The sequence below is a fragment of the Manis pentadactyla genome, chromosome 7 (genome assembly GCF_030020395.1).
Source record: "Manis pentadactyla isolate mManPen7 chromosome 7, mManPen7.hap1, whole genome shotgun sequence".
Lineage (NCBI taxonomy): Eukaryota > Metazoa > Chordata > Mammalia > Pholidota > Manidae > Manis > Manis pentadactyla.
The window spans coordinates 137371277-137443116 of NC_080025.1; the positions used below are offsets into that span (position 1 = coordinate 137371277).

The 71840-nt window shown below is 40.2% G+C and overlaps 4 protein-coding genes across 4 annotated transcripts; 3 read left to right on the forward strand and 1 right to left on the reverse strand.

Moving 5' to 3' along the window:
- Nucleotides 1–3877: 3877 nt before the first annotated feature.
- Nucleotides 3878–13912, reverse strand: PRSS37 (serine protease 37). The gene is made up of 6 exons (XM_036926221.1): nucleotides 13838–13912; nucleotides 11878–11932; nucleotides 9937–10078; nucleotides 8477–8730; nucleotides 7184–7320; nucleotides 3878–4098 (listed from the first exon to the last, which is right to left on the reverse strand). Exons 1-6 carry the CDS (start codon nucleotides 13910–13912, stop codon nucleotides 3958–3960), a joined length of 804 nt encoding a protein of 267 aa, XP_036782116.1. The 3' UTR covers nucleotides 3878–3957.
- Nucleotides 13913–14029: 117 nt separating this feature from the next.
- Nucleotides 14030–39440, forward strand: LOC130684351 (putative inactive serine protease 58). The gene is given in 7 exon segments (XM_057504982.1): nucleotides 14030–14083; nucleotides 25194–25200; nucleotides 26278–26358; nucleotides 35008–35140; nucleotides 39207–39323; nucleotides 39325–39397; nucleotides 39399–39440. Coding segments are annotated over 7 exon segments (507 nt in total).
- Nucleotides 39441–46260: 6820 nt separating this feature from the next.
- LOC118932548 (olfactory receptor 9A1-like) lies at nucleotides 46261–48397 on the forward strand. Its single transcript, XM_036926121.2, has one exon. The coding sequence runs from the start codon at nucleotides 46975–46977 to the stop codon at nucleotides 47917–47919; it is 945 nt and encodes a 314-aa protein (XP_036782016.2). The 5' UTR covers nucleotides 46261–46974; the 3' UTR covers nucleotides 47920–48397.
- Nucleotides 48398–65168: 16771 nt separating this feature from the next.
- LOC118932600 (olfactory receptor 9A1-like) lies at nucleotides 65169–66113 on the forward strand. The gene has a single exon (XM_036926222.2). It carries the CDS (start codon nucleotides 65169–65171, stop codon nucleotides 66111–66113), a length of 945 nt encoding a protein of 314 aa, XP_036782117.2.
- The last annotated feature ends 5727 nt before the right edge of the window (nucleotides 66114–71840 follow it).

Here is a 71840-nt window from a genome sequence, read left to right on the forward strand (position 1 = left end):
TGCAAATGGTTGCTAGATTTTAGAATGACTATTTAAAAATCCAAATCAGAGTCAATGAACAGTTTACAAGCTGAGTTCTTATGCAAATATTTGTCCACAGGTAATTCTAAAATACACGGTTGACAGATAATCCTTCCAAACTGAAAATATTGGCAACACTTTTCTGCTGAGTTGTATAAATGTATAAAACTTCTGTATTCTGAAGATGGGTAAATTATACCCAAATCTATGTCCAAAGCCTTAGTAGCTAAAATGAAGCAGGTTACCAATTTATTTCCCTTGATTATGACCTAAATATATTATTTCTGGATATCCAAACTGATGTGCTAATAGTTCTACAAATTATTCTTAGCCTTAGCTTTATGTTTCAGTTGTTTATCTGTAGATTGCTTAAATTAACAGAATGAAAACATCTGTAAAGGGAGGGTGAATTTATTAGTCAAAAATATCACTGTTTGGTTTAATAATGCAGTTTTGGTTTTGATTCTTCATTCAAAACTATTTACCAAAATATGTAAATTGAAATAATATTGCTAGTCACCTCTTGCTATCATAGTGCAGTCATTCTAGTTATACTTATTTTGGGCTTAAATCTGTCACTTTCTGGAATATAAAATGAGAATATTATGGAGTAGTTTCCAGGGAAACCTTAAATTTAAATAAGAATCCTGAAGACTCACTATATACAAACCTCAAAGAATTTTTCACTAGGAGCTAAAATCAAAGATCATGTAAGAAGCCAGGAAACTTCTGTTGTTTAAATAGGGGCTTTTCACCTTACCTGAGGCAAGAAGCAAGTGTAAATACCTAGGAAACATCTTTGTATTTACAATGTAGTTATGGGAAAACTTAAAGGAAGTGGCACAGGCTTTGGAGTCAGTTGGGCCAAGGTTTGTATCCAAGATCTGCCGTTTATTAACTGTATGATTTTCAACAAGTTACTAAACATCTTTCTTTCAGAAACCTCAAGGAAGTGGGGGGATAGAACTCCTTTTAAAGAGTTACATGCAAATAATGTATGTCAAAATATCTAACACAGTGCCTAATATATAGTAGATATGCAAACAGTAGTAGCTTATATTCTTCCTTTATTATTTTTAGTAACTTCATACAAATTAACAAAGCAGATTTTATGACACTCAGACTTCAATATATCTTTCCAGGTTCTAGATGAGTGCATAGCCCTGAGAATCTCTATAATGAGATGGAGGAGATATAAGGAAAAAAGAACTGGGTGGCCCTCCCTGAGCCCTGTTTAAAGGGCATCTCCTTTTTTTGGAGTAAACTTGCCTCTCTGTCCGAGGCAGAATGCAATCTAAAACACTTTTTGGGTGTTGGGGATTGAGATCAGTGAGATAACATTAGTGAAGATCAGCTGACACATCCCTCCAGGGAGAGTACACTTTGGAGAGAGGAGCCAGGAATGGGGGGAGGAACAGAGGGAAAGCATCTGTGAGGTGCAGCTTGACACCGGGGAAGTGGCACCCACAGCCAGAGGCTTGGATGCCATTCTAAAGAGTTCAGTTTATTCTCAGGGTAGCTGGGAACCACTGAAGGTTTTAATAGCCCATTATAAAAAGTAGTTCTTTTAGGAAATAAGGGTTTAAAAGTTGTACTAGTTTTCTATGGCTGCTGTAATAAAATTGACAGATTTCACCACTCTAAAATCCAGGTGTCATCCAGGTTGCATTCCTTTTTGGGGAGATTCAATTTCCTTGCTCATTTCAGTTGTTGCCAGAATTCAGTTTCTTGGCAATTGTGGAAGTAAAGTTCCCATTTCTCTGCTAGTTGGTGGCTGAAGGCTGTTCTCAGTTTCTAGAAACTGTTCACATTCCTTGGCTTGTAGCCCCCTTCTTCCATCTTCAAAGCCTGCAATGTTGGGTCAAGTCCTTGTCATGCTTTGAATCTCTGCTACCTCTTCTGTTGTCTCATTTCTCTGGCCAAATATTCTGCCTCCCTCTTCTACTTTTAAGGGCCCACGTGATTATATTGGTCCCACCCAGATAATCCAAAATAATCTCCGCATCTCAAAGTCCATAAACATAATCACATCTGCAAAGCAGCATTTTCCATGTAAATAACATATTCATGGGTTCTGGGGATTTAAGTGTGGACATTTTTGAGGGGCCATTATTCTGCCTAACACAAAAGTAATTAACATGTAGGTTGTATTTTAAACTTTAAATATTGTCCAAGGATAGTGTGTGGTTGTTTCCTGACCCTTCATCTGCTGGGAGATTACTTCACCCGTCCTTGTCCTATATGCCACAATCTTTTGGGTATCCCGAATCCCTCTATCATTTCCAGATTTGGGAGAGTTGTTTTACCTGTTCCAGATCTGGAGAGGTGTTGAGGCGGGGTTCTTTTTTGCAGAGTTGAAGAATGAACTTAGCAAACAGTCAAGGTAGGAGAGCCAGGGAAACTTTTATTGAGGGATACAGTGAGAGGACAGACAGAGCTCCTGGTGTGAGCCAGGAGGGGACAAGAGAGCCCGGAGTGGTGCGTTGTCTAGAGGTTTTATAGGCAGTTGAGGATATTTGGGAACCAGATAAAAGGCTTAGGGGTATGGACTTGTTAAGTGGTCCCTGACTATTAAAAATTAACTTAATACAAGAAATTTACTGCTCTGATTTCTCCCTGGGATACTGGCGTCTTGGTCTAGGAGCATATCAAAAGGTTGCCTGCCCAGCCCCCAATGTTGGCTGAGGTACTGTCTGTTTGCTAAAGAGTAAATTAAGAATCTTACTACTTAAACTTCCTGGGTGTTAAAATGCAATCTTATCTTTAAGGTGGAATCCTTCCTGCCTGTTACTATGTTGTTTACAGCTGGGTCTGCTAAATTAGTTGCCCAGTTTGCAAAATCACCTCATCAGATCTGAAGGAGGAAAGATAGCACATAGGCCTGGGCTAAGGTGAATCTTACACATGATTACAAATGATTAGCATAATAAAAAATGTGCTACGCTTCTTTATCTGGGGAATATTAACTGATCTCACTGAAGAATGACTCTAGAGCTTAATGTTCAACACAGAGTTTTGGTAGGCGGTTTCTTTGCATGTAGTTACATTGCTCTGACTGCAAATATCCTGCCTTGCTTTTTCCAGAGGCCCTTACCCGATTCTGTCTAAGCCCATGGTCCCTGTCCCAGTGTTACCAAGCTCTCAACCAGAGGACTGATACCTGCTTTCTTGACCTTGTTAATCCTCTGGCTCTGGCTAAGCCCAATTTCCTCTCTTCTTTCACCACCTCTCAACCATCTCTGCCTCTTGACCCATTACTGCCCCTAGATTGTACTCTCCTTGGCTCTAGATGACTTCTTCACCCTGCTCTGGAGCTGCCAAGCCTCTGTTGGGACTTGATTTATGGTTGTTGTCCTGAAGTTCTGCTGTTTGCTTCCTACCCATCCACTAGCTCCCTCCCTGCAGCATGTGGAGAGGAAGCATGGCCATTCTTAGGAGAGCTTATTCCAATGCCCAGGATCTCAGGTTCAAGCCCTTTGAATGGTAAGAGAAGTAGGACGAAAATAGAAGCCACCATCTGTTGTGATACCATGGACTCGCCTGTAATTTTGAGGCTAAGTGCATGGGACCAGGAGTCTGACATTTGGGAGATTCCATTCTAGGCTCTGATCTACTAGCTACAGGTAATATTAAATAAACTCTTCTAGTCTCAATTTTCCCCTTTGTAAAGGGGGATAAAAGCTAACCTCAAAGGTTTGTGTGAGCCTTAAATGAGATAATGGGTGTAACCCCAGTACAGTGGAGTAAGTGCTCATCTCACGTTCTTGGTTCTTCACATCATTATGGGATATGGGCAGAAACACAAACAAGAAAATGTGGACAACTGGTGTGATGCCTCCAAAGATTTATGCTTAGAGATTTTATTTTGAGTTGGGGAAGGTAGTGGCCTGTACAGTCAGTGGCAGAGCCGGTGACATGCAGAAGAGTAGTAGGGTCTCATCTGTCTTCAGTGACGCTCTCAATCCAGGATATATATTTGTGAACATCGGTGTAGATGCCCACATCCCCGCCCATGAAGTGTCCGACCTCGATCCCCTGGAGCTTGTTCTTGCAGATGACAGTAGCAACGGCCACCTCCTGCCAGAGAATGTGAGGAGGGGAGAGAGATGGTCAGGTCTGCTCCTTCCAGGAGCCCCCTGATCCCTGACTTGGATGAGCCCTGCCTGAGGTGGTGTGCTGGGTCATGAACAGAGCACTGAACCGGGAGACAGGAAGCCTGAGACGTTTATCTAGCTTTGCTGTAACTAGCCTGTATGATCTTGAGAAAGAGAAAAACCTCTCTGGAACTCACATGTAAAATGAGTCAAACCCCATTTATTTGAACTGGTGAAATCAGTTTCAGTCAGTGAAAGTTTGAACTTTTATTCCCCCATGTTTTATTCATTTTTATTTATTTATTTATTATTTTGGTATCATTAATCTACAATTACATGAAGAACATTGTTTACTAGGCTCCCCCTTCACCAAGTTCCCCCTACATGCCCCTTCACAGTCACTGTCCATCAGTGTAGTAAGATGCTGTAAAATCACTACTTGTCTTCTCTGTGTTGCACAGCCCTCCCTGTGCCCCCCCCACACACTATACATGCCAATCATAATGTCCCCTTTCTTTTTCCCCACCCTTGTCCCTCCCTTCCCACCCATCCTCCCCATCCCTTTCCCTTTGGTAACTATTAGTCCATTCTTGGGTTCTGTGATTCTGCTGCTGTTTTGTTCCTTCAGTTTTCCTTTGTTCTTATACTCCACATGTGAGTGAAATCATTTGGTACTTGTCTTTCTCTGCCTGGCTTATTTCACTGAGCATAATACCCTCTAGCTCCATCCATGTTGTTGCAAATGGTAGGATCTTTTTTTTTCTTATGGCTGAGTAATATTCCATTGTGTATATGTACCACATCTTCTTTATCCATTCATCTACTGATGGACATTTAGGTTGCTTCCATATCTTGGCTATTGTAAATAGTGCAGTAATAAACATAGGGGTGCATCTGTCTTTTTCAAACTGGAGTGCTGCATTCTTAGGGTAAATTCCTAGAAGTGGAATTCCTGGGTCAAATGGTATTTATATTTTGAGCATTTTGAGAAACCTCCATACTTCTTTCCACAATGGTTGAACTAATTTACATTCCCACCAGCAGTGTAGGAAGGTTCCCCTTTCTCCACAACTTTGCCAACATTTGTTGTTGTTCGTCTTTTTGATGATGGCAATCCTTACTGGTGTGAGGTGATATCTCATTGTGGTTTTAATTTGCATTTCTCTGATGACAAGCAATGTGGAGCATCTTTTCATGTGTCTGTTGGCCATCTGAATTTCTTCTTTAGAGAACTGTCTATTCAGCTCCTCTGCCCATTTTTTAATTGGATTATTTACTTTTTGTTTGTTGAGGTGTATGAGCTCTTTATATATTTTGGATGTCAGTCCTTTATCGGATCTGTCATTTATGAATATATTCTCCCATACTGTAGGATACCTTTTTGTTCTATTGATGGTGTCCTTTGCTGTACAGAAGCTTTTTAGCTTGATATAGTCCCAGTTGTTTATTTTTGCTTTTGTTTCCCTTGCCCGGGGAGATATGTTCATGAAGAAGTCACTCATGTTTATGTCCATGAGATTTTTGCCTATGTTTTTCTCTAAGAGTTTTATGGTTTCATGACTTACATTCAGGTCTTTGATCCATTTCGAATTTACTTTTGTGTATGGGGTTAGACAGTGATCCAGTTTCATTCTCTTACATGTAGCTGTCCAGTTCTGCCAGCACCATCTGTTGAAGAGACTGTCATTTCCCCATTGTATGTCCATGGCTCCTTCATCATATATTAATTGGCCACATATGTTTGGGTTAATGTTTGGAGTCTCTATTCTGTTCCACTGGTCTGTGGCTCTGTTCTTGTGCCAGTGCCAGTACCAAATTGTCTTGATTACTGTGGCTTTGTAGTAGAGCTTGAAGTTGGGGAGCAAGATTCCCCCCCACCCCACTTTAGTCTTCCTTCTCAGGATTGCTTTGGCTATTTGGGGTCTTTGGTGTTTCCATATGAATTTTTGAACTATTTGTTCCAGTTCATTAAAGAATGCTTTTGGTAATTTGATAGGGATTGCATCGAATCTGTATATTGCTTTGGGCAGGATGGCCATTTTGACGATATTAATTCTTCCTAGCCAGGAGCACGGAATGAGCTTCCATTTGTTAGTGTCCTCTTTAATTTCTCTTAAGAGTTTCTTGTAGTTTTCAGGGTATAGGTGTTTCACTTCCTTGGTTAGGTTTATTCCTAGGTATTTTATTCTTTTTGATGCTATTGTGTATGGAATTGTTTTCCTGATTTCTCTTTCTATCAGTTCATTGTTAGTGTATAGGAAAGCCACAGATTTCTGTGTGTTAATTTTGTATCCTGCAACTTTGCTGAATTCCGATATTAGTTCTAGTAGTTTTGGAGTGGAGTCTTTAGGGTTTTTTATGTACAATATCATGTCATCTGAAAATAGTGACAGTTTCACTTCTTCTTTACCAATCTGGATTCCTTGTATTTCTTTGTTTTGTCTGATTGCCGTGGCTAGGACCTCCAGTACTACGTTGAATAACAGTGGGGAGAGTGGGCATCCCTGTCTTGTTCCTGATCTCAGAGGAAAAGCTTTCAGCCTCTCGCTGTTCAGTATGATGTTAGCTATGGGTTTATCATATATGGCCTGTATTATGTTGAGGTACTTGCCCTCTATGCCCATTTTGTTGAGAGTTTTTATCATGAATGGATGTTGAATTTTGTCGAATGCTTTTTCAGCATCTATGGAGATGGTCATGTGGTTTTTGTCCTTCTTTTTATTGATGTGGTGGATGATGTTGATGGATTTTCGAATGTTGTACCATCCTTGCAAGTTTGAACTTTTTTTAAGCAATGCCCATTTTCATTTGCAACTATGAGAATATAAACCTAGCAAAGTGTTATTAATCACAGGTTACTGCATCATGCCCTTTAATGAATAAGACGTCTGTAGGGAGAGCCTATTACTGAAGAAACAACAGAGGCTTTACTGAAGCCTTCTCAAATTCTCAAAAAATTATGAGAGGATGAGCACTTTCTATTTTTTAAAAATATCATGATTAAATAGTAAACTGGATACATAAAGTAAATGAAAGTTAATACTCGAAATACTAAATGAATAGATTACCCCAAAAATTCGGCTGAGCATTTTCACAAACTTAACACACAAGGAGTTCCTGTGGCTTTTCCCTTGTTTAGTTTTCTGGCATTCTTCATCAGACATCACAGGGGCCTCCAGGTTCTGCCTTAAATCAGGGTGTCTGCCTGAGGGAAGACAGGGATAAAAGAAAGCCTCCTGTTCACAGTTGTTATTTAGTCCTTTCAACCACCACCCTCTATTTCAACAGGTGTTTTGTATGTATGTCTGAAGAAAATAAGCTATAAGAAAAAGGGAAAATGATGTGTAAGGTTATGAAAGTTAATCTGGAGGACTTAAAAATTACCTTAATGTTTCTTTTTTTTTAATGGATAACACAATTGCAAACATATTTATTCATCTCCTTTTTAAAAATGAAAGTGTCACTAATCTACAATCTTATGTTGGTTTCACATGTATATCACAGTGGCTCAGTGGTCCCTGTGATCAACTTATAATGTGATTGTGAATTATTGTTCCACTTTAACCCCTTCCCCCACTTCCCCCCACCCACCCCAACCCCTCCCCCTTGGTAACTACTAGTCACTTCTTAGTGTCTATGAGTCTACTGATATTTTGTTCCATTTTGCTTTGTTTTTATATTCCACATATAAGTGTATTAATTCTGCAATCCTGCAACTTTGCTGAATTCAGTTATTAGTTCTACTAGTTTTATGGTGGAGTCTTTGGGGTTTTCTATGTATAATATTGTGTCATCTGCAGATAGTGACAGTTTAACTTTTTCCTTATCAATTTGGATGCCTTTTATCTCTTTGTGTTGTATGATTGCTGTGGCTAGGACCTCTAGTACCATGCTGAATAACAGTGGTGAGAGTGAGCATCCTTGTCTTGTTCCCAATCTTAGAGGAAAAGCTTTCAGCTTTTCACTAAAAGAGCCTTTATGTTTCTTTAGAAGCAGAGTTTTCTTTCTATCCTGTGTCCAGTCTTGGAGGAATAACGGGTGGCCTGACTCAAGTTCTCAGAGGTATCCTTCCATGTAAAGTGAGCTTGTGAGAAAGGGAGGAGACAGCCTCTTCAATGTGAGTTGTGCCTCTGACAGTCAGGAATGGTGCAGATCTGTGCAGGCAGAGGGCCTGGTGGCTTCAGCTGCTGAAGCCCCAAGAGGCAGTGGGACATTAGGCACCCTGGGAAAGCAAGAGCTTTGGACTCTGGGAGGGTCTCCTTTTGTCTCCATACATTCTTCTCTCTTCTCAGCTATGCAGACATGGGTGCTCCTCTTCATAAGTAACTGATGATCCCAGTCTGCTGTGGGAAGCTACTCACCACTGTTGTCTTGGCTCCAGTCCAGACCTGAAAGCAGACAGATGGTGCCTGGCCAGACACTGCTGGTGGCGAGGGAAAGGGGCTGGACTTTGTGGCTGTAGTTGGCAGGTTTAGCCAGCTTGATGAGCATGAGGTCATCCTGGGGGGAGGTATGACTGTAGTTCCAGTAACGGATAATCTGGATGGGGTTAATTGTCTGTTCTGTCCCATCTCGGACTCTGACCCTGAAATTTCCCAGCATCACTTTCAGATTTCTGGAGAGAGAAGGAGTTGGAAGTAATCACTGTCATCATCATCATCATCATTGTTATCATCATCATCAAAGCAGATATCAAATGTTACCACCTGCCAGGCACTGTGCCAAATGCTTTATATTTTTTATCCCCATCCTACAGATGAAGTAATGGAGGCACATAGGATTAGTTCACCAGTGATACAGTAAGTGCTGGAGCTTTTAATCACTGTGTGTTCATGTAGTGCCTTTAATGCAGTAGAGAAGAAACTATGACAGCATAGAAATCCCCTTTCCTTTTCACTCCAGCTCCAGCCTATCTAGTTGGGCGTTTACATTCTGATGGAGGAAAGAGATGGGTGACTTGAGTATTGGGTACCTGTTGTTTGCTCCATCAGATCTACTCACGACCCTACTTCTTCCTGCTGTCTACCTTTGGAAGGTGATCTCTCTGGATTAACTAAATCAATAGGCCCTCTTGTCCTCCAGCTTCTGCTTGGGCTTTGGCCAATAGAAAGCACCAGAAAGTAATTGGAGGAAGTAGGTGAGGTTGGAGTACTTATTTCCCCAGCTCCCTTCCTGCAGGGTTGCCACAGATTGGCTGTGCCTCTTGACCGAAGGTTACAGCTCCATGTAGTGCCCTCTGCCCCTGCCCCTCAGTCAGTCTCTCCCATCCAGGATAGTGACTAGTTACTAGGGCAGTAACTGTGCCTGTCTAATACTGATCCTGGGAGTATTTGTGTTTTCCCTGTAACTTGTCCATACCATTGTCATTAGCTCTTTTAACAAAGTCTTCTCAATTTAATCCAGTTTGAGGGCTCCATCAGTTACCTGCTTGTCCCTTAACTGAAAAAACACACTCTTATTGCCAGTAAAAAACTTGAAAAGACTTCCGGGAGACTTGGAAACAGGGTTCTTCCACAGCGGCACTATTGGCACTGGGGCCGGGGAATTCTGTGTTGTGGGGACTGGCCTCTGTTCACTAGACAAATGCCAGTACTGGGACCTTAACAGCATTAGGATCTTTACCGGCATCCTTGCCCTGGCCTCTGTTCACTAGATAGATGCCAGTATTGCAGCCCTCTCTCCCTGCCCCACTCCTTGTAACAACCAAGACGATCTTCAGACTTTGCCATATGTACCCTGGAGGGAAACTGCCTCTATTTGAGAACCACTGATGTAGAATGCATAGTAGCTGCTTCAGGGGGTGAGGGTGTCCAACACTCACGGTAAGTAGCAGTGAGCTGGGGCCAGCACCCAGTTGTTTTTGATAAGGACACCCACACAGGGGTTGAAGTGAGACTTGAGGTATACCAAATAGGGAGCATGGTCTTCCTTCTGCACAGATGAGTGAGCAGAGAAGAATGTCCCTGTGAATGTAATTAATATTGTTAATATGTGAGATATTCTTAGAACAAATAAGATGATCAACAATTTCCTAGTTGAAAAGGAATATGGACAATTTTAAAGAAATAATTGACTGTCCAGGAATGTGGAAATCTTTGACATTTTTTCTAATAAAATGTAAATTAAAATGATGTATCATTTTCTCTAATATTTATATCTTTTTAAATGTTGATAATATTCAATCTAAAAAGTACAGTAAGAGAGACTCTTATTCCGTGCAAGTAGAAATGTGAATTGACTCAATCTTTTTGAAAAGATTGTTAGAAATAGGCATCAGGAATTGTAAATGGTCCATCACCTGTGACCTAAAAATTCCAAATCTAGGATTTCATTCTAAAGAATAATCAGATGTAGACAAAAATTATAAATGTGTGGTCCTTTTAGCACTGTTTATAATAGTTAAACATTGGAAGTATAGATGCCCAAACAGTAATGTTGGACATTGAAATTAAAAAGTAGAACATCATATATATTAAGATTGTCTTTATAAAGAATATTAAATGGCAAAGGAAATGTTGATAACCTGTCTTTAAGGTAAAAATAATAATAAAAGCATACATTTCATCCAGTAATCCAATTGACTAAAAACAATAAACAAAAAAATAAGACACACACAAAAAAAGCAAAAAATATAAATGCAATGTAATAGAAGTATAAATTAAAATTAAAAATAAAATATAAATTAAATGCAAAAAAATAAAGTTTGGGAGTAAATTCAAACAAAGTGTTAGCATGTGTTGAATGAGAGGCAGGATTGCTTATAAATGTTAATTTTTTCCTACTTTTTAATACTTCCAAAGTTTCTAGTATGACCATGAATGTTTTAATAACTGAATTATTAAAAAAGTAGAGAGGAAAGGGGAGGAAGACTAATTGTAGTATCAAAAATAAAATAGTGTTCTTGTCTGGGCTGCTCTAGTACCTCTTTTATTCTCCCCAAGCCTGGGCGGTACCTCACCACACCCTTCTCCGTGTAGTCACAGTTAGAGACCCCAGGGGGAAAAGGGTGGAATATTTCCAAGGAACAAGAAACTCTTGTTCTAAGTGCTTGACATGGATTTATTTAATCTTCCCAGCATCTCTCTAATGTAGGCAGTACTATCCCCATTCTGACTGAAGAAACTGAAGCATAGATGAGTAACTTGTCCAAGCTCACACAGCTGTATGTGGTATGACCTAGGTAGTCAGAGGGGTGGGAGATGCATCATCAGTAACTTCCGCCATATGCACTTCCTGGAAGTCAGGGAGTGCAGGAGGCATGGCCCGGCCCTTATGTTTGATTTTTTGTTCTCAGATTCGCCATTCCATGCATTCTGAGCCTAAGCATTTGAAACGGGGATATTGGACATCAAAATGAGTTCTCCATCCTTGTGACTACACTGAGACTTGCCCAGTGGGTGATGAGGCCCACATTTGGAACCAGGAAGGGGAATTCACTCTTGAGAATTCTCCAAAGTAGGTGTGCACCATAACCCACCCCATAGCTTGTAGCTTAGCACTGAAAGGGTGGGCTCAGCCCATCCCAAGAGCCTTTGGAGGGGGTCTAAGGAGGGACACCCCTAATTCTGCTCATGACGGTTTTTCCTGACTCTTCTTTTGCACCCTCCACATAACCCGCCTTACCCCATCCTATGTTAACCTGTGCCTTATGGGACAGAGTAGGTGGACATGGGTACGTACTAGCAAGGACACCCAAGTAGAAGACAAACTTAACAGAAGTCCAATTTCTATGAGTCCATCCCATAGTTTCTCTGTGAGATACAGAAGAAGATGAACAAAGTATGGAACTCGCAGCTCAGGCTTCTCCTCAGGAACACCTGGAAAAATCAGTGAATGTGGGTAGGCATGGGGGCCCGTAATGGGGCAGGAAAGAAGCTTTGGGAGTCCACGGGAAAGTGGAGGGCTCCAGGCAGACGGAGGCACTCTGCTCCAGTGGAGCGGGGTGGGGGGACTGTGTCTCTGCTGAAGTCTTTCAGGGAAGGAAAAAGAAGCCTCGGTCCTTAGACTTCAGGATCCAGGCCCTCTGTCTGTTGTGGCTACAAGCCCTCCTGCCTAACCAGCGTCTGTTGGGAGGGGAGCTCGAGGCTTGGGACTTATCTCCCCCATGGAGTTTCTGAGGCTGTGGGGGACTGGATTCCCTACCTTAGCTCAGAAGACAGTGCCCCAGGTTTACTCTGAAGCCCCTGTAGTTACTTAGGCTTTCCCTCAGCCCCTCCCATCTCTGTTGCACTGGCCTCAGCTTTCCCTGTGATCACTGTTTCATCACTTAGGCATTACCACCAGCTGGGGCTGGTTGTCCCGATCAACGGCTTGGAGCTAAGGAAATGTGGAAATGGAAAGCTTCTGAGCAGTTATTTTGACAGTTGGGGAATGGTTTACATTCTAGATTACATTAGATCTAGAATTTACTGTATGTTGGTGGCAATTCAGAAGGCAGGAGTCTAAGTGTTTTTTACCTAATGAAAATATTTCTCAGCCAGTAATAGACTGCTAAGGTCATCCTCATATAATTGGGAGCACACTTCAACAAGAGCAGTAACGCAAACCGCTAACATTCATCAAGCACTTACTGAATTCCAGGCACTGAGCTAAGTTCCTTACAGACATTATCAGTGGTGAGTTTTTACCAGGTCAGTCTGAAATGTAAAATTAATTACTTGTTATCACTGTAACCCTTTAAGGTTTTTTTTTTTTTTTTGTAGGAGAGTCAGGGAGAGGCTTTTATTTAGAGATACAGTGAGGACAGAGCTCCAGGCTCATGCCAGGAGGGGACACCCTTTAAGATTTTTAAAGCCCGTTATCATTCCAATGTTACTATGACCCTGGAAGAGGAGGTAAGGCTGGGACTGGTGTCATTTTCCCCCCTAATCTATAGGTGGCAGAACCAAAACAGAATTTAAGTAATTTTCTAAACAACACACATGACTGGAAAGACTAGAAGTGGAATCTAGGTCTTATTATTGGATATATACAGCTTTTCAACCACATCCTTTAGGCTCAGCTAATCAACCAGCATTCATGGACCTTGGACAACTGTTCATTCCCTCATGCAAATACTCTGAAGTGTGAAACAAAGACCAGAAATGGTACATGCTTTGCTGACCCTGACAATAAACAGAGGTACACTAGGGAGCAGGGCTGCACTATGAAATAAATATGCTTGGGGTTCAAAGGCGGGATGGAGATGTGGAAGGTTTTCTATGGTGGGGTGGGATTAAAACAGGCATAAAGTTGAGAAAGAGATATACTTCAAGGTTATTTTTCCTGGGTCTTTTGGAAAGATTTTAGGCCAAGAAGGGAGCTTGGGGCCTGGTTTGGAAGTGTGAGGGCTAAGAACAGAAAAGCAGGATCACCATCTAGGAAAAGATGTTAAAGTCAGCATATTTTCTGGAGGTTGGCCCTGGGGACTACCACCTGTGTACGAGTTTCAAATTGTTGTCTCTAACCGGACCTCCCATCCCACATACACAACTGCCTCCTGGAAACTGCTGTTTGCATTTCCTCTAGGCCCCTTGAAACTTAGCATGTGAACATTAAAGCCTTCATCCCTCCAGCCTTTCAAAGTCATTCCTCTGCCTTTTTCCTTAGTTTAGGAGATAACTCTACTTTCCCCTTGTTTGGTTTCTCTCTTTTTCACCGCCTGTAGTGCAGGAGCTCAGCTTCTGGCAGGTTCATACTGGATTCTGCAAGACCGTAAAAGGACAAGGCTCCAGGATTCCTACCCAGCTTTCTTCTCGCAGTGGCCTGTGGAGCGCTGAGATTCCATCCGCTGCATCCACATGCAGCAAGTCCGCCATCCACAATCTGCATAGAGCCCTGGGCAGAGGACCTTATAGAGCAACACAGACAATAGTGACCTCCTGCCAATAGTTCCCTAAGCCTGCACATGCTCAGGAGACAAGCGTGAGCTCACGATGCATGTGCCTGTGAGGAGTCATGAGAGAGCACAGCGTGTGCCCAGTGGGCAAGTAGGTCATGGGCAGGCAAGCATCCTGGCCATGGGAACTGGGTTTTCCCTACACCACTCAATTCCAGAAGTCCATAGTATTTCCAGAAATTTCTTGAATCCATCCCTATCTTTCCTTTCACTGCTGTCATCCTCATGCAGGCAATAATCTTGTCTGGCTTGGACTTGTATGTGTCCATCTACTGTTGCTCAACTTGACAGTCTCTCTTTTACTTGTAATGGCTTTTTTTCCCACCAAAAATACAGATAAGATGATATAAGTCTCCTCCTTAGAACTCTTTAGTAGTTCCCTATTGCTACAGAATAACCCCTGAGCACGGTTTAGTGCCTTCCCCTGATCCTCGTTTAATCTTGTCTTTCCCCCTCTTCTGACCACCCACTCCACATATTTTTTCCCAGGTCTACCAAACTACTTTCAAGGGTGGGTTTTCTTGTTTTAATTCTAATAATTTTTTTTTTTGAGAGAGCATCTCTCATATTTATTGATCAAATGGTTGTTAACAGTTAACAACAATAAAAGTCTGTACAGGGGACTCAATGCCCAATCATTAATCCACCCCAAGCCTAATTCTCATCAGTCTCTGATCTTCTGAAGCACAACGAACAAGTTCTTACATGGTGAACAAATTCTTACATAGTGAATAAGTTCTTACATGGTGAACAGTACAAGGGCAGTCATCACAGAAACTTTCGGTTTTGCTCATGCATTATGAACTATAAACAATCAGGTCAGATATGAATATTCGTTTGATTTTTATACTTGATTTATATGTGAATCCCACATTTCTCCCTTATTATTATTATTATTATTATTATTATTATTATTATTTTTAATAAAATGCTGAAGTGGTAGGTAGATGCAAGATAAAGGTAGAAAACATAGTTTAGTGCTGTAAGAGAGCAAATGTAGATGATCAGGTCTGTGCCTATAGGCTAAGTATTAATCCAAGCTAGACAAGAGCAATAAAACATCCACGGATGCAGAAGATTTCTCTCAGAACGGGGGGTGAGGCTCTAAGCCTCACCTCTGTTGATCCCCAATTTCTCACCTGATGGCCCCCCTGCGACTGTGCCTGTCTTAGGTTGTTCCTCCCTTGAGGAATCTTACCCGTCTCTGGCTAACCAGTCATCTTCCAGTGCCATACAGGGAAATGTAAAGTTGGTAAATGAGAGAGAAGCCATATTGTTTGAAAAGGTTAGCTTTTTACTTCTTTGCAGATTTATGCCCTGTGGCTTCTATGCCCAGCATTTGTCTTGAGGTATCTTTACCACTTGGAAGAATTATGATACTCGGTAAATTTGATATGAGGCACGAATTCTATTTAAGGGTTGTAATTAGGAAGGAAGAAGAAAAGCTATAGAAGTAGCAGACGGAAGAAAACATGGGAAGATTGGTTATTTCTTTGACATATCTTCTTGTAGAGTAACTTAAGCATGTATAGGTTTTAAACTACTAATTAAATTGCACACACACATTAACATAATAGGAATATAGTTACATAACCAAAGCAGACCTACAATTACCAGCCATCTCCAGTGAAACCAAGAAAACCAGTTAGGCACCCTAAGCATTTGGGAAAACTTATCTATGATATGATGGATATTGTCTAACTGAATTTGAATAGTATGAGAAAAATCAGACAATTTAAAACAACCCATTCTTGGGAACTGTTCACATCCCATATGTTCTTTTAACAGTAGATAGTCTGTAGTCTCAAGATTTTGGAGTGCTGCAACTTGCCCTTCTCCTAATTCTTGGTTGAGTTCTAACAGTATAGATCCAGTCAAATTTGTTATTTTACTGTATGCACAGACCAGCTTAGATATCTCCTTCTTCATTCCAATGGCAATTCCAGGAACCAGTGGGATGAATGCAGCTACAACTGCAACAGCGCCAGAATCTTTGTTGACGTTTTTTGACGATCATCTTCTGGAATAACTCTTCCAGAGTATGTTGATGTTGGAACTTCTTCTTCATGTTGTATCTTATTTCGTTTTCTGGGTAGGCAAATTGGGCTTTGATCCTCTGTATAAACACAAACAGACCCTTTGCCCACACTTTGATATGCCCTTTATACCATTGTGAAGAACTTATTGGAGGTCACCACACAGGAACTGCCTTTTTTTTTTTTTAAGACAAAGGAATATTATCAGAAAAATGTACTCCCATAGCTGATCATCTGACACCCTTTAAATGATCAAAATTAAGGATATTTAAAGCATGCATTAATCATTGATTTACAGTCAGTTTTATCCTATCAGGGAGTAATACCCACTTCTTTTTTTTTTTGTTATCATTAATCTACAATTACATGAAGAATAATATGTTTACTAGGCTCTCTCCTATACCAGGTCCCCCCTATAAACCCCTTTACAGTCACTGTCCATCAGCATAGCAAAATGCTGTAGAATCACTACTTGTCTTCTCTGTGTTGTACAGCCCTCCCCTTTCTCCCACCCCCCCATTATGCATGCTAATCTTAATACCCCCCTTCATCTTTTGCCCCCTTATCCCTCCCTACCCACCCATCCTCCCCAGTCCCTTTCCCTTTGGTACCTGTTAGTACATTCTTGGGTTCTGTGATTCTGCTGCTGTTTTCTTCTTTCAGTTTTTCCTTTGTTCTTGTACTCCACAGATGAGTGAAATCATTTGGTATTTCTCTTTCTCTGCTTGGCTTATTTCACTGAGCATAATACCCTCCAACTCCATCCGTGTTACTGCAAATGGTAGGATTTGTTTTCTTCTTATGGCTGAGTAATATTCCATTGTGTATATGTACCACATCTTCTTTATCCAATCATCTACTGATGGACACTTAGGTTGCTTCCAATTCTTGGCTATTGTAAATAGTGCTGTGATAAACATAGGGGTGCATCTGTCTTTTTCAAACTTGAGTGCTGCATTCTTAGGGTAAATTCCTAGGAGTGGAATTCCTGGGTCAAATGGTAAGTTTATTTTGAGCATTTTTTTTAATGTTTTTTGTTTATTTATTTATTTTATTTTTTATTTTTTTGCATCTCTCATATTTATTGATCAAATGGTTGTTAACAACAATAAAATTCTGTATAGGGGAGTCAATGCTCAATGCACAATCATTAATCCACCCCAAGCCTAATTCTCATCAGTCTCCAATCTTCTGAAGCATAACGAACAAGTTCTTACATGGTGAACAAATTATTACATAGTGTATAAGTTCTTACATGGTGAACAGTATAAGGGCAGTCATCTTAGAAACTTTTGGTTTTGATCACGCCTTATGAACTATAAACAATCAGGTCAAATATGAGTATTCATTTGATTTTTATAGTTGATTTATATGTGGATCCCACATTTCTCCCTTTCTTCTTCTTCTTCTTCTTCTTCTTCTTATTATTATTTTTTAATAAAATGCTGTAGTGGTAGGTAGATACGAGATAAAGGTAGAAAACATAGTTTAGTGTTGTAAGAGAGCAAATGTGGATGATCAGGTGTGTGCATGTAGACTATGTGTTAATCCAAGCTAGACCAGGGCAATAAAACATCCACGGATGCAGAAGATTTCTCTCAGAACGGGGGGTGAGGCTCTAAGCCTCACCTCTGTTGATCCCCAATTTCTCACCTGATGGCCCCCCTGCGACTGTGCCTGTCTTAGGTTGTTCCTCCCTTGAGGAATCTTACCCGTCTCTGGCTAACCAGTCATCTTCCGGGGCCATACAGGGAAATGTAAAGTTGGTAAATGAGAGAGAAGCCATATTGTTTGAAAAGGTTAGCTTTTTACTTCTTTGCAGATTTATGCCCTGTGGCTTCTATGCCCAGCATTTGTCTTGAGGTATCTTTACCACTTGGAAGAATTATGATACTCGGTAAATTTGATATGAGGCACGAATTCTATTTAAGGGTTGTAATTAGGAAGGAAGAAGAAAAGCTATAGAAGTAGCAGACGGAAGAAAACATGGGAAGATTGGTTATTTCTTTGACATATCTTCTTGTAGAGTAACTTAAGCATGTATAGGTTTTAAACTACTAATTAAATTGTGCGCACACATTAACATAATAGGAATACAGTTACATAACCAAAGCAGACCTACAATTACCAGCCATCTCCAGTGAAACCAAGAAAACCAGTTAGGCACCCTAGGCATTTTGAAGATTTATCTATGATATGATGGATATTGTCCAACTGAACTTGAACAGTCTGAGAGAAATCAGACAAATTAAAAAAACCCATTCCTGGGAACTGTTCACATCCCATATGTTCTTTTAACAGTAGATAGTCTGTAGTTGTAAGATTTTGGAGCGCTACAACTTGCACTTCTCCTAATTCTTGGTTGAGTTCCAACAGTATAGATCCACTCAAATTTGTTGTTTTACTGTATGCACAGGCCAGCTTAGATATCTCCTTCCTCATTCCCATGGCAAGTCCAGGAACTGGTGGGATGAGTGCATCTACAGCTGCAGCAGCGCCTGGATCTTTGTTGAGGTTTTTTGATGATCGTCTCCTGGTATGACTCTTCCAGAGAGTGCTGATGTTGGAAGTTCTTCTTCATATCGTATCTTAGTTCATTTTCTGGGTAGGCAAATTAGGCTTTGATCCTCTGTATAAACACAAACAGACCCTTTGCCCACACTTTGATCTGCCCTTTATACCATTGCGTAGAACTCATTGGAGGTCATCACACAGGAACTGCTTTTTTGTTTTTTCTTAAGAGAAAGGAATATTATCAGAAAAATGTACCTCCATAGCCGATCATCTGACAACCTTTAAGTGATCAAAATTAAGGATATTTAAAGCATGTATTAATCGTTGATTTACAGATAGTTTTATCCTATCAGGGAGTAATCCCCTTTTTCTTTCTTTCTTTCTTTTTTTTTGTTATCATTAATCTACACTTACATGAAGAATATTATGTTAACTAGACTCTCCCCTATATCAGGTCCCCCCTATAAACCCCTTCACAGTCACTGTCCATCAGCATAGCTAAATGTTGTAGGATCACCACTAGTCTTCTCTGTGTTGTACAGCCCTCCCCTTTCTCCCACCCCCCCATTATGCATGCTAATCTTAATACCCTCCTTCTCCCCCCCTTATCTCTCCCTACCCACCCATCCTCCCCAGTCCCTTTCCCTTTGGTACCTGTTAGTACATTCTTGGGTTCTGTGATTCCGCTGCTGTTATGTTCCTTCAGTTTTTCCTTTGTTCTTATACTCCACAGATGAGTGAAATCATTTGGTATTTCTCTTTCTCTGCTTGGCTTATTTCACTGAGCATAATACCCTCCAGCTCCATCCATGTTGCTGCAAATGGTAGGATTTGTTTTCTTCTTATGGCTGAGTAGTATTCCATTGTGCATATGTACCACATCTTCTTTATCCATTCATCTATTGATGGACATTTAGGTTGCTTCCAATTCTTGGCTATTGTAAATAGTGCTGTGATAAACATAGGGGTGCATCTGTCTTTCTCAAAGTTGATTGCTGCATTCTTAGGGTAAATTCCTAGGAGTGGAAATCCTGGGTCAAATGGTAAGTCTGTTTTGAGCATTTTGATGAACCTCCATACTGTTTTCCATAATGGTCGAACTAACTTACATTCCCACCAGCAGTGTAGGAGGGTTCCTCTTTCTCCATAGCCTCGCCAACATTTGTTGTTGTTTGTCTTTTGGATGGCAGCCATCCTTACTGGTGTGAGGTGATACCTCATTGTAGTTTTAATTTGTATTTCTCTGATAACTAGCGATGTGGAGCATCTTTTCATGTGTCTGTTGGCCATCTGTATTTCTTTTTTGGAGAACCGTCTGTTCAGTTCCTCTGCCCATTTTTTAATTTGGTTATTTGTTTTTTGTTTGTTGAGGCGTGTGAGCTCTTTATATATTTTGGACATGAAGCCTTTATCGGATGTGTCATTTTCAAATATATTCTCCCATACTGTAGGGTTCCTTTTTGTTCTATTGATGGTGTCTTTTGCTGTCCAGAAGCTTTTCAGCTTAATATAGTCCCAGTTGTTCATTTTTGCTGTTGTTTTTCTTTCCCGGGGAGATATGTTCAAGAAGAGGTCACTCATGTTTATGTCTAAGAGGTTTTTGCCTATGTTTTTTTCTAAGAGTTTTATGGTTTCACGACTTACATACAGGTCTTTGATCCATTTCGAATTTACTTTTGTATATGGGGTTAGACAATGGTCCAGTTTCATTCTCCTACATGTAGCTGTCCAGTTTTGCCAGCATCATCTGTTGAAGAGACTGTCATTCCCCCATTGTATGTCCATGGCTCCTTTATCAAATATTAATTGACCATATATGTTTGGGTTAATGTCTGGAGTCTCTAATCTGTTCCACTGCTCTGTGGCTCTGTTCTTGTGCCAGTACCAAATTGTCTTGATTAGTATGGCTTTGTAGTAGATCTTGAAGTTGGGGAGTGAGATCCCCCCTACTTTATTCTTCTTTCTCAGGATTGCTTTGGCTATTCGGGGTCTTTGGTGTTTCCATATGAATTTTTGAATTATTTGTTCCAGTTCATTGAAGAATGTTGCTGGAAGTTTGATAGGGATTGCATCAAATCTGTATATTGCTTTGGGCAAGATGGCCATTTTGACGATATTAATTCTTCCTAGCCATGAGCATGGGATGAGTTTCCATTTGTTAGTGTCCCCTTTAATTTCTCTAAACAGTGACTTGTAGTTTTCAGAGTATAAGTCTTTCACTTCTTTGGTTAGGTTTATTCCTCGGTATTTTATTCTTTTTGATACAATTGTGAATGGAGTTGTTTTCCTGATTTCTCTTTCTGTTGGTTCATTGTTAGTGTATAGGAAAGCCACAGATTTCTGTGTGTTAATTTTGTATCCTGCAACTTTGCTGAATTCTGATATTAGTTCTAGAAGTTTTGCAGTGGAGTCTTTAGGGATTTTTATGTACAATATCGTGTCATCTGCAAATAGTGACAGTTAAACTTCTTCTTTACCAATCTGGATTCCTTGTATTTCTTTGTTTGTCTGATTGCCATGGCTAGGACCTCCAGTACTATGTTAAATAACAGTGGGGAGAGTGGGCATCCCTGTCTAGTTCCCAATCTCAGAGGAAAAGCTTTCAGCTTCTCCCTGTTCAGTATATTGTTGGCTATGGGTTTATCATAAATGGCCTTTATTATGTTGAGTTACTTGCACTCTATTCCCATTTTGATGAGAGTTTTTATCATGAATGGATATTGAATTTTGTCAAATGGTTTTTCAGCATCTATGGAGATGATCATGTGGTTTTTGTCTTTCTTTTTGTTGATGTGGTGGATGATATTGATGGATTTTCGAATGTTGTACCATCCTTGCATCCCTGGGATGAATCCCACTTGGTCATGGTCTAAGATCATTTTGATATACTGTTGAATTCGGTTTGCTAATATTTTGTTGAGTATTTTTGCATCTACATTCATCAGGGATATTGGTCTGTAGTTTTCTTTTTTGGTCGGGTCTTTGCCTGGTTTTGGTATTAGGGTGATGTTGGCTTCATAGAATGAGTTTGGGAGTATTCCCTCCTCTTCTATTTTTTGGAAAACTTTAAGGAGAATGGGTATTATGTCCTCTCTATGTGTCTGATAAAATTCTGTGATATATCTGTCCAGTCCGGGGGTTTTGTTCTTGGGTAGCTTTTTGATTACTGTTTCAATTTCTTTGCTTATAATTGGTTTGTTTAACTTTTGTGTTTCTTCCTTGGTCAGTCTTGGAAGGTTGTATTTTTCTAGGAAGTTGTCCATTTCTTCTAGGTTTTCCAGCTTGTTGGCACACAGTTTTTCTTAGTAGTCTTTAATAATTCTTTTATTTCTGTGGAGTCTGTCGTGATTTTTCCGTTTTCATTTCTGATTCTATTTATTTGTGTTGATTCTCTTTTTCTCTTAATAAGTTTGGCTAGAGGCTTATCTATTTTGTTTATTTTCTCAAGGAACCAGCTCTTGGTTTCGTTGATTTTGGTATTGTTTTATTCTTCTCAATTTTGTTTATTTCTTCCCTGATCTTTATATATGTCCCTCCTTCTGATGACTTTAGGCGTCATTTGTTCTTCTTTTTCCATTTTCGATAATTGTGATGTTAGACTATTCATTTGGGATTGTTCTTCCTTCTTCTAGTGTGCCTGGATCGCTATATACTTTCCTCTTAAGACTGCTTTCGTTCCGTCCCACAGAAGTTGGGGCTTTGTGTTGTTGTTGTCATTTGTTTCTTTATATTCCTTGGTGTCTATTGTGATTTGTTCATTGATCCATTGATTATTTAGAAACATGTTGTTAAGCCTTAATGTGTTTGTGAGCCTTTTTGTTTTCTTTGTAGAATTTATTTCTAGTTTTATAACTTTGTGGTCTGAAAAATTGATTGGTAGAATTTCAATATTTTGGAATTTACTGAGGCTCTTTTTGTGGGCTAGTATGTGGTCTATTCTGGAGAATGTTCCATGTGCAGTTGAAAAGTATGTATATTCTGTTGCTTTTGGATGTAGAGTTCTATAGATGTCTATTAGGTCCATCTGTTCTAGTGTGTTGTTCAGTGCCTCTGTGTCCTTACTTATTTTCTGCCCGGTGGATCTATCCTTTTTGGTGAGTGGTGTGTTAAAGTCTCCTAAAATGAATGTATTGCATTCTATTTCCCCCTTTAGTTCTGTTAGTATTTGTTTCACATATGCTGGTGCTCCTGTGTTGGGTGCATATATATTTAGAATGGTTATATCCTCTTGTTGGACTGAGCCCTTTATCATTATCTAGTGTCCTTCTTTATCTCTTGTTACTTTCTTTGTTTTGAAGTCTATTTTGTCTGATATTAGTAGTGCAACCCCTGCTTTCTTCTTGCTGTTGTTTGCCTGAAATATGTTTTACCATCCCTTGACTTTTAGTCTGTACATGTCTTTGGTTTTGAGGTGAGTTTCTTGTAAGCAGCATAGAGATGGGTCTTGCTTTTTTATCCATTCTATGTCTCTGTGTCTTTTGATTGGTGCATTCAGTCCATTAACATTTATGGTGACTATTGAAAGATATGTATTTATTGCTATTGCAGGCTTTAAATTCTTGGTTACCAAAGGTTCAAGGTTAGCCTCTTTAGTATCTTACTTCCTAACTTAGCTCGCTTATTGAGCTGTTATATACATTGTCTGGAGATTCTTTTCTTCTCTCCCTTCTTATTCCTCCTCCTCCTTTCTTCATATGTTCGGTGTTTTGTTCTGTGTTCTTTTTAGGAGTGCTCCCATCTAGAGCAGTCCCTGTAAGAAGCCCTGTAGAGGTGGTTTGTGGGAAGCAAATTCCCTCAGCGTTTGTTTGTCTGGGAATTGTTTAATCCCGCCATCATATTTAAATGATAGTTGTGCTGGATACAGTATCCTTGGTTCAAGGCCCTTCTGTTTTGTTGTATTAAATATATCATGCCATTCTCTTCTGGCCTGTAGGGTTTCTGTCGAGAAGTCTGATGATAGCCTGATGGGTTTTCCTTTATAGGTGACCTTTTTCTCTCTGCCTTTAAAACTGTTTTCTTGTCCTTGATCTTTGCCACTTTAATTATTATGTGTCTTGGTGGTGTCCTCCTTGGATCCTTTCTGTTGGGGGTTCTGTGTATTTCCATGGTTTGTTCGATTATTTCCTCCCGCAGTTTGGGGAAGTTTTCAGCAATTATTTCTTCAAAGACACTTTCTATCCCTTTTCCTCTCTCTTCTTCTTCTGGTACCCCTATAATATGGATATTGTTCCTTTTGGATTGGTCACACAGTTCTCTTAGTATTGTTTCATTCCTGGAGATCCTTTTGTCTCTCTCTATGTCAGCTTCTATGCGTTACTGTTTTCTGTTTTCTATTCCATCAATGGCCTCTTGCATCTTATCCATTCTGCTTATAAATCCTTCCAGGGTTTGTTTCACTTCTGTAATCTCCTTCCTGGCATCTGTGATCTCCCTCAGAACTTCATCCCATTGCTCTTGCATTTTTCTCTGCATCTCCATCAGCATGTTCATGATTTTTACTTTGAATTCTTTGTCAGGAAGACTGGTTAGGTCTGTCTCCTTCTCTGGTGTCTCTGTGATCTTTGTCCCCCTGTAGCTTTGCCTTTTCATGGTGATAGGAATAGTTTGCAGAGCTGGGACGAGTGACGGCTGGAAGGACTTCCCTTCTTGTTGGTTTGTGGCCCTCCTCTCCTGGGAGAACAGCGACCTCTAGTGGCTTGTGCTGCGCAGCTGCGCGCAGACAGGGCTTCTGCTTCCTGCCCGGCTGCTATGGAGTTAATCTCCGCTGTTGCTGTGGGCGTGGCCTGGCTGGGCTGCTCCTCCAAAATGGTGGGGGAGTGGCCAGGAGGCTTTTTATCTCCGTGAGGGGCCTCCATGCTCCCTACTGCCCAGGGGGTTAGAGTGCCCAGAGATCCCCAGATTCCCTGCTGCTGGACTAAGTGTCCCACCCTGCCCCAATAAGATTTCCAAGAAGCACTTGCCATACCAAAACAACAACAACAACAACAACAAATTAATAAATAATTTTAAAAAACCCAAAAAAAACCCTCAAGCTTTTCTTTGTCCTCAGGCACCAGTCTCAGGCATCTGCTCACCAGTCTTGCTGCCCTGTTTCCCTAGTATTGGGGTCCCTGTCCCTTTAAGACGTCCAAAAAACACTCGGAAAAAAAAATCACCTCTCCTGTTTCTTTGTTCTGTGGCGTCGGCCTCAGGCACTCGCTCACCGGTTGTGCTGCCCTGTTTCCCCAGTATCCAGGGCCCCCTGGGCACGTATTGTGTCTGCACTCTGGTGCGGATGGCTGGGGCTGGGTGTTCGGCAGTCCTGGGCTCCGTCTCCCTCCCGCTCTGCCTGCTCTTCTCCCGCCGGGAGCTGGGGGGAGGGGCGCTCGGCTCCCGCGGGGCCGGGGCTTGTATCTTACCCCCTTCGCGAGGCGCTGGGTTCTCGCAGGTGTGGATGTGGTCTGGATGTTGTCCTGTGTCCTCTGGTCTCTATTCTAGGTAGAGTTGTTTTATTTTCATAGATATACCTGGTTTTGGGAGGAGATTTGCGCTGCTCTACTCACGCCGCCATCTTGGCTCTGGTCAAATTCTAATAAATTTTTATATTACTTTAGCCTTTGACTGGTTCCTTTAATTTGCCAATCCCATTAATTTTTTCCCTTTTTGTTTTAGGATGCTGGTACTTGATATGAGCTTTGTTCTACAAGCTTCTCTTTGAAAACATAACTTTAGAATCCTATGGATGGTTGGGTGGATAGGTGTGTGTATATATGTTCAATACTTCCTCATATATTTGTAAATTTTTTGTTGTAAAATAGTTCTTTATCAGTGTTATTATAGATGCTATGTACATATGGAGACATATCTGTCCCCAGCCTCATTCCATAGAATCACTCAGGTTTATAAGAACTTCAAAATATATTATCATTTCATTTTGCCATCTAACTAATATTCTATGTAAGTAATATTTTGGTTATTTAAATTTTGCCACCAAAAATCAGTTGGAAGTAGGCAGCTACAGAGGTGGGAGGGAGAAAGGAGGGAAGAAGGGAGAGAGAGAGAGTGAATGATCTGTGTCTGAGAGGACAGTGTAATAAGAACAAAGGTAGAGATCTGACAAGAGCCACTGGTAGTGGTATTGGTCAGGAACTCTTACTCAAACGGTGTCTGTGGCTGTGAGATGTGACCTGTACAAGTGAGGCAGTTCTGAGGAGGCGAGCACTAAGTGTGACGTGCATAGAGGGGAGGGGAATCAGCATCACACTGGAGGCATCACAAGAGGGCTGGAGACAGAGTTCTGCCCCATCAGAGTAGCCCACAAAGGAGCGGGGTCAGTGGGACACAGAGCAGGAGGAGTGCCAGTCACAACTTGTGGGGAAGGACCTGGGGAAAGAACTAAGAGGCTAGGGAGGGAACTTGGGATGAATTTGAACTCCACCGAAGGTTCACTTGACTCCTACTTGGAATTATTTTCCCTGCGGAGGTGGATAAACCTCAGAATCCTGGAGCTCATCTTCCCATATGGCAGGTTCCAGCTAGACTGAGGAGCTCTCCATGCCTGTCGACAGAGAGGGTAGACAGGAGTGCCTAATGAGTCCTCTCTCACATTGAGCATCCAGGCTGGAAGGAGAGACCTCTAGACAACAGACTTTTGTAGGCTCCTCATCCCTACTTCTCCCACCTGCATCTCTCCTGCTGCTCAGAATTCCCAAGCAGGACTTGGATACCAAGTCCAGCCCTGCTTTGTGCCTGTGAGTTTCCACTTCATCCTTATCCTCAGGACAGGATTCAGGCATCAACATGAAATGTATGCTCTTAACCTTGCTGATGGTGACTGGTAAGTGACTGAGGTGTTTCTGTTCAGTTGATTAGGACTCTTTTGGGTGGTGAGGCTGTGGAGCTGTTTTGGAGAGGGAGGGTTGGTAGATCAGGAACATGAAAGCTTGGGCGTAGGTGATGTACTAGTCATTTTCTGTACAGGCTCAGCCACTAGAAGGATCTAACTAAAACTTTATTATGGACTTAGAGCCTCTTCTTATAATGTCTGGAAAAGTTCTTGGGCTGAAACATAGCAGTGTGCCAGAAGGGAGGGTGGAGATAGGCGCCAGGAAGGGGGCATAGAAACTTATGACAGACATAAAAAGCAAAACAGCAGGTAATCTGCTATAAGGTTCAAAAGGAAATGGTAGATTTTTCTCTTTTGGCTTTAAAACATGATGTCTAATAATAATCATCAACACCGTCACCACTGCCACCATGAAAGCATAGACTTACGTAGTACTTACGTACGTAGTACTTACTGCTCTGTTCTCCACATATTAACTCATTTAATTCTTACAACAACTTTGTGAGATAAGTATTATTATTGTTTTCATTTTATTGGTGAGGAAACTGAGGCACAGAGTGATAAAGTAACTTGCCTGTATTGCTTTTGCTTAATAGTTATATGGCCTGGGACAAATACCTAACCTCTGTGAAAATCATTTTCCTTAGTGAAACATTAGAAAAATAACATTTATCTTTTAAGGACATGCAATTCTTCCTAAACCTATGTGAGACTGGGTGGAGTAACCAAATTAAGTGGGTCAGGTGGTGGGTAGGCTGTTTCAGAGAAACCAGCAAGTGTGAAGGTCGTGAAGTGTGACATATGTAATTAAAAGACCACCTTTGTGGCTGGAGTGCAGAGGAAGGAAGTGGATCTAGAGTCATACAGTAGTGTTACAGGCTGAGAGGCTGTTTTTCCCAGGATCATGCCTTGGAGGCAATGAAGAATGAAGCCAACAGTTAAGTGCGGAGCAACCAGCAAAACTTTTAATGTGGGGTGTGGTTGGGGAGAGACCTCCTACTAATTGGGCAGGGCTCCAACGGAGGAAGCTGTTTAAGCTGCAGTGTCTAGGGGATTTTAAGTACTGGAAAAGAGAAAGTCCACCCAGTTGTCTAGGACTTGTTGCTGGGGCTGAGCTGGAATCAGAACCCCCCCTTGTTTCTCAGGTGGGCCAGTCTAGGGAGTGGTTTCTTACAGGTCCTGTGTGGCCAGCTGACCACAATGCCTGATAACAGCATCCTGCTTGGCCAATCTCTACCAAGACAACGTGTCCTGTTCTTCTTACCCAACTGACTACCTACTGCCTCAGTAGCGGATCTTCTAGCCTTGGCTGTAGAAATGATCTTGGATGTAATGGAAAGCCCTGAAAAGTTTTAAATATGGGAGTTACATGACCACATTTGTGATTTAAAATATTCATGTGGTTTCGTTGTAGAGAACTGATTTGAGTAGAGATACAGATTGTAGGTGGGAAAGATCTGGAAAAGAAATTTAGGAGACTGTTGCAACTCTCCAGGCAACCAAACGGATGAGGGAGGTATTTGGGGAAGAAAACTTACATTTTTAATTTACTGATTTTGAGGTGAGTTTGAGATGTCAAATGGAGTCCATTTGAATATAAGTGTCTGGAGCTCAAGACAGAAGTCTGAACTGAGATACAGTTTTTGGAATTTTGGGAATATTGACAATGTGAATTCACAGGAATGAGTAGAAAAAATTACTTGGAAGGAGTTTATGGAAAAGAATGTGTAAAAGGCATAACTATGAAAGGTTCTAACTGCCTTCTTGATTTTACATTTTATTTTGATATAATTATACATTTACACAAAGTTGCAAAAAATGTGCAGAGGTCCCACATGTCCTTCAGGTTCCACCACGGTGACATCTCCTTTAGTTGTAGTACAGTATCAGACAGTGAAATTGATATTGTTAAAATCCACAGAACTTACTCAGTTTTACTTGTATTTGTGTGTGTGTGTGTGTGTGTGTGTGTGTGTGTGTGTATTTAATTCTAGGCAACTTTATCACCTGTGTAAGTTTATGTATTCTTTACCACTTTCAAGGCACAGAAGAGTTTTATTACCATATTGTCGCTAATGTTGCCTTTTTATGCCACACCATTTCGTTCTCCTTCCTCCACGCTGCCCCGCCTTCCCTAACTCATGGCAACTACTAATCTGTTCTTCATCCTGTAATCTTGTTTCAAGAATGTTAAACAAAATGAATGTACAGTATGTTATATTTTAGAATTATCTTTTTCTGGTCAGCATAATTCCCTTGAGATTCATCCAAGTTGTATATAAAAAAAGAATTAATTTTTAAAAATTACTGAGTATTATTCCATAGTATGGATGTACCACAATTTGTTTAACCATTCACCCACTTAAGGACATCTATATTGTTTCCGGATTGGGTTTTATGAATAAAGCTGCTCCATTTTTGTGTGGTAATAAGTATTTGTTTGAGATACATGCCCAAGAATGCAATTTTTTACCATATGGTAATTGTATGTTTAGTTACATTGCAAACAAATTCTTTTCTAGACTGGCTGTACCATTTTAACATTCTCACCAGCAATGTATGAATGAGGTATTTTCTCCACTTCCTTGTCAGCATTTGGTATTGCCACTATTTTTCATTTCAGTCATTCTGTTAGATGTATAGGAACATCTTACATAGTTTAATATTCATTTCCCCAATGACTAATGATGTTGAATATCTTTCCCATGCCTACTTACCATATGTATATTCTCTTTAGTGAAGTGTCTGTTCTTGGCTTTTGCCCATTTTTCAATTAGATTGTCTTTTTGACTGTTAAGTTTGAGAGTATATAGTTTAGATACAGGTCCTTTGTCAGATACAAGGTTTGCATATATATTTCCCAGTCTTTAACTTGTCTTTAGGCACACTTCAGAGGGTCTTTTCTAGAGAAAATGCTTTTAATTTTGTTGAGGTCCATTTTATCAATTTTTCTGGTATGGATTTTGATTTTAGTGTCAAGTCTTAAGAACTCTTTTTGTAGCCATAGATTCTGAAAATGTTCTTTTTTCCCTATAAGTTTTATAGTTTCATATTTTGTATTTAAGACAATCCATTTTAAATTAATTTTTGTGTAAGGTGTGAGATTTAGGTGAGGTTCTTTTTTTGACTATGGATGTCCAACTGCTCCAGCACCATTTGTTGAAAAGGATGCATTTCTCTCATTGAACTGCTGTTGCACCTTTGTCAAAAATCAGTTGGGCATATGTGTGTGTGCCTATTTCTGGATTTCCTGTTATGTTACATCAATTATGTGTTTGTTCCTCTGCCAGGACCACTCTGTCTTGATAAATGTCTTAATATTGGGTAGTGTGATCTCTTTGAAGCACTTTAACCTTTTTAAAGATGGTGTGAATTATTCAAGGGCCTGTAGCTTTTACTATAATTTTTCAAGAAACTTCTCTCAGTATATACTAAACCCTGCTGGAATTTTGATAGTAATTTCATTAAACCTATTGATCAGTCTGAGGAGAATTGACATTTTTCTATGTAGAGTTTTCCAATCCATGAGCATCTTTCCATGTAGTTTTCCAATCCATGAACATGGCATGCCATTCCCTTTATTTAGTTCTTCTTTGATTACTTTCATCAGCATTTTGTAATCTTTAGCAAAAAGATGTTTTTAACTATATACCTATTATTTAATTTTCTTTAGACTTGTAAATCATATTGCATTTTTAATTTTGGGTTTTATATTTCATTGTTAGTATATAGAAGTGTGACTGATCTTCTTTGCATATTGGTTTTTTTATCCAGTGACCTTGATGAACTCACACATTCTAGGAATTTTTTGTGGATTTCTTGGGATTTTCTAATGTAGACAATTATGTAATCCACAAATATTATACAGTTATATTTCTTCCTTTCCAATTGCTTTATCTTTTATTTTTCTTTGCTTTGTTGCAGTGGCTATCATAGGCAGTACTATTTTGAACAGGAGTGATGACAGCAGACAATATTGGCTTGTTTCAGATATTAGGGGTGAAGCATTCAGTTTTTTTGCCCTGGGGCATTACGTTAGCTGTAGGGTTTTATAGATGCTTTTCACCAAGTTGAGATAATTATTCTCCTTTCTAATTTGCTGAGAGTTTTTGTTAGGAGTGGATGTTGGATTTGTTAACTACTTCCCACCCCCCTGTGTCAGTTGACATACCATTTTTCTTCTTTAGCCTGTTGACTGGGGGGATTACATTGATTGATTTCCAAATATCGAACCGGAACAAGCTCCACTTAGTAATGGTTTATAATTCTGTTTATCTATTATTGGATTTGATTTCCCCATATTTGTTGAAGATATTTGTCTTCCTGATGATAGCCACTCTAACAGGTGTGAGATGGTATCTCATTGTGGTTTTGACTTGTATTTCCCTCATGGTTAGTGATGTTGAACATCTTTTTATGTATCTTTTGGTCATTTGATGTCTTGTTTGGAAAAACATCTATTTAGTTACTGTGCCCATTTTTAAATAGGGTTGTTTGTTTTCTTTTGTTATTGAGTTGTATGAATTTTTCATATATTTTGGATACTAATCCCTCATCTAATATATTGTCTGCAAATATTTTCTCTCATTCCATAGGTTGTATTTTCATTTTTTTGATTGTTTCTTTTAATGTGCAGAAGCTTTTTAGTTTGAGTAACCCTAATGTTGATTTTTTGCTTCTGTTTGTGGGCTAACATTGTCATATCCAAAAAAAATCACTTCCAAGTCCCATGTCAAGGAGCTTCTTCCCTATATTTTCTTCTAGTAGTTTTGTGGTATCCCATTCCAATAGTATAAATAGCATTAAAATATTTAGGAATAAATTTCACCAAGGAAGTGAGAGATCTGTACAATGAAAACTATTAGATTTTGATGAAGGAAACTGAAGACACAAATTGAATGATATATTGTGTTCATGATCAGAAGAATTAATAGCTAAAATGTCCATACAACCCAAAGCCATCTAAAGATTCAATGCAATCCCTATCAAAATTCTAGTGATAGTTTTCACAGAAATAGAAAAAGCAATCCTTAAAACTTTATGGAACCACAAGAGAGTCTGAATAGCCAAAGCAATCTTGAGAAAGAAGAACAAAGCTGGCAGCATCACACTTCCTAATTTCAAGCTATAAATTAAAACAATATTAATAATTAATTAATTTCAAAGCAATTCAAACAGTATGGCTGGCATAAAAATAGACACACAGACCAATGGAACAGAATAGAGAGTCTGGAAAAACACCTGCATATATGGTCAACTAATATTTGACAAGGGCACCAAGAACATTCAATAGGGAAGGATAGTCTCTTAAACAGATGTTGCTGGGAAAATTGGATAAAAACATACAGAAAAATGAAATTGGACCCCTATATTACATCATTCACAAAATTAACTTGAAATGGATTAAAGACTTAAATGTAAGACCTGAAACTGTAAAATTCCTAGAAAGAAGCAGGGAAATGCAAATTGATTTCCAAATCTTGAGCCAGGGTTGCATACCTAGAATAAGTCCCACTTGATCTTGATGTATAATTCTTTTTATAAATTGTTGGATTTGATCTATTAATTTTGTTGAGGACTTTTGCATTTTGTTCATGAGAGATAATAGTTTGTAGTCTTCTTTTCCTATAATGTCTATGTCTCTTTGATACTAGGGTAAAGCTAGCCTCATGGAATGAGTTAGCAAGTGTTTTCTCTGCTTCTATCTTCTGAAAGAGGTTGTAGAGAATTGATAAAATTTTTTCCTTAAATGTTTGGTAGAGCTCACCAGTGACCTCAACTGGGTCCAGTACTTCCTGTTTTGGAAGGTTATTACTGATTCAAATGTCTTTAACAGATATAGACATCTTCAGATTGTCTATTTATTCTTGTTTGAAATTATGTCTTTCAAGGAATTAGACTATCTGGTTATCATGTTTGTAGGTATAGAGTTGTTTATAGTTTCTTTTATTATATTTTAATGTCCATGGGATCTATAGTGGTATCTCCTTTCACTTCTGAGACAGTAATTTGTGTCCACTCTTCTTTTCTTGGCTATCCTCACTAGAGGCTTATTGATTTTACTCATCTTTTCAAAGAACCACCTTTCAGTCTTCATAGATTTTTCTCTATTGGTTTCAGTTTCTTTGATTGCTGCTACAATTATCATAGTCTGTTTTCTTCTGCTTTCTTGGATTTAATTTGCTCTTTTTCTAGTTTCTTTTGCATTTTATTTCTTTGCTGAGATCTTCTGTTTTTGGAAAACTGTTTTAGGAATATATTAGTTTTTGAAGTATTTTTATGATTCTGCTTTGAAATCAATGTCAGCAATTCTATAATGTTAGTCAGCTTAGCATTGGCATCTTTTCTTATGCAAGTTGTGATTCTTTTGGTTCTTTGTATGATGACTGATTTTCCATTACATCCTTGGCATTTGGGTATTATGAGACTCTGGGTCCTATTTGATCTTTGGGTAACTACCTCCTTTTAGGTATTGTTTCCAGGTCTCGGTGAGGGTCAGTGTTACACCTCTCTCTGGACTCTTGTTTATACCATCCCAGCAAAAGTGGAGTGCTGACTCTCAGTACCTTATTGCATATAGGTAGGTTGGAAGTTAACCTCCCCCCCTCAACCACACTGACTTCTGGGTTAAAGTGAAACTTTATCACATACCATTTATTACACCAAATAGGGATAGCAGCTTAGCTCCCTGCAGGGTCCTCCTCACACCAGGGAGAGAGGAAGTGAATTGGAGATTTGCATTTACTTAAAACATTCTCATGTTGAAGGGTGGGGATTGAAAGTCAGCTCCCCACTGGGCTCCACTTCACCATGGGATGGAGGAAGCCATGTGCTGTGAAACTCTACCTTATATAGTCTTGTTAAGTCTTGTTTTGTCAAATCCCTCAGCAAAAAGAAGGCTCAGCAAATCCCTCACTCATTTCATGAAGGCAAATTCTACTTCTATCTTGGATACCTTTTTATATTTAACATTGCCTGGTACACAGTAAGTATTCAGTAAATAATTTTTTAATAAGTCATGCATATATGAGCCTGGGAAAAATACACACTCATATGTAGATATAATATTAACTTTTAATCTTCTGATGATGCTTGATTCACATATGGATTCAGAAAACCACTGCATTAATTTCAGTCTCCCAGTGGATCTCTGCACATGAAGTGAGTTCTACTCAAATCTCTCATTAAGTCATTTGTAATGTACATATTTATTGAGTTCCTACTATGTGCCAGATACTGTGCTAGTTGCTGGAGATAATGTACAAGTCATTGTTCCTTTACTACTTATTGTCTACAGATGAAAAACCCAGAGACCCAGAAACATAAATGGACAAAGCAAGAAAAGCCCAAAATGGAGCATAGATTTTTTTTTGATTGATAATTTTAATGTATATTTTCCTGTTTCATTTCCTAAACTCGAGAAAGCAGCATTTGGTTCCAAATGCCACTGACAACACACCAAAATTAAAATAGGGTTATTTTGCTTTACACAGCAGGGAGAGCACATTCCAGAGAACCTCAGAAGTGTCCCAGTCATGGGGAGTTGGGAAGGGCATCTTACAGGGTTTGAGACTGTGCTAGATATTTCTGCAGGTGAGAAATGGGGTCAGTTCAGTCACGAAGTAATAGCGATTTGGTAATTGGGTACGTAAAATTTTTATTTAAGAGGTAGGAGGATAAAAATAGTACTAGAGCTGTCTGGCAAAGAAACAACTAAAATGCAAAGAAAGATCAGTCCATATCTGACGTTTAATAATTTTGGGGGTCATGAAGGGGCTTTGTCTATGTCTTTTTCTGAACATTGTTTTTCACTTTTTATTTTTCTTAACATAAAAATGTTCTTGAAACTGCACTAGTAAGAAATAAAATTTGTTGAATATACATATATACCAAACATTCTTCCAAGCAATTTACATGTATTAACACATTTAATTCTCACAATAACCCTAGGAAAGAACTTAAGTTCTGATCTCAATGTATGAATAAGGAAATTAACATATAGATATTTGCATAATTTGTTGGAGTTCATATCAAAGTACTGCTCCTTATATTCTCATGCCAGAATTAAAGCTTAAGTTTTAATTTTATGTAATTATTTCTGTTGGAGTCATGATGACTGGTCTCAACATCCCTACAGTCAACTCGTAGAAAAAGTCAGGGGATGGTAGAAAAGGCTGTATTGCTGTGACTGAGGATAAAGCCAAGAAGCCTTAAGCCTTTGGGAGGTTGGAACCGAGCTATGCTCCTCTGAAAAGCAGCAGACAGGGTGAGGAGAGCAGGGGGTCATGTAAAGTGCATACATGGGATTTGGAGTAAGATTGAGTAAAGTTTCAATCCTTGAACTAATCATCATTCACTAGTTGTATGGCCTTAAGTCAGTTTTCTAATGTTATGTTCTTAATCTGTAAAATAATATAAAATATATCAACCCCAAAGTTTTTCCTGTGAAAATCAAAAAAAATTTAAAGTTCATGAAGTGCTTAGGATAGTGTTTGTACAGTATGCACAGAGTAGGGGCAAAGTGATTAATAAGTGGTAAATGTTGATCTTATCTGACGCCACCGTCCTGAAATCTCCATAACCATTTTGAGTTCCCTTTAAACAGCTGAGTTATAGCCCTGAGTCTCGTCTGTGTTCCAGGTGTTGTGTCATTTGTTAGTGAAGAGTTAGATCATCTTCCCTACTTATTATACCTGAGTTCCGGTTACAAGTCCTGTGTGGGGATTCTGATTGCCCCTCAGTGGGTGATGACAGCAGCACACTGCTTCTTACCGTTAAGTAACGCGAATCAGTCTACTCTATTCCAAGGCTCCGCGGCTGGGTCTCAACACTCCTAAAAATGCTGTGCTGGTCAGGAAACACTTCAGCTACGATGAATAAGGGGAGCTCAGCTACTCAGGTAAAACTTGACTAAGGAATGTTCCATGTCCTTATGTTTATGTTCAGAAAGGAAAAATAATATATATTATATCTTACACACACCCATATATATATATGTGTGTGTGTAAGATATAATATTATACATCAAATATATTGTTATATTTAATATACATATATGATATATTGTTATATATTATATATATCTTACATATATATATATGTATGTATACACACACATTTTACAGATATATATATATATATATTCCTGCAAATCATTCTTAATGTTTTTAAGATTCATCTGTAGAATTAGGTATAGGATGACATTTCAGTTTTTATTGCTGTATAATATTTTCAGTGTGAATATCACACAATTTGCTTATTTTTTTGACAGACATTTGAGGTTTTACTATTTCAAGCTTAGTGCTGTTTTGAACAGTGTGACTGTAAACATATTTGCGCCTTGTACCTTGGAAAGTATTCTTGTGTATGTATGTGCAATATTTATATATGTTGGTGTATGCATATATTTGTGGGTTACATATTGGTGTATATCTAAGTATACTTCTTGGTATATAACTCTAGAGTATATGATTAAGAGTATAATTGCTGGTTCATAGAGGATGCAACTGTTCACTTTTATACATCCTCCAGAAATTTGTAAGTATTCTTCCGACAGTGGGTATTGTCAAAGTTTTTTGCTGATTAAGTGTCAAATATCTTACTATGCTCTTAATTTTATTACCTTTTTTAGTAGTATAATTAGCACCTGTTTTCCTCCTCCTCCTCTTTCTGCCAATAATGCTTATTTTGGGAAATACCCTTTCATGTCTTGTAAGCATTTTGCTTATTGAATTTTTTAAAACATTGCTTTTTAGGACTTCTGTAAGTACTCTAGATGTTACTGTTTTGTCAGTTATGTATGTTGAAAATATCTTCTAATTGTGGCTTGATCTTGTCTTTATGGTATATTTTGATGAATAAGAGCTCTTTACTTCAACATAATTCAATTTAACACTTCAACATAATTCAGTTTAACACTTGAATTATAAATTTTTATTTATGGTTATTGGGTATTATGTCTAGTTGAAAATATCCTTTATGACTTCAAGATTGGAAAGATACTTCTTTAAATTTACCTCTACAAATGTTAAAGGTTTGTTTTTCATATTTAAATATTTATGTCATTTGGAATTTATTTTTTGTGAATGATGTGAAGTAGGGGTTCAATTTCTTTTTTTAATATAGCAAGCTAAATATCCAAATGTCATTTATCTAATGTTTCCCTTTTTCCAATGATCTGCCGCACCACTTCTGTCATATATCCAAGTTCCATCTGTGGCTAGGTCTGTCTCTGGGCTCTCTGTGCTGTTCCATTGGTTTATTTATTGTGGACCAATACCACATAATAATTATGACTTTAATACAACTAAAGTGCCTTATATTTTTCTTTCATTTTAATTGATGTACTTCCATAAAATTACATTTTCTGCTTATTGGTGATGTTGGAAGTACCTTTGGTATTCATAAATTGATCTAATAGCTTGTTGCTTTGCTTTACTTTTTTACTGTTTCTAGTAATATGTGTATGTGTTCCTTCAGGTTTTCTATCCACCATCTTTGATATTTGACAATTTTATTATTTTTTAAATTTTAAATAATTTAAAACATTTCCACATGATTAAATCTTTAACTCAGAAGTTCAGAATTTTGGGGGATAAATTTTGGGGGTTAACTTCGTAAATAAAAAATAATCTTTTGAATTCTAATTGGTTTTGTGGTCAGAGAATGTTATCTATATGATACTGATTCTTTTAAAATAATTGAGACTTGCTTTTTGGACCCATATGGAGTCGATTTTTATAAATCTTGTATGCTTGAAAGAATGTGTACTCTCTAATTTTAGGATGGAAGGTTCTGTATATTTCAATATGTCAAATTTTTAAATTGTGTAATTCAAATCTTCATTGTAATACAAATCTTAAGTTGTATAATTCAAATGTTGTTTGCTTGATATCAGTAATTGAGAGAATTGTGTTGAAATATTCTATATTAGATTAGTCAAAGTAGTGCTATAAATTTACTACTTTTCATTTTTAAAATATTTTTTATATTTATTAGGTATCCACAAATTTAAGTACATTTATAAATTTAGTTACTTTAAAAATTCCTGATAAATCAAACCTATTGTTATGTGGCATTACTTTCTCTCATGTAGGTAACAGTTTTTGTCTTAAAGGCTATTTTGTTAGATACTAATATATCAACCCTAGTTTTGTTTTGGTTAGTAGTGTCCTGGTATATCATTTTACATCTTTTCTTTTCCATGTGTCTGTATCCTTTTGATTTAAGCATGTCTCTTAATTTACGTATGGCAGGATTTTAAAACTACAGTATTACAATTTCTTAACTGGTAAGGGTTAGGCCATTTGTATTTATTTTGATTATCACTGTATTTGAACTTGTTCCATATTTTGAATTTTTACTGTTTCTTAATGCTTGCTTAAAAAGAGCTTTGTCTTTGATTAGATGGACATTTTAGATAATTTTCAAATTTAATTTTTTCTTCTGTTTTGTTATGAAATAAACACACACTATTTCTATTCTTTTAGCGATTACCTTATAAATTTTAAGGTGGATGTTTAATGTTACAAAGTCTGAAGTTGAACAATATTCTAATGTCTTCTTTATGCCCCTTATTAGTTATATTCCATCCATATCCCTAAGAGGCAACTGCTATTCTCTTGTTTTTCCACAGTCTAGTTTTACATGACATAGGGTTGTTTTAAGCTAAGATTCACTCACCATATATTTTTCTGAGAGTCTTCTATTTATCATGAACTCTATTCAGTATAAACTTCTCTATTGACTTATAAACATATTTTGTGATAAATTAAACTAGTTTCTTATAAGAAAGGAAAAAGAGAAATAGAGGAAGGAAAAAAGAAAATATAAGAGGGGACTAGTTTCAGATAGTTACTTAATTAACACTGTAAACACAAATGACTCCCTTTGCAAAAAGGAGATTGATCTTAGAAAAAGCCATTGTGACAGACAGAGACACACAGGAGAATTACTGTAGCTGATTTAAGCAATAAGTTGGGCCTAACAATTCCATCAAGTTATATAATTAAAACACCAGTCCTTATTAATCCACAAGGTATGGGAATGGAGTTATTAAGTCAATCTCTCATTTAGACAGACAAATAATAAAGAATCTCATCCTGAGGGCTTCTTCCCTTTTTGTTCTGATGTATCTCTCAAATGAACAATCTTGCTCTTGTCCAAAGTTGCTCAGAGCGTACTTCTCTCACTGTTGTGGTTGGAGGGTCCCCAGAGTGGGAGTGCTCTCTTCCGAATTTAGGGTCTTGAATGATGCTTGTGAATGGATCTCAGTGGAACCTCCAGGATTTTTGATTCCTCTTCTCCGAAGGGAGCACCAGAAAACCCTGCTATTCTAGCAAAGTTTTGATAGAGATGAGTAGAGCATAGGACATTCAGGTCATCCTCTCTAGCTTTAAAATATTTCAACTCTTTAAGCTGTTACTCACTTGCTTTGTACAATCTCCTATTTCCTGTTCTTCCCCAGCTCTCAAGGGAGCCTCCCTGGCAGAGTCTACTATTTTTATAGAAGCCTTGACTATCCATTTGCATATGTCTTTCAGCTGTCTGTAGGTCTTGAATTGGAGCTACTCCCTGGAATTGTGCTAAAAGCAGAGCCCAAGCCATTGTACCGCTTAACTCCTGGCGGCACCATTCACATAATGGTCTATGTGAACGGCAATCCTTTGAGTTGTGTAGTGCACAACCTGTATGACCACATGTGGCAGCTATAAAGGGTCAAATGGGCAGCAATGAGAGGGGTGGGTTCAATGGGTTATGACAGAAGGAAATTGTGTATATAATTAGCCCTGTGATGTGTGAGATAGTATCAGTCTTTTTTTCTCTCCTTCATTTTCCAGAGATCTCCAGGTCATCTTTCATGGTGGTTCCCCAAATTTTCTAAACTTTAATGGGGAGATTCTACCTTATGAGAAGATCATCATTGATTCAAACTTCACTGTCACTTCTCCTAAAATGACCTCTCACTTTCTTCTCCACCGAGATTTTTCAGTTACCTACTAACAAGAACAATGAAGTTAAAGATTGCTTGACTTAACACCTGGTTAGAGAATAAAGACTTTCTTGGTGAGTGACTGTCAAAAAGAAGAGTTAATTGTGTTCTTGGATATATTCACATCTTCAGAATCTCTGAGGAATTAGGGGAAGGAATCAACTTGTAGGCCCAATACCAGATTTCAAAACACATGTTTAAAGTTAGAAATGGGGCAGGGCAACAGTAATGGCTCTCTAGAGTAGAAGAGGTGATCTCCTTTAGGGCTTTGGGAATCGAATCCCAAATCAAGGTGTTACATGTATCACATTGGCGTATATTTCAAGGGCTAGGATGCAGAGATCTATGTCTCAGGGTTCTGCCATTCATTATAGGTTATGGATAAATTCTTTAACTTCTTTGAATCTTAATTTGCAAATTGATGAAAATCACATTTTCCCTTTACTTAATGGGAGAGATATTTTTTATCAATTAAAACAACAATAATTACCATTTTGAATACTTACATACCAGGCACTAAGCATCCTATACATATTTTATAATCACCATCATACATCATATAGATAAGTTTTATTAAGGTTTATATCTTATAAATGAGGAAACCAAAATTGAAGGTATTGACTAATACTCCAAGGTCACAGATTTGGTGATGGCAGAGCTTGGATTCAGATCTTGTCTGATGTATGGAGTGTCTTCTCACCAACCACCCCTGCTGGTTTATCATCTGTCAGAGATCGTGTTTAATCTGTTTAATCTGTGGTACATTCCATCAGTTTCCCTCTGCAGTCTACTCTAAATAAAATGAAGTCCTGAATGAGGAGGAGGCCTTTACCAATCTGGATTCCTTGTATTTCTTTGTTTTGTCTAATTGCCATGGCTAGGACCTTCAGTACTATGTTGAATAACAGTGGAGAGAGTGGGCATCCCTGTCTGTTCCCGATCTCAGAGGAAAAGCTTTCAGCCTCTCGCTGTTAAGTATGATGTTGGCTGTGGGCTTGTCATATATGGCCTTTATTATGTTGAGGTACTTGCCCTCTATACCCATTTTGTTGAGAGTTTTTATCATGAATAGATGTTAAATTTTGTCGAATGCTTTTTCAGCATCTATGGAGATGATCATGTGGTTTTTGTCCTTCTTTTTGTTTATGTGGTGGATGATGTTAATGGATATTTGAATGTTGTACCATCCTTGCATCCCTGAGATGAATCCCACTTGGTCATGTTGTATGATCCTCTTGATGCATTTTTGAATTCGGTTTGCTAATATTTGTTGAGTATTTTTGCATCTATGTTCATCAGGGATATTGGTCTGTAATTTTCTTTTTTGGTGGTGTCTTTGCCTCATTTTGGTATTAGGGTGACATTGGCTTCATAGAATGAGTTTGGGAGTATTCCCTCCTCTTCTATTTTTTGGAAAACTTTAAGGAGACTGGGTACTATGTCTTCTCTGTATGTCTGATAAAATTCCGAGGTAAATTCATCTGGCCTGGGGGTTTTGCTCTTGGGTAGTTTTTTGATTACCGCTTCAATTTCATTGCTGGTAATTGGTCTGTTTATATTTTCTATTTCTTCCTTGGTCAGTCTTGGAAGGTTGTATTTTTCTAAGAAGTTGTCCATTTCCTCTAGGTTTTCCAGCTTGTTAGCATATAGGTTTTCATAGTAGTCTCTAATAATTCTTTGTATTTCTGTGGGGTCCGTCGTGATTTTTCCTTTCTCGTTTCTGATTCTGTTGATATGTGTTGATTCTCTTTTTCTCTTAATAAGTCTGGCTAGAGGCCTATCTATTTTGTTTATTTTCTCAAAGAACCAGCTCTTGGTTTCATTGATTTTTTTTCTACTGTTTTATTCTTCTCAATTTTATTTATTTCTTCTCTGATCTTTATTATGTCCCTCCTTCTGCTGACTTTAGGCCTCATTTGTTCTTCTTTTTCCAATTTCAATAATTGTGACTTTAGACTATTCATTTGGGATTGTTCTTCCTTTTTTAAATATGCCTGGATTGCTATATACTTTCCTCTTAAGACTGCTTTCGCTGCGTCCCACAGAAGTTGGGGCTTTGTGTTGTTGTTGTCATTTGTTTCCATATATTGCTAGATCTCCATTTTAATTTGGTCATTGATCCATTGATTATTTAGGAGCATGTTGTTAAGCCTCCATGTGTTTGTGAGCCTTTTTGCTTTCTTTGTACAATTTATTTCTAGTTTTATACCTTTGTGGTCTGAGAAGTTGGTTGGTAGAATTTCAATTTTTTTGAATTTACTGAGACTCTTTTTGTGGCCGAGTATGTGGTCTATTCTGGAGAATGTTCCATGTGCACTTGAGAAGAATGTGTATCCTGTTGCTTTTGGGTGTAGAGTTCTATAGATGTCTATTAGGTCCATCTGTTCTAGTGTGTTGTTCAGTGCCTCTGTGTCCTTACTTATTTTCTGTCTGGTGGATCTCTCCTTTGGAGTGAGTGGTGTGTTGAAGTCTCTTTAATGAGTGCATTGTGCTCTATTTCCTCCTTTAATTCTGTTAGTATTTGTTTCATGTATGCTGGTGTTCCTGTGTTGGGTGCATATATATTTATAATGGTTATATCCTCTTGTTGGACTGACCCCTTTATCATTATGTAATGTCCTTCTTTATCTCTTGTTACTTTCTTTGTTTTGAAATCTATTTTGTCTGATATTAGTACTGCAACACCTGCTTTTTTCTCCCTGTTGTTTGCATGAAATATCTTTTCCCATACCTTGACTTTTAGTCTGTGCGTGTTTTTGGGATTGAGGTGAATCTCTTGTAAGCAGCATATAGATGGGTCTTGCTTTTTTATCCATTCTGTTACTCTGTGTTTTTGATTGGTGCATTCAGTCCATTTACATTTAGGGTGTTTATTGAAAGATATGTACTTATTGCCATTTCAGGCTTTAGATTCCTGGTTACCAAAGGTTCAAGGTTACCTTCTTTACTATCTTACTGTCTAACTTAACTTGCTTATTGAGCTATTATAAACACAGTCTGATGATTCTTTATTTCTCCCCCTTCTTATTCCTCCTCCTCCATTCTTTATATGTTGGGTGTTTTATTCTGTGCTCTTTTGTGTTTCCTTTGACTGCTTTTATGGGTAGTTGATTTTATTTTTTGCCTTTAGTTAGTATTTGGTTGGTCTGCTTTCTTTGCTGTGATTTTATTTTCTCTGGTGACATCTATTTAGTCTTAGGAGTGCTCCCATCTAGAGCAGTCCCTCTAAAATACCCTGTAGAGGTGGTTTATGGGAGGCAAATTCCCTCAACTTTTGCTTGTCTGGGAATTGTTTAATCCCTCCTTCTTTATTTAAATGATAGTCATGCTGGATACAGTATTCTTGGTTCAAGGCCCTTCTTTTTCATTGCATTAAATATATCATGCCATTCTCTTCTGGCCTGTAAGGTTTCTGCTGAGAAGTGTGATGATAGCCTGATGGGTTTTCCTTTGTAGGTGACCTTTTTTCTTTCTCTGGCTGCCTTTAATATTCTGTCGTTGTCCTTGATCTTTGCCATTTTAATTATAAGGAGGTGTTGTCCTCCTTGAGTCCCTTCTGTTGGGAGTTCTGTGGGCTTCCGTGGACTGATCGACTATTTCCTCCCCCAGTTTGGGGAAGTTTTCAGCAATTATTTCTTCAAATACACTTTCTATCCCTTTTTCTCTCTCTTCTTCTTCTGGTACCCCTATAATGCGGACAGTGTTCCATTTCGTTGGTCACACTGTTCTCTCAATATTCTTTCATTCCTGGAGATCCTTTTATCTCTCTCTGTATCACTTCTCTGCGTTCCTGTTCTCTGGTTTCTATTCCATCAATGGCCTCTTGCATCTCATCCATTCTGCTTTTAAGTCCTTGCAGAGATTGTTTTATTTGTGTATTCTCCCTCCCAACTTTATCCGTTAGTTCTTGCATTTTTCTCTGCAGCTCCATCAGCATGGTTATGACCTTTATTTTGAATTCTTTTTCAAGAAGATTGGTTAAGTCATCTCCCCAGGCTCCTTCTCAGGGGTTGTGTCTGTGATTTTGGTCTGGATCAAATTCTTCTGCCTTTTCATGGTGATAGAGTTAGTGGTGCAAATTCTTCTGCCTTTTCATGGCGATAGAGTTAGTGGTGGGCAGTTGACGTGTGTGTCAGCTGGGACAACAAAGTCTGTTCCTGTTTGCTGGTCACCTTCTTCTTCTGTGAGAATGGCGACCCCTAGCGGCTTGTACTGGGCAGCTGTGCGCAGATGGGGCCTCTAAGTCTGGCCCGTCAGCTGCGGAGGTGGCTCTGCGCAGCTGCTGTGGGCATGGCTGGCCTCAGGCTGCTGCTCCGCTATGGCGGGGCCATACCATGCCAGAGGGGGACAGGGCGGGCGGCTGTTTATTGCCATGAGGGGCCTCCAAGCTGCGCTGACGTCCAGGGGGTTAGGGCTCCCAGAGTTCCCTGGGATTCCCTGCTGGGCTGAGTGTGCTGGGGTGCTTCCATCCAGCTGTGAGGCTCCTGTCCCTTTAAGACTTTCAAAAAGCACTCACTTTTCTTTTGCCCCAGGGGCATCGGCTGCGGGACCCGCTCGCAGGTTTTACTGTTCCATTTCCCTAGTGTCCAGCACACCACGCACTGTGTGTCTGTGCTTCCGGTGCAGATGGCTAGGGCTGGGTGTTCAGCAGTCCTGGGCTCCCTCTCCCTCCCAGCTCTGACTCCTCTCCTCCCACTGAGGAGCTGGGGTGAGGGGCGCGCTCGGGTCCCACCAGGCCGGGGCTTGTATCTTATCCCCTTCATGAGGCGCTGGGTTCTTGCAGGTGTAGATGTAGTCTGGCTGTTGTACTCTATCGTCTGGTCTCTCTTTTAGGAATAGTCATATTTGTTGTATTTTCAAAAATATATATGGTTTTGGGAGGAGATTTCCACTCTCCTACTCATGCTGCCATCTTGCTGAGCATCTCTCTAACATTTTTAAGTTGTCTTTTTCTTGAATCAGTGTTTCTGTGGTTGCTATAAATCTTTGAATGTTTTCCAGTGTTCTGAAATAGTTCATTCTAACAGTTTCTGCTTGTTTTTTGATGTTTCTATGGAGAGACAGGAGCTTGGTGGTGCCTATCTCTGGCTTATGAGGTTTTGATGTGTATCTTGAAAGTGCTTGTGGTGTCTTTCTGCTTGAGGGTATCTGGGTATTTTAGGCTATGTAGGTATAAATGCAATTAGGAAGATGCCCAGAAGAGAGCTGGGGGCTGGTTTGAATATTTTTGTGGTATATTCAGCATGTGGGGCCTGGGAAGAAGGCAGCCTGGGTACTGAGAAACTCCTGAAAATGGAGATTGCAATTTGGCCATTAAAAAAACTTTAGCAAGTTCTAAAATTTGATTAGCCTCAGGAGAGAAAAGCTGAAAGTTTTTTTGGCTTTCCCTTGACTGTATCCCTAGGGTTTCTCTGAACTTGGACAGATTAAGTTCCTAAGTGTCTAAGTCTCTTTGGGGACACACTGGGGAAGGAAAGAAAGGAGGAGAAAGGAGGAGACAATTTTACTTCCCATAGCACTATTATTACTGGACTTTTCCCATAGTGTTAGCATGAAGACAGCTTTCTCTGTCACTGAGGGCAAAGATAGCAGCAGCCTCCTCTGGGCTGCAGAGCATGCCCAGCCCTAGTCAGGAAAGAGGTGGCCTGGGCTGATACCTGGAGAGCCATAGAACTTTCTAGTTCTGTCTCTGTCTCTGGAGGTGAGTGTCTTTCAGTAGTTTCCCTCTGTGAAGGACAGGATAGAGGGGATAAGGATGGGAAGTTCTGGGCCCGGCTGGTGAGCAGGCTGAAGAGTGAGCAGAGTAGATGGGTTCATTTCCAAACACCCCTGCACAGAGGAGAGCAGATTCAGCTTGTCTCTGACACAATGCTGGGCACAGGCAAGCTCCTTGCTCTTGTCAGGACCCTCCTTTCATCTTTCTTTTCATCTGATCCTGGATAAACAGAAATCATGGCAGCAGGCTACTGAGCTCTCCTGACAAATCTATCCTTGAACCTTGTCACCCAATTACCATTTCATAAGGGATCTCCAGTGAGAGGACTGCATGTCAACAGGGCAGTGTTCCTGTGAAGACCGAAGGAACGGAAGGCAGAGTTTACCTCAAAATTGGCCACAGCCAGGAAAAGCTTTGTTCATAGATTAATCTTTTAATTGACTGACTGATTCATTCACTCAAAAATATTCATTGGCTATCAGTAAGCAAGTGTGACAAAGTTTACACTGTAAAATAGGAGACAGAAAATAAACAAAATGTGAAAATACAGTTTTAGGTGAGGAGAGCAAAGATAAATAGATCCTGGTGAGGTGATTGAGAGTAAAGGGTGGAATGTGTTCTCTTAGAAAGGATGATGGGAAAAGGCTCTCAGAGCTTGGGCATTGGAGAAAAGACCTGAAGGCAAAGTAGGATAGAACCCCGAAATCCTATGGGGTTCAGGTCCTTGGGTATATTTTATGTTAGTGAGAGCTGAACTTTTTTTTCCCACTCCCATCTTTAAATTTCTCATATTGTTTTGGAGGAAAACCTTGTAGAAGAAACATTGGTTCTGGGGAGACTCTTCATTTTCTGTTAGACTGCAACTGTGGCCACTTGCACCTCAGGTCTGGGCTGGACCTCCTTCACATTTGATGGCTTTGACTCCCTGCTGCATCTTGGGTTTTGAGCTCTTGCGAAGGCAGGGGATGTTAAAATTACACCTTTAGCCACTTGTCTGCCAGTCCCAGCATGAAGCCGATGCAGGGCAGATGGAGGTTGAGGATGGAAGCTCCTCACATACCCTCCTGCACACCCTCCTCCTGTCCATCAGGTGGTTATGGGTACTAGACTCTGGGGGAGAGAGGCTCCTGATTGACAGCCCAGGTGCTGGTTAGTTGTCTCCTATGAGAAGATACATTCACTGGGGAGAAAAGCAAGGCAGATTTCCCCTTCCAAGAATAGGGAGGAAGAAAGTGGTAATTCACTCAGGCAACTAGCTGACAGTAAACTGAGAAATATTCAGCCCCTGCCTTCAAGATCTTAAAAGAAAATCCTCAAAGCATTCCCCAAACGCATGCCCACCTGTGACACTAGTGATGACAGAGGTAAAGGAAAAGCTTTAAGGTGAATTTATGCAAATGAACCCTTTGTCACAAAGAAACAAAGGAAACACATAATCAGCCCTGGGTAGGATTAGGTTGGAAAACTTTTCTATAGGATGTGATACTGCAGCAGGACTCATAGGCCGGAACACATTTGGTGGACCAGGAAGTTCAGGGCATTGCAAGTGGAAGGGAGTTAGTGGTAAAAAGGAGCAGGTGGAAGCAGGATGAAAGATGTGGATTGAGAGGTGCTGGTGGCACATGCTGGGCAGGAGGCTGTCTTGCCCATGGTGTGGCTCTGGGGACTGGACTTGGCCAGATTCAGTGTTCTTCACATGTCATTCATATACTTCAAAAAATTAGCACTGACCTTATAGATGGAACAGTAGGGCATGACCCTTCCAGTCATGTTGTGGAGCCTATGAATATAAGGGGAATATTTGCTCAACCTAAAACAATTTCACTCCTTTTGAGATTAGAAGCAGTGTGATCTCTCTTTTGCTCTCTAGATTTCACAAGGAACACGCGCTCAGAACTAAATGTTGAGGAATTATTCTAGCACCACTGAATTTTATCTCTTAGGCTTCCCTGGCTCCCCAGAATTACATCATATCTTATTTGCTACTTTCTTCCTCTTCTACTCAGTTACAGTAATTGGAAATATGCTTATAATTGTGATGGTCTGTGTTGATAAACATCTGCAGTCCCCCATGTATTTCTTCCTTGGCCACCTCTCTGTCCTTGAGATCCTGATCACCTCTGTTGCCGTCCCCTTGATGCTCTGGGGATTACTGCTTCCAGGGATGCAGGCAATATCCCTGACGGCATGTGGTGCACAACTGTATTTGTACCTTTCTTTGGGTACATCGGAGTTTATATTAATGGGAGCGATGGCTGTGGACCGTTACGTGGCTGTCTGTCACCCCTTGAGATACAACATCATCATGAACAGCCGCACGTGCTGCTTTGTGGTAATTGCCTCATGGCTGTTTGGGTTCCTTTTTCAAATCTGGCCCATCTATGCCACAATTCAGCTTACCTTCTGCAAATCAAATGTGATAGACCATTTTTACTGTGACCGAGGACAACTGTTCAAACTATCCTGTGATGACAGCCATTTCACACAGTTTATTCTATTTTTAATGGCTGTTTTTGTTATCATTGGTGCTTTGATCCCCATGATCATCTCCTACACCTATATCATCTCCACCATCGTCAAGATCCCCTCAGTCTCTGGCAGGAGGAAGGCCTTCTCCACGTGTGCCTCCCACTTCACCTTTGTTGTGATCGGCTGTGGCAGCTGCCTGTTCCTCTACGTGAAACCCAAGCAAACGCAGGCAGCCGAGTACAACAGGTTAGCATCCCTGATGGTTTTAGTGGTGACCCCTTTCCTGAACCCTTTTATCTTCACCCTCCGGAATGACAAATTCATAGAGGCCTTTCGAGATGTTGTGAAACGCTGCTCTCAACTCCTCAAGAACTAGTTCTGTCTTAAGGACCATCATGGACACATCATCAAGGACCTGTGTGATCTGAAAGCACTAATTCAAATCTGAAATAATCATTGTCATAACCAAATAGTTTCTGATCTGCAAGGGAACTTTAAAATGCTGACAGTGCTCTAATTTATAACCAGATGATTCCTACTTGGGGAGATCACTTTATTATTTCTTAACAGTATACATACATTAATACAGTAGTTTTAGTATGTTTTACAATATAAACTAGCAAAGTAGTCATACAAAATATGTGCTTTTTTTGGAACATGCAGCTCTTAGAATGGGAAAAGCAAGGAAAAGTATAATTCATTCTCTGACAGCTGATCTACATGTTTGATTCTGGGAGGTGTGGTCATCTTCTCAGAAAGGGTCCTGTGTTTTCATGATTTTCTGACTCTATTACCCTGTATTTATTCCCTGAGTGATCCCAAGTCCAGCCTCAGGCTTCAGCCATTTTTCGAGGTTCCTGCCCCAAGGTCATGGTGACGGTACCTCCCTATAGATTTTCTTGACTGGCAGTAGTGAGAGTCCATACCAACCTGAGGGCTGGATGTGGGTCCATACAGACAGGTCTCCAGTTGGTGGGCTTTGTCAGGGTGTGGAGTGGTGGAGGGAAGGTTTTGGGAAGAGGCATCTGCAAACCTGGCGTCACTCACGTGGTCATGCCAGCTCCAGACGTGGGAGGGCCATGGGCTGTATTCTGGGGCCTAAAGGGACAAGAGAGAGCTGAGCTTGCTGTGTCCCTGGGCAGAGGGGGAATGCCAAGAGGGCAGAAAAGGAGGCCACTCTGGTCACCCCTGCCTGTGATTGTCACGCTGCCTAGCCTGCCCTGGAGCCTCCATCTCCCTTCTCTCTTGGCTACTCCATCCCATCTTGCTCCATTTCTTCTCTGATGCTTTGTCACGTCTCTCTCTGTGATTGCCAGTTTCATTTCTGTGTCCCTTTCTCCTGTCCCCTCTCTCACAGGGACCCGGTTTACCAGGCTGTCTTCCAGCTCTGTCCTGAGTTCGTCACCCACATGCCTGAGTTTCAGTGTTGTCTCATCCCAGCCCCTGTTCCTGCCACTCCACTATTCTCAGTATTTCTGAATTGTGTGACACTGCTTTGCAGATTTCTTCAGCATCATTATTTGTAAATACACAAGTTTGGTTTAGCAACCCAAATGCATATCAAAAGGTGACTACTTAAATAATTTGTGGAAGTTCCTTTCAGTCAGATATTAGGCAAGTATAAGAACATTGAGGAAGTATTTAATGTCATTAAAGAAAGCTCTCCAGGTATGCTGTTGCGTAAAAAAGCAAATAATAAAACATTTTGCTTAGTTTGTTACCTTTCGTAAGAAAAAAGTGAAAACGAATTTATCTGAAATTTGGATATGTTTACATGAATAAAGGTTTGGGAGGGGGACTCAGGTAAAAGTGGTTGTCTTGGGAATGGCGGGTCAGTATGGGACTGATCAGTATAGTGCTGGGAGAAAGACTCTTCATTGTGTAGGACTTCACAGTGTTTCCAATTCTACTTCATAACAATGCCTTACTGATTCAAAAATAAAAGAAATTATCCCGTTTCTAATTGCCAAAAGATGCCTGCTTATTTCTGCAAACATCTTTCTGTAGCAAGGGAGATTGACAGAAGAGTCTTCCTAAGTCTAGATACTGTGTGAAGTTTCTGTAGAGCTGAGTAGAAAGAAATGGGAGAATAATAGGGGAAGAGAGATGGAGCCTCAGACTTTTTAAATCCTGAGTCTTTGGCTACTTTTGTAAGGATAGAGAGCTAATCTTTAATGTTGTGGATACCTATCTTATATGATGTGTGTGTTGGAGATATCTTTTAAAAGTCTGAGTTTTGAAATCTGTGATGCAGAAGTATTAATTTTATTGTCAAATTTAATTTTTCTTCTATGACTTGTATTTGTGTATATTATTTAAGAAGTCCTTTTCCACTCAAAGGACTTACCAACAGGCTCTTATAATAGCTATATACTCTGTTAATGTACATATATTATTATTTTTTAAATAAGAGAATAATGGGAGGAGCATATACAAAATTTTTCCCTGTCTTCAGTAATCATATTGCTGGAGATAATATTAGTAGTATTATTCTGGGACTGTTGTGTGTGTAATGTTAAATAAAGCAGGGGAATAATTATGGAATAGTCTAGTTCAAAAATACAGGTTAGGTAAGGTCTCTAGAGTCTTGTATTTAAATTGCACATATGTATCACTAGGCGCGGATTGTGGTCTTGAGATACTGTTTCCCAATATGAGAAATAAGGGCTTCTTGGAGAAGCTGTTTCCAGGTCTGGGGCAGGAAATCTACAAGGGGAGCTCAGGCTATGGTATTTTATCTGATATCAAAGATTATGAGGGTCATGTTCAAAGGATTCAGGAGCCAACTGGAGGAGACTTGTACTGGCCAAAGATGAGAGAAGTTGTGCTTCAAACAATATAATAGTTGCAACCATTGAAATCCATCAAATGTATTTAAATCCTGGGGTTCATGTATTTAAATCCTGTGATTTTTGAAAAAGCAGTCACCTTCAAAGGGTCATATTCATTAATCATTAGACACACAAGTCCCATCAAGCCTCTGAAATCAGGTGCCAAGTTACAGAAAAATATGCAGAGAAGAGAAGGACATGTTTATGTGATGAGGATGGACTCACCACAATCCAGACCATGAGAAACTCTCTAGTGGAAAAACCTGGGTTCTTCAACGAATAGAGTGGAAAGAAATGAATGGGCCATAGAAAGAATCTGTAGCTTAAAATAGACTTAAAAACATACCAAATGAAAAAAATGTAGATGATTAAGCTGTAGTAGATGACAATTCAGACTGGCAGGGTAATATCATTAAAAGAAATGCATGGAGCAATTAGTACGAAGGTCTGGGTTGCAGTTATTTGGGGATATTAGGATTGTAATTAAAATGAGACACATAGGCAGGCTTCTGGGTTTGCTATCAAAGTTCTACTTCTTGATCTGGGTGGTGGTTTGTAAGGATGTTCACCTCATAATAATTTATTAAGCTATGCATATATTGCGGCATTTTATATTCATGTTTTATTTTAAAATCAAGTCATTAAAAAGTCGTCTATATAGTCTTCCAACAGTTTTAATTTTTTTATTTAGGTAATTATGTTTTTAAAGAAATGATCATTATGCATTCTCTTGAAATCATGCACTTTAGGCAGGGATTAAATACCAAACATTTATTTAGGAGGCTGTAATCCTAGTAGAGCAAAAGTAAAGGAACTTTATTTAGGAGGCCGTAATCCTAGTAGAGCAAAAGTAAAGGAATTTGGTGCCGAAGGCATGGTAAACAGTGCAGCGTGATGAAATACCCTGCTGAGCACTGTTTTCTGCTGAGCTACCCTCTCTGGCCGTGTAGGGTTACTCTGGTCAGGCTTCATGGAGAACTGTGTTCTGAAGAGTCCTTTGACGTATGGATGGGAGAGGGAAGTGGTTTGCCTGCTTCTTCTATGCTCCTGTTCTCTCCCCTTTCAGTAGGACCCTGAACTGTGTTTATCTAAATGTTTAAGTGACTGGAGGAGCTGGGGATTCCGGGAGTGGGGCTGGTTTGCCCAAGGAGGTGATAGTTAAGGTTGAGCAAGAGATTGAGAAAACAAGTGCGATTGAGAGAACCTGAAGAGACTTACAAGAAAGCATTAGAATTCTAATGATTTTTCCCCACAGAGATTGTTACAAAACAATTTACAGAAAATCAGGCCTTTTCACATTTTTTGAAATGTCATACTATTATATAACAAATACTTTTACTTAATGGCTCTGTTTTTAGCCTCTCTTATCTATTTATGTGATGTATTGTTTTATACTTACGGTACTAATCCCATACAAGTTTGCAATAAATCTTAATATTAGTAGGACATGTACAGCCTCCTTTTTTATTAGATCTAATTTGGTTATTCTTGACATCTCTAAACTCTTACATATGAGTTTAAAATAATTATTTTGCAAGTGTTATGAATGAATGTTCTAAGGAATTTAATTAAAATTTCATTGCCACCTCTTAAATCATTCTATGAGGCCAGCATTACACTAATATAAAAGCCAAACAGAGACAAGAAAGGGAACATACAGAACATTCTCTCTTATGAACATAGACACCGAAAACCTCAATACAATATCAACAAATCACACTAGTGATACATAAAAAGAATAATACATTACAAACAAGTAGGGTTCATTCCAAGAATGCAAGACTATTTCAACATTAAAAAATTAATTAATGTTATTCTTCATTTAAATGAATTAAATAAGAAAATCTATGTGATTACATTAATTAATAAGCAAGGAATATTTGACAAAATTCAGCATTCATTCATTATAAAACTTTCAAAAATAGAAGGAAACTTCCTTAACTGAATTGCGTATTAAAATAAAAGCCCTACAGCTGTTGTCTTATGTAATTGTGGCAGACCGAATGCTTTTCCCCTACTAAGACTGGGAGCAAGGTAAGTACCCTCTCTCACTAGTCCTGTTTAATATTGATTGTACTGGAAGGTTTGGTGCAATTAGGTCAGATAATAAAATCAAAGATACATGGGATGTTAAGGAAGAAGAAATATCTTTATTCACAGATGTTATGATTATCTATGTATAAATCCCCTAAGAATCTACAAAAACAAACAAAACCCTCCTGGAAGTAGTGACTTTAGCAAGGTTGCAGGATATGCGGTCTGTGTGCAAAAGTCAGCTGCTTTCCTGTATATTAATGAAACCATTAGAGTTGAAATTTCTAAAATGACACCATTTTGGATAGCACTAAAAAAGTGAGGGACTTAGGTATAGAGTTAATAAAATATGTTTAAGATCTGTAGTGGAAAACTACAAATCACCAAAGAAAGAAATCATAAATGCTCCAAATAAATGAAGAGGAACACCATGCTCGTGGATTGGAGACTCAATATCATTATGATGTTCATTCTCTCCATTTTCATTCTATAGATTCATTGTAATCCCAACCAGATTCTAGTAAAGTTTTATGTAAATAGTGATAAAGTGATTCTAAGACTTAGAAATGCAAAGGTAATAGAAGAGTCAAAACAATTTTGAAAGAGAACTCAGAGGACTCACATTACCTGATTTCAAGAACTTCCATAAAGTTACATTGATCCAGACAGTGTGGTATTGGAAAAATGATAGAAATATATAAATACATAATCACTGTACTCTTATTGGTAAAGTTATTTTGGTGAAACAAATCTCCAACCACAATTAAGACACATTTACAAATATGAAGCAACACTGGAAATCAGAAAATTGAAAAAAAAAAGAAACCTCAATAGAACCGCACGCAAAACAAAAACACAGTAAATTGTGAAACAATGTTATATAAATTCAAGAAATGGAAACAAACATTTGAAAGCATCTCTAAAGCAAAGATGAAGTTATAGTTACTAAAGGAAATTATGTTTTGTGAAAATATGATAAACAGTATTGAGAAGAGAATTGAAAACAGCCTCCACCACCAATAAATAAAAAGCTATAAATGATCAAAGGAAATGTGTTCCATTAAAACAAATTGAAAAGACAAACTAATCAAATGCATGTGTGAGCCTTGATAGAATCTTTGATTTAAAAAAAATCTATGTATGTATTTGGGAAAAATTCAGGAAAAATTTCATATGTACTATACATTTTATATTACTGAAGTAATGTTAATTCTCTCAGGTGTGATAATGGCTTTCTGTTATTTGGAAAATATCCTCATTCAACATAAAGTGTCTTCTCAGTACCAAGAACACAGTAGATACTCTATACCTCCCTTTGCTAGGATGCAGATGCCTTAAGAATTTGGGAAGCATGGTGATCCAGAAACTAAATCCCTGAAAGCCGTTTTAGGATACTTTTGCAGAATAGTGAATAAACCACAGAAGTTGTGCTATGTTCAGCAGCAGTCAGTCAGGTAGGAATTGAAAGGTCAACTCTGATCTCTGGATTTTAAGAGACACACTATGAAACTAATCCAAGTATTCCATCTAGTGGGCTGGCATACCATTTCTCATTTTGTCTTATATGCAAACACCATCCCAGTGGTTCTCACATGATGTTACATACACCATGGTCCCTGACAAATCAAGAGAAAATGTAAGGAGGAAAAAAGAATCTAAGGATCAATCTCATCATGACAGGATTTATTTCAATTTTCAAGACATCCTTTCTTCCAACTCTAATGAGATTATGGAAGCTGAATGCTTTGGTCTAGTTTACCTAACAAGTTAATAGAAAGCACAAGTTATGATTCCTGAGGTCTGCCAGAGGGCAGAGGCAGCCCCACAGCCCAGTGTGCACGTGTAGCCCAGTCCTGGGAGCTCTTTCCTCCAGACAAGCGCTGGTCCCATTTGCCTGTGCCCCCACCATTATGACAGGCCAGAGGAAAGGCAGCCCTACCCATTGGCAGCTCCACAGTGTATTCTCCCCACTCACATGATCAGCTGATGGTTCACACTGCCCACTTGAAATCAGAACACCATGATCAAAGCAGACAGGTGACACACCCACTGCATGCCAACAGCTGGGGCTCTGGCACAGGAAATTGAGCTTCTGGGCACAAAAGGGTGCCTCCTACACAAACCTATTACCCCATTAGAAACACTAAAAACAGAATGAAGCACAAGAGGGATTTGGTCCAAACAAAAATTCAAGAAAAATGTACCAGAAAGAGGGCTTAGTGAAACTCTAATCACCAATCTTCTTGATAAAGTTTTCAAAATAAAAGTCATAAACATGCCCACAGAGCTACAGAAAAACAGTCAAGATCTCAGGGAGGACATCAACAAAGAGATGGACATTTTGAAAAATACAGTATCTGAAATGAAACATACAGTGGAGTGATTTAAAAGTAGATGAGATGAGGTAGAGGAGACAGTAAATGAAATAGAAGTTAGAGAACAGGAAAACCAAGAAGCTGAGGAACAGAGAGAAAAAAGGATCTCTAGGAATGAAAGAAGAATAAGAGAGCTTGCAACCAATCCAAACAAGGTAATAGTCACATTATAGGGGTACCAAAAGGAGAAGAGGGAGACAAAGGGTTAGAAAGTCTCTTTGAGGAAATAAATGTTGAAAACTTCCTCTGTCTGGTGAAGGAAATAATCACTTAGGTCATGGAATTTTAGAGATCTCCCAACAGAAGGAACCCTAGGAAGACAACACCAAGACATATAATCATTAAAATGGCAAAGATCAAGGGCAAGGAGAGAATGTTGAAAGCAGCCAGAGAGAGAAAAAAGATCACTTACAAAGGAAACCCCATCAGGCTATCAGCAATTCAGCAGAAACCTTACAGGCCAGAAGGGAGTGGCATGATAGAGTTAATGTAATGAAACAGAAGGGCCTCTAACCAAGAATACTGTACCCAGGAAGATTATCATTTGAATTTGAAGCAGGGATTAAACAATTTCCAGATAAGCAAAAGTTGAGGGAATTCATCGCCACCAAACCATTTCTACAAGGTATTGTAAAGGGACTGGTCTAGATAGAAATGCTCCTCAGGCTAAATAGTTGTCACTGGAAAAAATAAACCCACAGTAAAGATAATAGACCAATCAACTACTAAGAAAATTAATAATTAAATGAACTACTCACAATGTTTGTCAAGGAATACACAAAGAGTACAGAATATGACACCTAATATATAAAGAGTGCAGGAGGAAGAAGAAAAAGAAGGGAGGGAAAAAAAAAGATTTATGTGGTTCCAACTCTCAGACTCTTATCTCCAGAAATAGGATCTGCAAGAGTAGTCATCCAGGAAAAAGGTTTTTAGAAAATTAATGGTAAATACTTCATAAAATATTCCTTTATCAGGGTCCTTCAGGCCCCCAAATTAAGAAAATATCTGCCTGGTAGTTCCCTGATAAATTTTATTCTACATTAATCTACATCTGAGATGGAGCTGTACCTGTGTGGTGCTGGGGATGATGGGGTAATTAGTTTATCCTAAACCATGTTCACAAAACCTGGAAGTCAAGAACCCCAGCCCTTCAGAAGAAGAGAGTGAGAAGAAAGATGTTTTTGTGCATTTGCAATGGGGAGAGATTTGGGACTCAGAGGTGAGAGGGTTGCAGCAGAAAGTCTCTCAAGAGAAAATTCAGAGTGATTTTGGGTGCTGATATATTAATAGAAGCTGATTGAAGGTGTATGCCATCTAAGAAGGAGATAATTGCTTTAATGCCTTACAAAGTTTTCAAAGTGAAGAAATAATTAATTAGTCCCTTGTGAGTCAGTGCAGAGAAACTTTGAGTGTAGAAAAATGTTTTTCCACCTCCCAACACTCACAAATACTCAAAGATGGCAAAGTTTCTACCTAGTGTCCAGTGGCATTTAGAAAAGACCCTTAATTAGGATTAAACAACTGCTTGTTATCTAAGCTTGACATTCATATGTGACATCACATCCTGTGGTGTCCTTGTGTATGAATGCACGCAAGTGTGCACCCTTCAGGAGCCTTAGGTCAGAGGGTAGCCCTGCAGTGTGGCATCTGTGTTACAAATTGTGAGAGATGCCTCTTCTTCAGTCACAGTGTCCTAGGTCAGTTCCTTGTCTATTGGACATGGCCTAACTTGGTTCCTTGTCCTATGTTCCTTGTTCCTATGTCCATCCTTTTTGCTTTCCTAATCCTTACCCTTTTGCCAGGCTCAGTCTAGACCAAGAAAATAGGATGCTTTCCAAGGCTCTGTGATCTGAGCTGCTCATATACACATCCTTTCTCCATGACTCTCTAAGCATCAGAGAGAGCTCAGAGGAGGCACAGGTCTTTAAGCTGTCCTTTCTTGAGCCCTTCCCCAGCCTTCCCCACCAATACACAGCTCTAGTTAATTCTCTCCTGGCCTGCAATGGAGCGCATTCTCTTTTTCAGTGCCCTAGTAAGTCAAGGGCCAGAAGATAGGGGATAAAGTATCAAGGAGGATCAAGATTCCTGAAAAAGAGAGAGCTGACACTTTCCCCAGGATGCTACAGCTAAGTTCCAGGGAAAAGAAGAAATAAGTAGTCTGACTTCCTGATTAAAATGACCAGTTGTCCATGCATTTCTATTTGTCCCCCTGCCCTACTAACAGACACTACAGGAATAAAAAAGGAGTCAACAAGGGCGAAGAGAATGGGAAAAAAGGTGCAATGGATGATAGTTTGCAAATTATTTTTGAAACGGAAGAGCAGAGAGAACTGTTTCCAAGGTGGTAAGCCTATGAAATGCAAAACTAGGTTTCTGCAAAGGGGAAAACCAAAAAGCAGCAAGTCCATTCACACAGCAGAACCACCGGGAGACTCAGCACTTGGAGGCTCGAGCTACTCTGGGAGGTAAAGTGGATTTCCTGGCATTAGAAGCGGGATTATCGGCTAAATTTGTATACAGAGCAGTTAGGCAGCTGGAGTGCCTTCCATTTTCTCTATAGCTGAGGAAATAGCTTTTCCAAAAGTATGTTGACTGCTCATTTCACTTTGCCAAGGAGTGTCCCAGTTTTAAACGGCAAGTCGTACGTCCCAGAAGCCTCCTCTGTATCCTTCAAGTCAGGACAGTTGTTTATGTGTACTCGCTCAGCCACCACACAGCTTGGAGAGACAATACTGTTCTCACTGAAACACATGATATTGGGAAAGCTCTCGATTTCTGGACTACAGATACAAAAGTTATAGGGTAAATTTAAATTTAAATATAAAAAGAGTAAGAGAGAAGAAAAGTGTTAAAGGATAGGCAAGGAAGGATATCATTGAGAAGAACTTTCGCTATGGGAGAAATAAAACAGAGAACAAAAGAATTTTGAGGATAACTTTAGGTATGGGGAGTGAAAGAAATAAAAAGATGCCCACCAACCTATAATACATATCCTTTAAAAATTAGAGCAGAATATGTCCTAAAAAGAGAAGAGGATGCTGTTTGAGACACCATCAGAAGAAAAGAAAGAACTGCTTGACTGTAATATTAGGGTGAGCAAATGAAATCCCTAAGCAAATTGGAGAAAAAATTGTAGAACAAAAAAGATAAAAAATAGGCAAAAAAGTGGAAACTGAGAGGGAATGTTAAAAATTTAAAGGATTAACACAGGGGTTCCAGTTTTGAATATATGATCTCCATAAAGAGAGAGCAAGGGAATCAGAAATGGGTATATTATAAAAGAAAATACAGTAATATCCCCCAGAACTGAATGATTCACCCCTGCAGTTTAAGGAACACACTGCGTGAGCAGCACCATGAACATACAAAAGAAAACGCAGACCAAGACACTTGGCGCCCAAAGGTGGGCAGTCCAGTCTTTGGAAGGTCAAGATTCCATGGCATAGTTCTTGGTATTAATAATATTTTCTATAGAAAATTGAAGATCTAAGCAGGAAGAAAGACATTCAAAGCCAGTCCATTTAACTCAGAAAGGCAGAGACTGGCCAGTGGGTGGAAGTTCCATTGTTAGTTTAAGGCTTGACGTGAAGTTGAACAACTGCATAAGAACTCCCTTCCAAAGCCGCGTGTTCACCATCCCTAGAAATGGTCAAGCCAAGTTTCAACGCCACCAATTAATGATGGCATAGGGCAGATTCCTGCAAGAGGTGGCCTCCCAGTACCTTCTAATCTGTGACTCTTTGACTCAGTCACATTACTCTCACATTTGAGAGAGTCATCCTAGATGTTTCTCTGACACACGTCTCAGGACAAATGGACAAAAGCCAAGAATAAGAAGTCCTCACACAATCAGTAAGGTAGAATTTAGGAATATAAATGTAGATCTCTTACACCAGGAGTAAAATATCTGTTTTCTTCTCATAATTCCTTTAAAAGATTTATGAATCGTTAATGCAAAAATTATGATCCCATACTGTGGGGATTATAACATCGGTAGATTTAATATGTATGGTAGCATTATCATAACATACAGGGGCCTAGATGTCATTGTCCTTTCCAAGTGCCTCACGTTTCATGTAGTGCTATAATATCAACTCTTAGTAGGCTATGAATTCCAGAGTTCATATGGTAATCCCAATAACAAACACTAAAATAATCTAAAAATCTAAAATGGCAATAAAGGGATTATAGTGGAAAGTTAAAAATTCAGAAAAAGCTAGGGAAGTGAGAATAAATGAACAGAAATGTAAATAGGACAGAAGGCAGGGAAATGGTACACCTAAATAAAGAATATCAACACTCATATTCTATGTAAATGGATAAACATTCCCATTAAAAGGCAGAGATTGTCAGAATAGGTAAAAGTCAGAGATTGTCAGCCAACTTTATGATGTCTACATGTGATATCCTTGAAATATAAAGATGTTGAAATTAAGATTATAGAGACACGTTATAACATGCAGACAATAAGCTTAAGAAAGCTGGAGGTGTCCTGTAATATTAGCAATGGTAGACTTAAGGCAAGAAATGTCACTGATGTCAAGAGACATTCTCCAGGATAATCTCCCCATCTCCAGAGCCTCAATTTAATCACATCTTTAAAGTCCGTTTTGCCATATAAGGTAACATTTGCACGTTTGGAAACTAGGATGTGCATTTTCTTTGGTGACCATGTGATATTATGCAGCTACTAAACCTGTAATTAAACAACTTCTGCCAAAGAAAACTCCTGGCCTACATGTTCTCACTGATGAAAACTTCCAAATGCTTTGGGAGGAAATGATACCAAATTTTTCCATAAAGTGGCAAAAGAGGACATATTCCCCAATTCATTTTATGATAACCCAAATTACCTTGATACCGAAACCTGACAAAGATCTTGTAAAAAAAGAAATCCATAAGCCAGTATCTTTCATATACATTGAGGTTAAAATCCTGAATAAAAAGGTAATGGGAAGAAGTCAGCTAGATATATAAAGGGGATCATTTATTACAGAATTCCCCCATAATCTTTCCCGGTCAGTTTTCCCCCAGCATCAAGGTAATCACTTTTGGGATTTCTTTACACATAGATTATGATTATTTTTGCCTACCTTGAGCTTTATATGATTGAGTCATGAAGTATGTGTTCTTTGCTATGTGCCTTTTTTCATTCAGAGTAATGTACAGTGGCCCCACCTTATCTACAGGGGTTACGTTCTGAGACCCCCAGTGGATGTCTGAAACCTGGGATAGTCACCAAACCCTATGTATAAGATGTTTTTCCTCTGCATATACACCTATGGTAAAGTTTAGTTAATAAATTAGGCACAGTAACAGATTAGCAACAACTAAGTAAAATAGGACAATGATAGCATGTACTGTAATAAAAGTTATGTGCATGGTGTGTTCTCTCTCAAAATATCTTGTTGTACTGTACTCACCCTTCTTCTTGAGATGGTGTGAGATGATAAAGTGCTCTCATGACAATATGAAGTGATGTGAATGGCTACCGCTGACCTGTCTGCTTCAGAAGGAGGATCACCTGCTTGCAGGCCGAGGTTCACCATCAGCAACTGGAGGTGCAGAAGGGAAATCCACAGACAAGGGCAGAGCGCCCTACAGATTTGTCCCCACTGTATGTTTCAGTAGTGGTTACTTTTCTTTGCTGAGTAGTTATTTCCTCATACGAACAGACAGTTGGTTCTCCTTACTCCCGGTAGTTATGTCTGATAAAGTTGCTGAGGACACTTCATTAGAGACTACTGCATCATTGCTTATAGGAGAAATGCTGGAATAGGTTCCTGTGAGCCTCTGTCACAGCATTGTCACCAGCTGATCAATACGTAACAAACGTTGTTCTGTATGTGTGTTTCTGGTCAAGACACCTTACTGAATATATGTTGTTGATTCATTAACATTGAACTCAGAGCCAACAGCTCTGTAGCTCATGCATGAATGAAGCTCATCTAACCTTTCTAGATGATGAAGTTTGCCTAACACTTACTAATTTTCTCCATAAGGCACATGACAGCTTTCTTGCACTGAAGCACACTAGATAGCACTTCAGCACTATGCTTGGGGGCCATCTCAAATGGCAAAATCACCAAGAAAAGACACGAAGGTGGGAAAAACATGGTCCTAGTTGGACAGCTGAAAGAATGCTTGTTGATAGAATGAGAACTCCAACAACAAGGCCGGGTGCTGCCCGCGTCAACCTCCGTTGGAAACACGTGACTGAACATTTTCCCTGCTCTGAGCATACATGTGCCTATTCACGCACGACCTTGAAAGCACTGCAAATACTGATTTTGGAGTTACAAGGAAGTTTAAGGTGGTAGATGAATTTGCAATATGGAATCTATCAATAATGAGGATCGACTGTTGCATTTCTTGTTGTATGGATGTCTGTTCTGTGTCAGTGTCACCTTCTAATAGAAATCCTTGTGAGGACCTATGACCTCACGAATTTTAGGCATGACCTAGAAGTGGAATTGCTGGATCATAGGCAGGTCTGTACTCAGCTTTGAGTAAACTGGCAACATTTCTTTCCAGTGGGTTTTACTAGTTGATTCTCCTTCCTCCATCTGAATTGTCTACTGAGCTACTGTGGCCTTAAACCGCACTGCAGGGTATCCAGAACAACGGAGCTAGGGAAGTCGGCTCTGCAGTCAGGGTTCCGAGAGAGAAGAGAGGCCATCCTCCTCGATTCCCTCCCTTGCCAGCGACCTTCCTTCACTTTTCTTCAACGGTTACACATGGCTCAACACAGCTGCTCAGAGGCCAACAGGCAGCTGGCAGGACAGAGGTGTCCTGGGCAGCTGTCAGCGCAGCTCCCATGGGGATGGGTGCTTCCTTCACAGTATGATCCTGACTTCTGATATGTTAGTGTCATTACAGGGTCTGCGTAAGGGTAGCACTGAAATAGAAGTATCCTGCCCAGAGGCTCTGGGGATAGGTCCAACATAATCTCCTTTGAAGATTATAAACTGATAATACAACTTTTTGGAGGATGATTTGGTAATAGCTGGGAAATTTAATACAGTGATTTAAGAAGATAAAACTGTACAGATGTGCTCACTTACATATGAAGATATTTATTGCAGCATCCTTTATACTGGTGAAAAACTGGAAAAAACACAGCGTTCATCAGCAGGGTACTCATTACGTTCATGACGTTTTATTTGTAAGGTGAGTATTTGGCAATCACAGAAAATGTGAGAGATTTATGAGTGGTAGTATGGAAAGGTTTAATGTACACACTCGTACACACAGAGCAAAAGAAAGCAGTAGATCAATATGTTTATGAAGATAGCAAGTGAAGACCACCTATGCTTGTATATGCATAGATAATTTCTGGATGGACACAATGGAAACTAATTCTAGTGTTTACCTCCAGGAGATGGACCAGGAAAGTCAGGCATTGGTGAGAGGGATGTTTGCATTTGTTTTATCTCCCTCTATACGTTTCTTTCTTTATCATGAGTTGTGCTAATTTTATGACTCATGGAACTTTTAAGAAATGTAAGTATTTTACATGTGATCTTGCTTATTTATTCAGCCCCCACGTCATCCCCGCTTTTATAAACTCTTTTTTTGGTCAGCTCTGCACGTTGGTTCCTCAGCCTTTACCTCACACATCAAGCAGCTCAGGAAGGTGCCTTGGTGGTATTTGAAGACCTGGGATGAGAATGTGGCTGAATAGCCACAGCTGGAGCTCAGTCACGTTGGAGAGACAGGAATGGGCTGCAGAATCAGCAGATTATGAGGTCGGTTTGAGGGCACGTCCTCTCTACCTCTGTCTTATCAGGGCTCCATAGCTGTGGTCCGAGGGTATCTGGTAGAAGGTGTGAAGAGATCCTGTGGAGAATACGGGGTTCTAAGGGCCCTGAGGTGAAGACAAACGTCCTGACAGAGGCTGTTGGTCGCCACTGGGAGTTTGATATGTGTTCTGGGGCCGTTTGTGGTGTCCTCTGCTTGTGGGTGTCTTAGGCTGTCGGGGCTCACTGGGCCAGGGCGAGGTGCAGAAGAGAGCAGGGGGCGGGCTGTTTGCAGCCTGGACTGTTGGGTGAGAACCAGGACTGGGGTCTGGGAGGAAGCCAGCCTGGGTGCTGAGAAACTCCTGAGTAGGCGATTTCAAGTTTGCCCATTACAGGAAACTTTTCCGCACTCTGAAACCTGATTAGCCTCAAGAGGGAGGAGTGAAAGTGTCTCTGGCTTTCCCTCGACTGTATCTGTTTATGTGAACTTGGCAAATTTAGTTCCTCAGTGAATACCTGTCCTTGGGGACAGAGAGAAGGAAAGAAGGGGCGAGACAGAGGGAGGCAGTCGGGCTGCGCACAGCACTAGTGTCTCCGACCTTGTCCTGAAGTGCTAGTGTGAAGACATTTTCCTCTTTCACTGAGACTGAAGAGCCTCCCCAGCACCACGCCAGCAGGAGGAAGCCTGGGCTGACCCCTGGAGGGCCACAGAACGTTCGAGTTTAGTCCCCTTCTTTGGAGGTGAGGGTCTCTGCCAGGGTTCCCCTCTGTGAAGGACAGAGTAAGAGAGGAGTGGGATGGGGAGCTGTGGGCCTCTCTGCTGTCCATAACGGGACACCTAGAGCCTAAAGAGTGGGCTAGTGGGGCCGCAGAGCGGGTGGGCTCCACCCAAATCCCTCCTCCGCAGCAGAGAGCTGAGTCAGCGGTTTGCAGGCAGGGGATAGACCCGGCTCTCTGCTCTCACCCAGGACCTGTGCACTCAGTTCTCCCCATTTCTTCCTTACGTGTGCTTGCCATTTTTAGGGGGTCTCCGGGGAGAGAGACCACTGATTGACCAGACAATGCCTCAGGGAAGAGTGACAAGAGGGTCCTGTCTTATAACAGGAGAAAAGACAGCTCAGGTTAGGTCCTCTTGGTCATTCTTTGACTTATTTGTGACCCATTCATCAATTTATTTACTGAATAAATATTCAAAGAGTATAAACTCTGTGTTAGACTCTTCTTGGCAGTGGAGATGTGGCAGTAAACAAGAAATCCAAAGAAAAAAGAAACTACCCCGAGGCACTTCAATTTCACCCTCAGTAAGAACGAGTAAGGAGATGATACAGCCTAAGAGAGGACAGGGTGAAGAAGGGCTTATGTTCTCTGAGAGAGGCCGTGTGGGAGGGGCCGTGGCCGGGAGACACCTGTGCGGTGCCCTGCAGGTTGTGAAGGAAGGAGTCCCAGTGGCCTCAGGAGGTCAGTGCAGTCCATTTTGGTGTTTTCTGACACTTCTCCTTACTTGGAGGATCTGGAGCAAGTAGGAGGCCAGAGATGAGCTGGAAAGCCTGGGGGTTTTTCCAGGCTTTTCTCTGTGACTCAGACCAGGGCTGTGGGAACTGGGCATGGTGGCCCATTCAGAGGCCGCATCTCCCTGCTGGAACTGGTGAGGTGAGACCTGGGGAAGGCAGAGGATGTTGCCTCTAGACATAGCTGTTTTCCTGTCCCCTGGGTCCAAGGGCGGAGACGGTACAGGACAGATGGGCTTTGGGGATGAAGGGCCCAGCCTCTTCTTCAATCCTTCTGATGACCACAGGAGTCATAATTTCAGAGCCCGTGGTCACCAGTAGGGAGCTGGCGAGGCTCTACTTGCTTGAGGAGGAATAGTCCCAGACAGGAGATAGAGGATGGCTTTCATCTAAGAATATGGAGGAAGATGTGGACAACCCACTGCAGGGAGCCAGCTCTGCAGGAGGAAAAGCTCAATATTTTATCTCAAAATATCTCTAATCCTAGGACAAGGTCCTGAGTAGATGCCACCTCCCTGCCAGGTAGCTCCAGCAGCAGGCAGAAATGGTTGTAAAGGTAACTGGGATGAAAACCTTAAGGAGCATAAGGCTACTGGACCCTACATGTAGGGAATGTAAAGGGAAAGAAAGGGGAGAAGGAACCCTAGGTGGGTGCGATTGGCTAGGAATACATTCTGGTACCTGTTGAGAAGTAGCACTTGGATGTGGGTGGGATACCAGGCACGGAGGAAGGTTTAGGGCGTTCAGTTTGGAAGGCAGTGGTATATACACCAGCATGTTGTGAGCAGGGAATTCGACCTGGGGCAGGTCGGAGCAGGGCTGGAGTCAGGATGTCCATGGAATTAAGAGACCTGAGGGTGGGTGGGTTTTTATGCCCAGGGTGTGGTGTTGGTGACTATTGTTTATCTTCTTGGATAAATATATAGTTATCTTCATATATTTTCCTCATAAAACATTTTACATCTAGCTTGTACAGAGAACAGTGGAAAATGAACCCACCTGGTCATGTTCTGGAGCTCAAAGGCAGAGGAGGTATTTCCTCAGACTGGAAATAGCCTTAGTCATTTTGAAATTAGAAGGATTTGATCTTTCCTTTTCTCTCTAGATTTCAGAAAGAGCAAGAGCACAGGACTAAATGTTGAAAAATTACTCTAGTGCCATTAAATTTTATCTCCTTGGCTTCCATGGCTCCAAAGGACTACACATCATTTTTTTTGCTGCCTTCTTCTTCCTCTATTCAGTGACGTTAATGGGAAACATAGTTATCATCATGATGGTCTGTGGTAATAAGCGGCTGCAGTCCCCCATGTATTTCTTCCTTGGCCACCTCTCTGTCCTTGAGATCCTGATCACCTCTGTTGCCGTCCCCTTGATGCTCTGGGGATTACTGCTTCCAGGGATGCAGGCAATATCCCTGATGGCATGTGGTGCACAACTGTATTTGTACCTTTCTTTGGGTACATCGGAGTTGGTATTAATGGGAGCGATGGCTGTGGACCGTTACGTGGCTGTCTGTCACCCCCTGAGATACAACATCATCATGAACAGCCGCACGTGCTGCTTTCTGGTAATTGCCTCATGGCTGTTTGGGTTCCTTTTTCAAATCTGGCCCATCTATGCCACAATTCAGCTTACCTTCTGCAAATCAAATGTGATAGACCATTTTTACTGTGACCGAGGACAACTGTTCAAACTATCCTGTGATGACAGCCATTTCACACAGTTTATTCTATTTTTAATGGCTGTTTTTGTTATCATTGGTGCTTTGATCCCCACGATCATCTCCTACACCTATATCATCTCCACCATCGTCAAGATCCCCTCAGTCTCTGGCAGGAGGAAGGCCTTCTCCACGTGTGCCTCCCACTTCACCTTTGTTGTGATCGGCTGTGGCAGCTGCCTGTTCCTCTACGTGAAACCCAAGCAAACGCAGGCAGCCGAGTACAACAGGGTGGCGTCCCTGTTGGTTTTAGTGGTGACCCCTTTCCTGAACCCTTTTATCTTCACCCTCCGGAATGACAAATTCATAGAGGCCTTTCGAGATGTCATGAAACGCTGCTCTCAACTCCTCAAGGACTAGTTCTGTCCTAAGGACCATCATGGACACATCATCAAGGACCTGAGTAATCTGAAAGCACTAATTCAAATCTGAAATGATTGCTGTCAACACCAAATAGTTTGTGATCTGCAAGGGATCTTTAGGAGGCTGGCAGTGCTCTAATTTATAACCAGATGAATTTGACACAGCGGCGATCACTTTATTATTTTTAACTGGATATATTCTTTTATACACTAGTTATAACATGTCTTACAATTTAAGCTGACAAAGTAATTATGCAAAATATGTGTGCTTTTTTTGGATGTGCAGCTCTTTGAATGGAAAAAGCAAGGAAAAGTGTGATTCGTTCTCTGATAGCTGACTTCAATGTTTGATTCTGGGAGGTGTGGTCATCTTCTCAGAAATTATCCTGTGCTTTCATGATTTTCTGCCTATATTACCCTGTATTTATTCCCTGAGTGATCCCAAGTCCAGCCTCAGGCTTCAGCCATTTTTCGAGGTTCCTGCCCCAAGGTCACGGTGACGGTACCTCCCTATAGATTTTCTTGACTGGCAGTAGTGAGAGTCCATACCAACCTGAGGGCCGGATGTGGGTCCGTACAGACAGGTCTCCAGTTGGTGGGCTTTGTCAGGGTGTGGAGGGGTGGAGGGAAGGTTTTGGGAAGAGGCATCTACAAACCTGGCGTCACTCACGTGGTCATGCCAGCTCCAGACGTGGGAGGGCCATGGGCTGTATTCTGGGGCCTAAAGGGACAAGGAAGAGCTGAGCTTGCTGTGTCCCTGGGCAGAGGGGGACCGCCAAGAGGGCAGAAAAGGAGGCCACTCTGGTCACCCCTGCCTGTGATTGTCACGCTGCTCAGCCTGCCCTGGAGCCTCTATCTCCCTTCTCTCTTGGCTACTCCATCCCATCTCACCCCATTTCTTCTCTGATTCTTTGTCACGTCTCTCTCTGTGATTGCCAGATTCATTTCTGTGTTCCTTTCCCCCATCCCCTCTCTCACAGGGACCCGGTTTACCAAGCTCTCTTCTAGCTCTGTCCTTAGTCATCACCCATGTGCCTGATTTCCAATGTTGTCCCATCCCAGCTCCTGTTCCTTCCACTCCACTGTTCTCATATAATATTTCTTATATGGTCAGGCAGTGGTCAAAAGACTGCCCACAAGACTGCCTTCCCAACATGATAAATGTCTGACGTGAGCTCCCTGAAGGGGTTGGGGAAAAAGGGAGCTGACCCATATAACTGAAAATAATATTCTTACTGGAACCTGTAAGGCTAAGAAAAGAACTGCGTGTAATCATAGGACTCTTGTTAGTAAAGTTGTTTCTTATGGGGAATGAGTTCGCAGGTTTGAAATTAACTGTATTCTTGAAATTGCTGTGCATATATGCTACAGTTGAACAAATAAAGAAAGGGTGGCAAGTGGTGGGAGCCAGGTTCTCACTGTCAATATGTAGGTTACACATGAGCAAAGTGAGAGGGTTAGAATAAGGCATCTGGTGCTGGGTTAGAGTATCAGTATGCACTCACGTTTAGATGAATACACGTATACAGGTGGATAGATTAATGTGATATAAAGAAATGACTTTTTCAGAACTATTTTGGCTGCTCTATTACCTTCTCTTTTCATATAAATTTTGGATATAGATATCTATATCTTTGTAGATATTAATCTACAAAGAAGCTTGCTGGGGTATTGATCAGGACTGCATTGAATCTATAGTTAAATTGTTAAAGCCACAGGCATAAGACTCTCTCTATGTATGATTGCACACTTTCTGCCTGACTATGGGGTTGAGTAGGGTTCTTTGATGGTGGGAGGCCAATCCCTCATCTCTCCTCTGTGTGTCATGCTAGTTCTCTACATCTCCTTTTAAATGAGGCATGTTTGTCATTTCTCTGTGATTTCGGCTTGATCCTGAGCCTCCCTTCCATCAGCCTGCACTTCTATTGTCATGATACCATTGTACAAAATCATCCAGCAGGCTTCTCAACTCCTCAGGAGCTGGGTACCTTTATCACGCTGTTCTAGTGTATTAGAATCCTCATCCACTTTACCTGTACCCCTCACCTCTCCAGTCCAGAGAGCCAATGTTGTTTTCAAACACTATGCCTGATGTCATCTGACCCACTCAGCTGTACCAGTAGTCAGCAGCTATGTGCTGCTAATAATAGACTCAGAAGCAGAGGACTCAACCCAACCCGAACTCAATGGGGATTTTCACATTCACTTGCTATGCCTGAATGATTACTCTTACTCTTCATTCATATAATTTGCATGAAGAACTCTTAAGAATCCAAATAATAGGAAACATCAGCACCATTCACAATCAAAGCAGCATTATTCACAATTGTTAAGATGTGGAAATAATCCAAAAACCTACCGACAGATATATGTATAACTAAACGTGGCATATACATACAACGGAATATTATTGAGACTTAAAAAGCAATGAAATTCTGATACATGCTACAACATGGAAAAATCCTGAAAATATTACTCTAAGTGAATAAACCACTACAATAGCACAAATATTGTATGATTCCACTAACATAAGAATGTTTGTAGAGACAGAAAGTAGAATGATGAGTGGCAGGAGCTTGGGGAAGTGAACAGTGGGTGTTATTAATTAACAGGTACAGAGTTTCAACTTGGGATGATAAAAATGTTCCGATGATGGATGGTGGTGCTGGTAATGCAAAAATGTGACTGTAATTAATGCCACTGAATTGTAGACTTAAAAATGGTTAAAATGGTAAATTTTATGTTACGTGTTTTTTGCCACAATAAAAAGGAAATATTTTCAAATAACTAAATGGTTTATAGAGTGAGTCATCAGATTGTGGCCTTTTCCCTTCTGATCCACAATACTATTTAGAGGGGACCGTGTTCAACTATTGCTACTAGTATGTATCTATAAGCAATTTACTTAAACAGGGCTTTCTTCATTTATCAACCTGTTTTTCTTTTAGTTAATAATTGCCTCATTCTAAAATTTTGCTTGAACAGTCACCCTTTTTTTCCTGCTCATATGTGCCTACAGATGTCCTAAACCCAACAATACATTTTTTTCCTTGTGCTTTGTGCTCTGTAGACCTTTTTTCTTGGTTTGCTTCCAGATTTTGATGGGGCCAACTTTCCAACATCCTTCTAAGAGAGAACTCCTATGAGGTAAGCTTGCTGAGACTTGGATATTTTTATTCCAGCATTACTGGTACTTTGGCCAGATAATAAGGCCTGCACACCAGTCGCTGGGGATGCTTTGCCTGTGGATGCCCCCCGCTACCCCATGGGCACCCCCAGCACCCAGTGTGCCTCTCCCACACACACCCCCCCCACACCCTATGCTGGCTCCCTGTGCACATTCCCAATTGCAGCTTGAGTGATCATTGGCATAAGGCTGGTGAGCATGCACAGGAACCCAGCCTGAACTTGCAGGTGAGGGAGAGAATACAAACTAGAATGGCAGCTCATTCCTTGGGAAAGCAAAAGGGAGGATGTCAGCAGAGTGCGGCCTGGTGTGCAGCCTGGTGTGTAGCCTGGTGTGCATCCTGGTGTGTGGCCTGGTGTGTGGCCGTACTGAGAGGACATACAAATGAAAAAGTTTGGCCACAAGAGGGTGAAAGAAGTGTGGAAGCAGGCGTGTCCTTAGAAGGTCTGACAAAGCCACCGAATCACTAAAATCAATCAGACTCATTAGCAGAGCTGATGGAAGGTATTTCTCTCCTGAAATCAGTCAGTAAATTAATCTAATCCATTAATCCATTAATGAATAATGAAATATTATTCAGCCATAAAAAAGAAGGAATATGGAAAGGTTTAATACACAAGTATGCATACATACATATATCAATATTTCATATATATATTAAGAAGGTAGCAGGGCAGTGTATTTATTAAAATGTCATTATTTTAAAAGAATATATAGAGATATTCAGGTATATACCCAGAAAACTTCTGTATGAATGCACTAGAAATTTATAATAATCTTTATCTCTAGAAGATGGAACAGGAGTGTTAGGCTGATGGAGACAGAGGGTTTTACATTTTGCCTTAAAACTATGACCTGCACTAAGTTTTTAAAAAAAGAGAGTTGTTTTCCAAAGTGTACTAATGAATATTTTAAATGTAATTTTGTGACTTTATTCAGGACCCCAGCCATCCTCACGTTTATGTAGTATTTTTTGTGTGTGTGGCTAATCCTGAGTATGTTTCTTCAACCTTTACCCTTCAGTTCAAGCAGCTCAGGGAGGTGACACAGTAGGAGTTGTTAGATGGGAAACGTGTGTCTGAACAACCACAGCTGGAGAGTCTGGAAGGGGCTGTGGATCAACGGAGCAGGAGGCCAGAGCAGGAGGCAGATTGTCTCTATTGCTCATGCTTATAAGGTTCCCGTAACTACGGTCAGAGGGTATGTGGTAGAGAGAGTGCCGAGATCATCTGGAAAAGATGGGCTTCATGAAACTTTGGTTTCATGATGAAAAGTAGTATATTTTGACAGAAGTCCATTTGGTGGCCTCTAGGTTTTTGATGTGTGTCTTGGAGCCCTTAGTGGATTCGTCAGTGTAGGGGAAGCTCGGGCTCTGTAGAGCTGGACAGAGTCCAGGAGAAGCACAGAGCAGACCGGAGGGCTGACTATTCGCAGCCTGGATTGTCATGATAAGTGAGAGCCTGAGGAGAAGGCAGCCTGGCGCTCAGAAACTCCTCGCTGGGAGCTGCCAAGTTTGCCCATTGCTCAAAACTTTTCCACGTTCTAAAACCTGATTAGCCTCAGGAGGGAAGAGTGGAAGTTTCTTCAGCTTTCCTTGACTAGATCCCTAGTGTGCCTCTGAACCTCAGCGTGCAAACTCTCCTTGGGGACATACGGGAGAGACAGAAGGAGGCAGAGAAAATGAGAGAGATGAGCTTGCTACATTCCTCTCAGCACTGTAACTTCCAGACTTACTTCCTAAGTTCCTGGGTGTGGACAGTGGGCTTCACCATGAGTGGAGACAGCAGAGGTTGCCCCTGCCTCCCAAGCGTGGCTCTGTACTAGCCAGACACGAGGGGCCTGGGTTGCTGCCTGCAGAGCAATAGAACTCTCCGGTCCAGGTCCCTTCTCTGGAGGTGAGTGTCTGCTTCCCCTCAGTAAAGGAGAAAGTAGAAGAGCATCACCATGGGAAAGCCTAGGCTTGGCTGCCTGGAACAAGGTCTACTGGAGCCCCAACCGGGGACTGAAGGAGCCACGGAGTAGCTGACTCTCCACCGAGCCACCCCTCTGACTGGGGATGGCGCCACCTCTGCCATTGCCTAAGGCCTCACTCTCTCATTTCTCTTCATCTTACCTTTCTATCTGCTTGCCCTTTCGTAGGGGATCTCCGGGAGGAGAGACTGCGGGGGGACTGGCCGGTGCTTTAGGGAAGAGTGAATGGAATGGAGGGGGAGCTAGTCAGGTCGGGTACTCTTGTTAATTCACTGACTTGTTCTTCAATCTACTTATTTATATACTCATTCAAAAATATTTGTAGAGTACCTACTAGGTCAGAACTCTGTTCTTGTCGCAGCTGGTGATACAAGATAGATAAAGATCTTGCCTTCAAGGTATTTAATTCTAATGGGAATTTTGATGATAAATTAATAAACAAGTAAAAGTATATGTGATTTGAGATATTGATGAGGATCAATGGAAAGAAAAATACAGCCTAAACAGCTTAGAGAGTGAAGTTGTGCATGTATCATTTTAGGGGATGACTGGGAGAGGGCCGACGAA

Bases quoted from the DNA above. Each gene is read 5' to 3' on its own strand.
- PRSS37 (XM_036926221.1), bottom strand. From the start codon at position 13,912: ATGGCGGACTTGCTGCATGTGGATGCAGCGGATGGAATCTCAGCGCTC. The intron at 10,079-11,877 runs GTATCTCACAGA...TTACATTCACAG, and splicing joins TACTTTGTTCATCTTCTTCT to GGACATTCTTCTCTGCTCAC. The intron at 8,731-9,936 runs GTGAGTGTTGGA...TTCTCTCTCCAG, and splicing joins CCAGCTCACTGCTACTTACC to AAATCTGAAAGTGATGCTGG.
- LOC118932548 (XM_036926121.2), top strand. From the start codon at position 46,975: ATGTTGAGGAATTATTCTAGCACCACTGAATTTTATCTCTTAGGCTTC.
- LOC118932600 (XM_036926222.2), top strand. From the start codon at position 65,169: ATGTTGAAAAATTACTCTAGTGCCATTAAATTTTATCTCCTTGGCTTC.